This window comes from Meriones unguiculatus, chromosome 19, assembly GCF_030254825.1.
Source record: "Meriones unguiculatus strain TT.TT164.6M chromosome 19, Bangor_MerUng_6.1, whole genome shotgun sequence".
In the NCBI taxonomy this organism is placed as follows: domain Eukaryota; kingdom Metazoa; phylum Chordata; class Mammalia; order Rodentia; family Muridae; genus Meriones; species Meriones unguiculatus.
Genome location: NC_083366.1, coordinates 64,692,751 through 64,764,839, shown reverse-complemented (window position 1 = coordinate 64,764,839; position 72,089 = coordinate 64,692,751). Strand labels below are relative to the sequence as shown.

The window sequence follows — 72,089 nt, the reverse complement described above, 5'->3', positions numbered from 1 at the left end:
TACAAGAAAGTTCGTTAAAATTGTGAGACAGGAGTTACTTGGCCTACACAAACAACACTGCTAGGCAGATTCAAATGTTAGAGAGGGGGCTGGGGGCACATTTCAATGAGTAAAGTGCCTTCTGAGAAAATGTGAGGACCTAAATTCATCCTCCACGCGAAAGGCACGGTGCAGTAGCAGGTACCTATAATGCCTGTACCGTACCCTGGAGGCCTCTGGAAACAGAAGCATCCTGCAGAGTTCCTGGACAGCAAAGCCAGCAAACTGGCAAGCTCCAGGCAGAGTGAGAGAACCTACTTCAGCAAAGAGGTCAAAAGCAATAGAAGAGGCATTTAAAAGCAACCTCTGGCCTTTGCATACAGGTGTACATATATGCACACACATGTGCACACAAATGAACGCACACACACCAATTTTGAATCCATTTATAATGCTAATAATATGACCAATAACCGACAATTTAACTTTACTATCTCCAGCTAAATGTACACTGAAAAAGACAAAGAGTGATCAGAAGTGTCGTGTGTCCTGGCTTTTATAACTTTACAGAAGTGCAGAGTACATCATAAAGTTTGGAAAGCAGACCAAGAGGAGCCAGAAGCTGAGATGGAGCTAAAATCTGACAGGTGCAGAAAGACATTTCTGATGTGATGCCTTTTAATGAAAGAGGACTTTGCATTTTATCAAGATAGCTCCTTTCAGTTTCTACTGAGTCGTCAGGCTTTGGGCTTCTTTAGACTGAGCCATAATGAACACAGCCATGCTTAGGGCATAAACCAATGGATCCTAGGGTAAAGAGGACAGTCACCATTTCAGCCCTTGTCCTCCTGAGTCAGCTAGGTCCCACAGGACCAGGGTATGATGGGACACCTCCAAAAGGGATCTAAGGCTCCAGTTACTCATCCTCCCAATCAAAAAATTCAGAGACCTCAGAGGCTGGACTCTAACCAGAGTACACTCTACAAAGAGGAGGGCCAGCGTGTCCTTGATGCTTCCAGGGGGGGCCATGTGGCCAGCAAGAGTTTGCTGCATTCCAGCATATAACACAATGGCTAGAGACTAGAGGCTTCTCCAAGGTCCCTAAAACTAATGCTTACAGAACCCCAACCAACCTAACAAGAAGTTAATTTCTGTGTGTGCAGGGCTGTGTGCACGGAAGGGGGGGGTGCATTTGTGTGTGTGTGTGTGTGTGTGTGTGTGTGTGTGTGTGCATATGTGGAGGCCAGAAACCAACCTTGGTTGTCACTGTCCAGGAACCATCTACTTGGATTTTCAGGCAGGCTCTCTCGATTGCTGATTAAGGCTGGGAGGCCTGGCCAGACAGTATGGAGATCCTCCCGCCTCCACCTCCCCAGAGCTGGGGTTGGAGGCGTGCACCACCACACCCGGCTTTTAAACACGGGTGCCACGAGGAAACTCAGATTGCCACACTTCTACGTCAAGCACCTTATGACTGAGCTGGCTCCCGAGTCCCCTCTTCTCGAACTTTACATTTCCCCCACCTTACCGCCAGATCCCAGCTCAGAGGACTCTGTCCAGCACACCAGTGCAGAACACTTGGCCTTACCCACAGAAGCAGGTAGAGCATTACAAGGCCCCCTACTCTCCCAGCCTGAGGACACCTGGCTCACAGACAGAAGCAGTTCCGAGGTGCAGCACAGACACCTTCGGGTATGCGGCACGGAGCCACGGAGAGGTCACAGAATCTGAGCTCCTGCATAATGCCCCGTCAGCTCCAGAGGCCAAACTAACCTGCCCCATCTCCTAACTTTACAAATGAGCATATTCTCTCTCATGGGTGTGGTCTGCCCACTTCACTCCTGCCCGTGGTACAGACCTTTCATTAAAATTTTTATATTAATTCTAGTTTAGAAAATACTTTTACCTTGTGCCTTTGCCTTGTTTTTGCTGGCAAGATGTACAAGACACTCCAGCCTCCTTGGATATGTACATAAAATTCACATAAGCAATGGATTCTCGAATGCCTATCTGACTAGAGTTCAACATATATATTCATATGGATATGGATATATTGTATATTCATATGATATGGATATATATTAACATATATATGAATATATCTTTACATATAGTCACATAAATATTCCCATGAACAACCATCACCTATATAAACCCCCCTCCACCATAATCACATGTGATAGTCCTTAAGCTCCCTCGCCTGGTTCCTCAACCCACTAAATTCATATCTAGCAACCCTAACGTTTCACACAAAGACAAACTATCCTGGACACACACAGTTGCCAGAACCCCAAAAGCATTTCTTTCTTCTACCTTCAGCATGCACGGGAAAGAATGGAATCAAGGTGAACAGGAGCAGCAGGAGCGGACCGCCCACTTAAATTTCATCCCAAATGAAGTGCTTGCTTTAACAATCTTTGAAAACACTACAAGAAGACAGTCTCAGCCACTGTGGCACTTGGTGTCAACTACAGACAGCTCTCAGATATGAAGGACAGAGGAGAGGGCATGAGAGCAGCAACTAAGCCAGTGAGAAAAGGTCTAAGCCAGGACAGCCCTAATGAGACATTTCACCGTCAGGTAACACAGCATTAGGTGAAGGTGTTCGGGGGCCTTAGTTGTTCTGTGGGGGGGGGGGGTGAGGTGTGCGTGTGTGTGTGTGTGTGTGTGTGTGTAAGCCAGAGGTTGTGATATGCATTTGTGTCTGTGTGCGTAAGCCAGAGGCTGGTATCATGAATCTTCCCTCTTTTAAGGCAGGTTCTCACTGACCCTAGCGCTCACTGACTTGACTAGACTGGCTAGCCAGCGAGCTCCACAGGCCATCCTGCCTCCACAGGGCCTCAGTGCTGTGGTTACAGTGTAAGCTGCCGTACACAACTTCTTATGTGAGTACTGAGCATCCAAGCCCATGTCCCCACGTGTCCTAGCCACTATTCTGTTGCTGTGAAGAGACACCGTGTCCAGGGCAACTGGTAAAATAAGGCTTAATCGGAGGCTCGCTTACAAGTTTCAGAGTCAGTCCATCATCATCATGGCAGGGAGCACGGTGGCATGCAGGTGGATCGTGGGGCATTAGCTGAGATCTACATCCTGATCCACTCGCAGAGACAGACAGACACTGGGCTTGGCATGGGCTTTTGAAACCTCAAAACCCATCCCCAGTAACACAGTTCCTCCAACAAGGCCACGCCTCCTAATCCTTTCAAATGCTGCCCCTCCCTAATGACTGTGCAGTCAAACCCGAGAGCCTGTGGGGCCATTCTCACTCAAACCACCACCCTGCATTTGCAGAGCAAGCATTTTCCTGACTGAGCCATCCTGCCACATTTTCACTTCTTCCCAGATAAATTGTGCTCCCCATTTTACCTTTAAAATCATTCATGCAAAACTGTTCCAGAGACATAATCATAAGGAATTAACCACAAGAGCGCATTCTATGGTTTCTTCATTCAATGGTATCTAATCAGTCTCAAGCAATGGATTTTAACCTGTTGGGTTAGTCACGTTCTGCAGAGATCATCCTTTTCTGGGTGTTATACAGACAGGGGGAATTAAAAGAAAGAAAAAGGAAAGGAATCCCCCCCATAGTTTAACCACTAGACCATGACCACCTGGAGTCATCTGCCTCAAGGAAAACTGTTCCTGTTGCTTCAGGTTTCTACCAAGGAGGGTTCTGCAGTCTTGGCACAAAGCAGGTTTCATTTCAGGCATACCAGTTACCTACTGCAGCAATGCTGTGGACGCACAATAGCCATTTACCCCCTCAGTGAGTGACCAAGGGTCAGCGACTACAGGGGCTTTCTCTGAAACATGCTCTTGCCCGACTCTGAGCTTACTCACATGATGGGGTCTGAGCTGTCCACTGGACACATCCTTCAGCAGCCAGCCTGTGTCCTCCTGTCAAAGACGGAAGAAAAAGAGGAAGATCTTAGGCAAAGTAGGTCACAGGTCAACAGCCATAGTGGGAGTCTACACTGAAGCACGTGGGCTAGGCAGGGATGTGGCAGGTGAGGATCTGAAGTCATGTCTACCCACCTCCAACAACGAGTGGACTCTAGGGAGCAGGCAACTTCATCTGAACGGTGGGAAAGCCAGAATCCCAGACTCCTGTAAATACTCTTCATCTTTGTTTCCCAAATGGAGACACCATGATGGGTGCTCTGCGGGGTTTGAAAGTGACCTGGTCTGCTCCCATCCCTGAGGTCTCAGTCCTGGCATAGGATACAGGTTTCAAGCCTCCACTGCCATAAGACGATGAGGCTGAGAACTGAGGAGCAAGAGCAGGCAGGCATCTGACTGAGCATGGATGGGAGGACTACATTAGGAAAATGGGCATCACATTCTGAATGGAGGAGCAGGTAGAAGCTACAGCGTTTCTAACCACTGCGTATGTGATGACATTTGCTGCTCCAGGCACTTTATACACACTGACTCACGTCCTCACAAGCCTGGACAGTTGGCATTACTAGTACACTGTTTTACAGAGAGCTATGCTAGGAGGTGGGGTCAGAATGCTTACTCAGGGACAGAGGCCTCTGGAATCTGAACAGGGTCCTTGGCCTGTCTTCTGGTCCAGGATGCACCTTAATGCATTTGCCAGCCAATGCTGAAAACAAAGAAAACACTTCTGACGTGTGCTCTGGGATGGCATTTCCACTGCCTACATAGGCGTGCTGGCACACGTTTAAAAACGTTTGTTTCTTATGCCTCTTTCTCTCCTTTCTACTCCAATCCCTTCCAACACTCACAACACCAGGTAGGAGAGAAAGAAAGTTAGTGGGGAGAGGGGGCAGAGTTCTCTTTTGCCACTTCCTGCTGGTTAGGGTTGTTGGGTTCCTTAGGCAAGTCCAATTTTAGTTTCAGGATATCAACAACTTCTCATCAAACTATCAACAATAACCAGGAGGAGGGGGGAGGGACAGCAACATTCTTCTTTATGGGAGCCCCCTTTCTCTCTCTGGGCTCTGGCATTTATTCTCTCTCCGGAGCCCTCGGAATTAAACTATCTGCAGCTGGAAAAGAGCCCCTCTCAGAGCCTGCATGAGGCAAATAGTTTGCTGCTGTGGACCATCTGAATCAGTCCCACATCTCACACCCGAGATCAAAACAAAACACGTTCACAACAACATAACTAAGTCCATAAAGACACTGAACCTCTCCACTACACAGGCAACTGTCTTCTTGCTGAGAGAACATTCCACTGTCCACTGCATGCTTCCGGGCTGAACCAGGGAAGGCCAGCATGGGTTCTCTTTACCTATGTATCCACAGCGGAGTGGCTTCTGGGATGCTCTCCCATGAGAGGCCCTGAGCATCCTTGCACACCCCAATTCTAGTCCCAGGGCAAAATGGATGTATGGTTCCATGGGTATGTAGCTCTTGCTGTACAAGCAAGATGACCTTATTCTGGGCCCAAGGAAACCACATAAACCTGTATGCAGTAGGGTACATGCCTGTAACCCCAGCTCTCCTATGTAGGGACAGAAATGAGGGAAATGTGCAGAAGCTTTTGGTCCAGTCAGCAGAAAAACATCAGAAAGATCCTGCAGTTCAAACACTGGAAGGCAAAGACCAGCACCTAAAGTTGTATTCTGACCTTCATTCCTACACACAATCACACATACACACACACACACACACCATGCTTGCCCTCCGTGAGGGACACTTAACCCTCTGGAACTTTAAGCCCGAATCAACACCCTAATGCAGTCAATAGTTACCACACACTTGCCTGTGCAAACGCACAATCTCACTGTCCACAGATACACTCATGCTTGCTTGCTTGCTGTATTATACTGATTATTCCCTATTTACTAAGCACAGAGCCTCAGAAAACACTCATTCCAAGTGCCATGACCATTTAGTAAACACACTGGCACCTAAATATTCTCTACACAAAAAATATGGTCGTATATCGAAAACCTGAATTCCCAAAAGCCACACAAGAAAATACAAACTCCATACCCGTGTAACTCTCCAACGTCAGACATTTATATAACACTGCAAATATGCAAATATCTGCCCCCACATGTACAATCTCACCAGCTGACACACTTCGGAAATCCACAAAGAAATCACTTCTCCGTGTTCCAAATGCAGAATCACGGGAACTTGACACTCCAGGGGCTCATGTCCATTCCATCAGCCCCCAGCTAATCACACACCTGCCATCCCACAACAAAACGGTACAAATCCTGTTACCACCCATGACACTCTAAACACGCAAAGCAAGTAGCCCTACGTTTTCCAACAATATTCTCCCTTCTGTATTGCTGTAGTAATATGCACAATTTCTTTAACAGTGTCCATATGGAATTATTTCTTGCCCAAGCACATTACTCCAAACACCATGACAGACAAAAATATTCCAACTTTCAAGGGCAAAGACAAAGATAAAATATCCCCAAACCCAAATTATTATAAATACCTACCCCAAAACCAATGTTAAAAGCATTTTATCTCACATTGTCTAAATACAATAAACTCTACAGGCTGTCAAAAGGCCTTAATTCCAAATATCTAAACAAACACCACTACCTACACAAGAATACACACATTAGATTCTCACCACTCATAATCCAAAACTACAAATTCATACACCATTCCCAATTTATATCATAAAAATTACACAGTATATAATACGTCCTCTCAATTTCCACACTCCCCAAAAGGTCAGCAAACCAGCCACATGTATACCTGAGAACAACCACCCCACAATTCTCATGCCTTCCAAAATTAAAACATAACTTTTTCACTTTCTCATACAGTCTCAGTATTACACACACACACAATTACATAATAGTCAAATGCAATTTAATAGTAGTCTCTGGTAAATTCCTTTTACTCCTCTGGTGTTCACATTATGCTTTTCTTGACTATTGCCACTCTTAAGGTCCAAAAGTATCTACAAGGCTAAATTTAAGAAACCGGTTATTCAATTGTGAAAAGTCACTAACATCAATAGCAAGTAATAGAATTATAACATGGCTGGCCGATATTTCCGCTTACACGGACAAGTTTTGTATGTGCAGCGAGGATGACTGTCGAAAGTTCACCCATTTTCAACAACATGGAAAATTTCTTTCCTTAACTGAGTAATGCTTTCCAACATTTAGGAACCTTCCTGAGAGTGTGGGGGACACAGATGAGGCACACTTTCAAAGTTCGCACCTCACTTCTTAACTCTGCCCATCCACACCCAACACACATCAAAAGCCAGGCAGCCCACAGAATGATGGGAAGAAGCCCTGGGCACCTTCCAAAACCCGCGGAGTAAAAACTCCCGGGCTTGGCTGCAAGTCCCAGCATCTGTCCGGATCCGCTGCTGGGGAAGGTTGATGGGAGGGTGGGAGACAACCCTCCTTTTCCAGGGAGAAAGGGAGAGGGGAAGAGGGAGGGAGAACGGGGGACTAGGAGAGGAGGGAGGAGCACCCTTGGGATGTAAAATGAGAGAGAGAAAGAGAGAAAGATAAAAAAAAAAAAAAAAAAAAAACTCCCAGGCTTCAGGCTGGCCTCGGGAGAGCACTCACGTCACTCAGGGCCACACTGCCCACAAGATACGAGGAACTAACAGCCTAGAGCAGCGACAGTGGTGACTGCATGCTCAGGAAGTTATGCCTGAGTGTCCGTTACCTCTTTGTCTGTAACGGACTCTGGTGGCCACCATATTCAGGAAACGTTAAGGGGAGTGCTCGCTCCAGCGTCCTCCGAGCTCGCTCAGGCATCCTCGCGCCTTCTTTATCTGAGCGGGTGCACAACGGACCAAGGCAGGGAGGCGGGGGAGGCAAGGAGCTCGCGCTAGAACTCCAGTACCATGCGCAAAGAAGAGCTCTCGGGTGAAACAGAGCTTTGCAGCAGAGGAGAGCGTGCAAGTAGAGCCCCGCCCCTAAGCCCCGCCTCCTCCATGGACAGTGTAGCCTCCTTCCTTAAAACCAAGGATTACAAACCTTCCACCCGTGCACTTAGCATCCTCACCTAAAACTGTTGAAGGGGTCTGGCTCCTTCTGGACCCAACACTTCGGATGACATTTGTCTCCTTTGCACCTTTCAAAGAAGACCACGTCCTCCGCCCATACTTTCTGAAAGCTCCATTAAGGAACACTTCTAGGCGGGAGGTGGGGGGGGGTGTGATTCAGACCCAGGAGACACTGTGAGACATGTTTTGCGCAGACTCTGCCTCTAGGGTCCTTCCTAAGACGTCCAATAAATGTCGGTTCACAAACGTTTCCTGTGAAATTTGTCATAATACCTTTAATTGAGACTTGATAGTCCGGTCCCCCTAAACCCTCTGTTCCTTTCCCAGACCTCTGCCACAGCAGGAGAAGTCTCTACCAGGGAAGGGGGCTCATGCTCTCCGGGTTCTCAGCGTCCCCACTCAACCATTTCCTAGCCACCCTTCTTGTCACAAGGCAAAATGCACTACTGCCTCCCGGCAATATGACACCAATAAGATGAGACACATTATCAAAACGGGAACCAGACACGTTTTGTTTAAAGAGGTGCTACAACCCCCACACAGAAGGGCACCCGCTGCTTCAGCCAGCGCAGTATCATCATCAGAAAATCTCACAAATCAAATGCCAAATCTCTACGACTGTACCTGCCATGCGCCACCTCACTCACGCTCAGAACAAACATGAACCTGTAACAGAGCAAATTATCTAAGGCCTTTCTCTTTATGATAAAGTATCAAATATTTCATGCTACTCAAAACCTGCGCTTGGTGTCTTTGCATCAGATAAGTCTCAAAAACTCCCAATATGCAAGTTGCAAATGACTCACAGCAGTGTTGAACATTTGCAGCTTTCCCCCTGGGGCTCCTATCCAACATGCATTGTGACAGCATTTCTAGTCTGTCCAAAGATGAAGCTGCAAAATGCAAGCATGATTTGTTGTGAATGCTTTTTGTTTTAGCATCCTGACATTAACAATTGGTAATGCAAATTCTATTACATCAGAGATAGTCTTTTCCTGCAGCAGAAGGAAACATGATTCCAGGGACACCAGCATATAAAAAAAACAGGAAGATGGAAGCCTACAGCTAGTGAATCTGGGATCATATTGGAGCTAGGAATAAGGTGAGCACACGCACACAGGTAATGAGTGTCTAGGCCTGGAAAATCAGGACCCTAGGAATGTTAAGCTCCTTCAGCTTGGAGTAGAAGAGTAATTTCTCTCTTCTTATCCCTCACATTTAATCCTGTTCCCATTGAGAGGCTCAGGAGAGTCAATCTGACACATAAGCCTACACATTATTTCTGGCAGTAACGAGATTTTTAATTGTGTTGTTAATGTCTGTTTGTAATAATAAAAGAAAAGACTCAATACGAGAAGTGATTTCAGCTCTGAGTGCTGTGGGCTACATACTGGGTGATGTCTTCGTGGGCTGGGGCTTCTGGCAAAGAGGATGATGGATGAGGCTATCAGGCCGCCGGACACAGACATCCCAGCACTGCGCTGGTGGGACACAGAAGGACTGCTCTGTAAAGAATGGCAAGAAGAGCTATAGATCTCCCAAGATCACGTTTTCAAACACCTTGTCCTCCTGTTACTTAGATCCTCTATATTTGTCTGAATATATGTTCTAATTTGTTCTGAGTGAGTACAAACATTGTAAAACTGTTCAAGAGCCTACCCTCTGTCAGAGGGATGCAGGCAGGACTCAGGATGAAGGGAATAAAACAAGGTCTACTGAAGAAGAAATGAAGGAAAGAGGGCATGAGTGACCCCACTGTTCTGTGAATATTAGAAAAAAAAAATTTAATTTTACCTAGAGGCAAACACCAAGCATGTGCAGTCACCAACAAGTCTGCATCGTTTGAACTGACCCCAAGGTTCTGATGCATCTGCCACAACCCCTCTCGGAATGTTCCCCCAGCCCTGTTTTACTCTGCCCCTCCCCCACTTCAGAATGTTACTCGCCACATTCTGGAGCTGTTTACTTTCAAACTTCCCTCGGCTCTCTTGGGCATCTGCCACGTATTGGTGACTGCCTGTGTGGCTTAGCTGAATCCTCTCACCATGGAGCCTGGCAGACAGGCGTGGCTGCTGTCCAAGCCTGTGGGAGTAGCTTCAGAAGGTAAGCCCGCAGTATCAGGGTGTGGGGCCTGACTTCCTGCCACAGGCAATTCAAACTCGATGCCAGCAGTGACTGACTGGACCAAGGAGGAGAGGGCAGACAACTCTGGACTTCTAAAGGACATCTCACCTGGGAGGCTGACGAAGCTTTTAGCAGAATGGACAAAGCCTGTGCTGGAACGAGCTTGGCACAAGGAGACACACTGGATCAGGAGAAACCGTGAGAAGACCTGGACTGGTTCTTGCTGTATGGGGGACAGGTGTCCCCAGCACAGTTCAGCGGTGTATTGCCATAGTCTCTGGGTCGTTTCTCCAGGCTGCTGGAACTTGCTCTATGAACTTATGGATCCCAAGAATCCATAAGAACTGGACCACCCAAGACCTTAGAAGGACAGTGCAGACAAATGGCTAGGCAGGAAACAGCTCAGTGGGCCCTGTCTGTGGGGTGGAGGTTACCCCATCAACTGGCAGTCCAGAGCCCTTCCCACCCAGGGGAGGCTTCTCCTGTACCAGTTGGTTTCTTGGTGTCTTTGAGGCAGGGCAGTTAGGGAACATCAGCTAACAAAATGGGGGCTTGTTCTGACTTTTCAGACCCACATTTTAAGTATCAGTTTAGAGGTGTTGTCTTGGGACTATTGTGCAGTCCCGTTAGCCTGTCATTTAACAGTGACGGGAAGCCTCTCTTCCCTGACGCTGCTTTGACAAGAGTAAAGGGAGGCAGCGTGCAGTTGGTTTTAGTGGGTTCTGAGGTGGTTGGCTTCCTTTTCCAGGGGCTTTGGAGAGAAGCTTTTGTCTTGGAACTTATTCTACTGTTACTGTTAAGGTTAAGCAGACCTAGAACACGTGTCCTGGTCATCACGTGCAGTCCCACTAAACTTGGCTCTCTTTGATGGGGTCTTCATGAGTTCCCGCTGAACTTTAAATAACTGCATCCCACTTGGCCCCTGGCTCAGGACTGTATCCCTGCCCCCCCCCCAACACTCATTCCTTTATATTGGTGAGAGCTTACACAACGAATAGGACCGAACGTGGTTCTCATTTCATGGCCAATCGTGACAATGCCAGTAGCAGTGATACCCCAAGAAACCTCCCAACAGGCCCTCCACTCACCATTCCCTGGCCCTTTACAGCCTTCCACAGCCACTGCCTGGCTTGCAGGGACAGGGTGTCAGGGAACCAGGTCTTACACTCCAGTGCTGTGGGAACAGCTTCCAACCATGGGGGGGGACCAATGATAGTTAGGCAGTGAGGGGCTGCTGAGTCTATCCCATCGCTGTTTCCTGTGGGGAGTATGAGGAGAGGGAGCAGTAGCATGGGTAGGGCCTGCTTCAGGGTCCCCTCCCAGTCCCCTGGGATTGCGGGGTGCTGGCTTGGAAGATCGCTCAGTGGCGCTTTAGGTTTGTTGTGATGGATTAGGAAGGGATAGGGGATGTTTGAGGGTGTAAAAGGAGCACTCAGAAGGGGATGAGGTCAAAATATTTGAAACCTGCCACCTTCACAGAGGCCTTTCTAGACGCTGGACCTCACCGACAGTACCTTGCCTCCTGTGAGCGTCAGTGCTGGGACAATGTCCAGGGAGAGTCAAACTGACCTATTTCCGGGAAGAGAGCTAGAACACTGATGAGGTTTCTGCCAGGCATTCTTGAAAGAGCCTCTCGGAGGGGAAAGCTGAGGATTCCTCTCCACAGACAGCAGTCAGGGAAGCTTGGTGAATGGGGAGGAAGACCCCAGCTGGAACCATGCTCAACCAGATGAACCCAGCGGGGAATTCACTCAGGGACATCTGCAAACTGTACACTCTCCTCTTCCCAATCTCCCAGACTGCCAGGCTCAGAGAGCCGTCCTCCTGTGCCCTTTCACCTCTTCTATCCTTTCTTTCCTTTATCTTCACAGCATCTCCACTGGGACAGAACATGAGCGTCAACCCTGGTGCCTCGATGCCCACATTTGCAACCCTGCCTGTTCTCCCACCTGCCCCCCAACCAGCAACCCAGTTATTTTGGGAGCCCCCGGCACCCCTTGTGACTACAGGCATCTCTCCCAGGAATCCTTTAGTGCTATCTGCCTTGCCTGGGATGTCTTTGGTGGCAGAAGATGGAAGCACTGCCCTGAGTACAGCTGTTCCTCTGAACATTGTACAGCTTGGGACCCCCGGCAGGCCTGTGCACAATGCCAACATTGTCCTCACTCAGGTGCCCCTCAACTGTAATGTCCCCGGGACCCAAGGTGGCAGCATGGGGCGCCCTGCTTCACTCTTTATGGCAACACCTGCTGCTAACACCTTCATAAATGCCCGAATTGCTTCAGCTGTCCAGCCCCAAGAAGGAACATGGGTCCTGGGACCTCGCCCTCCCACCACACAGCCAGTTGTCCAGCTGGTTCCTGTCAGGTCCCCAGTGAACTCAGCACCACCTCCAAAAGGAGCACATGGAGAGAGTGGCCCAGCCAATGTCCAAACCAGCTCCCCGGACAACTACTTGTCCAAACCAGACAGCGTCTACGGGAACTTCCGTCGCTGGCAGCATATCAAGACACTGGTCCAGAGGCACCTGTCCCAGACTCCTGACGTGGCAGCTTTCTCCTGCTTCCTCATGTAAGTGCCACCTGTGGCTGGAAGCTCTTCCTGAGGCCCCAGAACCATGAGTGGACAAGGAAGGTGCTGAAGGTGATGGGACCACTCCCGAGAGCCACACTCTGAGGGACAGCAATGTCGTACCAGAGATCCTGAAGTCCTGGAAGCTAGGGTTTGGACTCAGGTTTTGATTCCATTTGGTAGTTCCTCTCTTTAACTCTTTATCTTCTAGCAGGAACCCGGGTATTTAGGGCCCACAGCACATTGAAGCTGGGGATGGGAAAGAGCGCCAGACCTCAGAGAGACCTGTGCGTGTGGTCCAACCCCACTGTGGTGGGGAACGCCCCTTAGGCCAGACAGGCACTGCACCTGCACTGGGAACATCTTTGCTCTCTGCCCCTTCTGATCCTTGGCAGGCATTTGCACTGCTGCCCCAGTCATTAACCCCAGGTTCAAGTTCTCTCTGCGCATTTTGCCAGCCAGCTCAGCTACACACAGGACCAGGTAGACTAGATGTCTGAAACCACAGACACTTTCTTTTGTGGTTCTGCATGCTAGAGACCCAGACAGAGCCCAGAAGAACCAGTTCTGGTGAGGTATCCATGGCTGTCTCATGGGACCAAAAGAGAATCTGGGAGTCTCTTCCCCTTCCCAGAAAAGCACCATATCCCATGCTGCATCATGACCTAAGCCTGCCTACCACCCAAGGTCCCATCTCTAATGACTTTACTTCTGTTTTGTGGTCCATACTTCCACGTGGGGATCCAAAACCCCATCCATCCCCCCTCCCCCAATTCAGTGATATGTGGAGAACTCAAATGGCAGCCAGGGAAACAGACCTAAATCTTTGTGTTGGTGGTTGACACGTGGTTAGGGGTTCCCAGAAGATGACTCTCCACTGGGACAAAAACAAAGATGTTCCTGGGCTGGGGCTACTGCGACTGGAGTGCGAGCTGTTCATTAGACTGAGTGGTCCTAATGATTTATAGCCCAGTGCTTCGGTCGCTGGCCCGGAGGAAGCCCACCATGAACGTGGAGGAAGGCCTGTGGAGAGGTCTGCAGGAATGGCAGTGCACAAGCAACTATGACCGGATGATCTTCTTTGAGATGGCGGAAAAGTGAGTGTGGGAGACTTAAAGGAGGCGTGTGTGTGGGGAGCTGTTTAGACACGGATGGGTCTGGTGAGCTGGAAAGCTGGAGAAGGGCATGCACTGTGGGTTCAGCTCAGGTAGACTGGGTTTGGTGAGTTGGTTTCCCACATCCGGCCAGGAAGATTGCCAAACACTCAGGCTCCTCCTTGGTAATCTTGCTGTCCAGGAGGCTGTTCTCACTTCTTGGAGTGCTGGGTCACCTGCCCCATGGCCCCAGCAGCTCTGGCCTCATTGGTTATGAGTCTGTCCCTGCCTTTCTGTTGAGGGTCAGGTGGGAGAAGCAGCACATTCCAGCCCCATGGGTCTCCCCCAGCAATGTGAGACGTATAAAGGGAGCACGCTCTGCATGTCTTCACACGGCTACCTGACAATGCCCACGGCTTTGTGACAGCAGAGGCCAATTTTCTTCAGCTGACCCTCATGTATTGCACTGAGTAAGACTCAAGAGAGGGCACACAGGAAAAGGAAGCCCCCTAGGCATTCTGAGGACATGTCTCTGGTCTTTCTGCCTTTGCTTCATTCGATGCCCTCATGCACACAAAGCAACAAACAGTTCTCAGAGGGAGGCAGCCACACCTCTCAGCTTCCTTCTGCTTTCTCCTGACCTCTCCTGGACCATTATCTCCCAGGTCATTCCAGATCTCCCAGTTTCAGCTTCAGCATCTCTGAATCTGGCCCGAGATCCCTGATGTTCTCCTTCAGCCATCTCTGTGGCCATCTTGGCAGTTAGGTATGCTGTGCGGCTTTAGACAAGGTTCAAGATAGGCATTAAAGAGGAGAGTCACACGAAAGCCATGCTGGAGACACTTCAAACTGACTTGATTCCCTGCAAATACCAAGAGGTATAGGATGCCCCAGAGTTGTGGTTATGCCCCAAGATCAGACACTTCACAGGACTGCACCAGACCATCCCAACACCCTGTGCGTACAATCGCCTTTAGTAATCTCCTGTGCTGGGCTCCGGCCTCCCTCATCCCTAGGTTCACAGAATTTGAGAGTGCAGAAGAGATGGAGAATTCGAGGCTGGAGATGGTGAGAGGTGTTCAGGGCCAAGTTCTTACAACCACAGCAAGGCAAGATCCTCCAAAGCCCCCAGCTCCTGAGGTGGTTGAGGAACCAGGTAGGGCTCACATACCCTTAGGTCTCTTATGCAGAGGCCAAGTCAGTCAGAATAGACTTCTGTCCCACGTGCAGGCCTCTCCCTTCAGGATGGTGCATTGACTATGTACCTGTGGTCCTTTGCAGCCCTTCGTCTTGAACTGGGTGATCATTGAACCGGCAGTGATCATTGCCACTCTCTGCCCCCAAGACCCAAACACAATGTAATCAGGACCTGGGCACTGGCTTTGGAGAATACCTGAAATCACATGACTGTGCCCGACATGCCACCTCTCCCAAAGGTCCCTCTCACAGATCTTTAGAGAAGATTGGTTTGGCTCACCCTAGGCTGTTGTAGTTCCCCTGAACTATGTCCTGCAGGGTGTGGCTGGGGTGGAACTAGACCCCATCCATGGATCATCATCCTTTCCTACCTCTTAGTGTGCACCTCCACGGAGACTGTTCCCAAGACTGACCCTGCCCACTTCCCAGCTCTCAGACGCCAGCAGCTACGGAAGAATGAGGCGGCCATGGAGATTCCATCTGAAGCTGTGCAGGAGTACATGGATATCATGGACTGGCTGGACCGGCTTCCGCAGTCGTTCACAGGAGAGCCCGAGGAAAAGGAGGACGAGGAGGACATTGGGCTGGAGCAGGAAGATGACTTGTACACAGACACAGGACTCCTGAGCTACATTGACGAACTCTGCTCCCAGAAACACTTTGTTGAACAAGTGAGCTGCGTCTGGAACTCTGGTGTGGGCCAGATTCTGCGTGTGGTATCCTAGTCCTTGTAACTAAATCTGCTTCACTCCTTGCAGAGCTCTCTCTTCCTCTCTCCCACTGCCTCTACCTCCCCAGCCCCCCTCGTGTGTGTGTGTGTGTGTGTGTGTGTGTGTGTGTGTTGGTTGTTATCATGACTTGTCAACAACATAGGACCAGACAGGCTCCCCCTTGGCTTGGATGGTCCCTGATCCTGGCACTCAAGTCCTTTCCTTCTGTTTATAGGTGGAGGCTATAATAAACCCCCAGTTTGTGGCAGAAATCCTATCTCCCAAACCAGAGATGGACATACCAACTCTAACCAAAGAGCTGGAGTATGAGGAAAAACTCACTGTTGACCAGGTAGACAGGGAAGGTGAACACCAGGGACAATGGGGATAGAGCAAGAGGTGGACAAGAGGCAACCAAACACTAGATACACAGGAGACAGAGAGGCACTAGGTAAGCTGTACCAGCAGGGAAAAGCCCTGAATGGAGCGGGCGCTGAAGGACAGCAGGTGGACAGGGGAAAGAGAAGACTCTGCTCATAAGATCCATCTGACCTTGACTCACCCCAGCCTATGGGGAGTCAAGGCATCCTGCCTTGGGCTTCATGCAGAAGGGGATGCAGGTATGGATTAGAAGAGAGTAGGGTGAAGTGCACCGCCACAGGGAACCAGGCACTGTCAGCTAGTAGAGTCGGTCTCTGACACTCACAGAGTTGACCCTTCCCTGGGCTACCTCCACTTAATGCTTTGCCCCCTCTGGTCCTTCCCGGGATGTGCTGGTCCTTATGTGCCCATTTCCTCCTGCAGCTGCTGAAGAAGCACTGTGTGGCTTTGAAGAAGAAGGGAGGCGAGAGAGCACCTCTGAACCCCGGTGCCCCCCAGATACCTGCCAGTGCTTCCATATTGACTGTCTGCCAAGGTTCAGAGACATGTGACAATGCTCCCCAAAGAGGATGCAGTGCACAGACTGGCTCCTCACAAATGGCTTCCTTAGACCAGCAGTGTCCTGGAGCCACCAATGCAGAAATATGGGGCCCTAAGCTTGCCAATGTCCTCCTAGGTAGTCAAGCTTCGCCCTCACTGGTAGACATTGGAGCCACTGTTATTCCCCGTGGCAGAGGAACCCATTCCCAAAGCCCGGGATACAGATGTGCAGGGAGCCTCAGAGGCACTTCTGGTACTGAGGAGCCCTACGAGCCACTGGGCAGAACCATTGAGGACAAGGAGGAGTTTCCCAGCCTGTCCTTCCTCCTGTCTTCCCAGTGTAGGCTGGTGCCATGGAAACTATCTCGCCACTTGTGCCCCTATGCAGATCTCTCTGACTCTGATAGTATCCCCAAACCATCTGCAAAAATAAGGGGCTTCAGTTCTGATCCATCTCCATTAGCCAAGTCTAAGAAGCGAGCCTTCCTTGGAGGCTTGGCCCCTGTGGCTAAGAGGCCTAACCTGGGGCCGGGTCATGGGGTCTCTGAAAGGCCACTTTCAGTTCTGGAGCTGGCTCATCTCTCGCAGCCTCAGAAGAGGAAGCATGAGACACTAGGTACACGGAAGAGGAAGAGGAAGAAGAGGCATTGAGCCGCCTGTGTGATATCCCCTCAAAGTGGGCATAGATCTCACCCTGCCTCTATCCCGTACCCCCAGAATGAAAACAAAAAGCAAACCAGGTCCTGCTCACTCAGGACTGACCCAGCTGGTGCTAAGGGGAGGATCTGGAAGGTTGGAGACACTGGGAAATAAAGACAGCATGAGGGTTGGGGCAAGCAGTGAGGGGGTGCTATCACTTTAGGAGTTTGTAAGTTACCACGAATAAAAGTGGTTTCGTTGAAAACAGTGTTAGGGCTGTGACTTTCATTCTCACACCTCTGCTGCTATGAGGAACGAGGAGATATTGAGGGGCAAATTTGGACATGCCGTGCTCTGAGGTGCTCCGGGTTTACTCATTCTGGGAGAATGCAGACTGATGGCTCCTGGAATCCTAGTCCTCGCCTGGTTACAGGGACTACTTAGAACCTGCTGTTACGACCTGAATCCTTCAAAACCTCTGGCTAGAGAGCTGCCTTCCGGCCTTCAGCCCTATGGACCATTACCCAGTTTCCAGAATTAGCCTAGAGATTGAGTTTTTCTTAGGGAGCTTTTTCTGGCCTCCTAAAGACGGGGGGTGGAAAGGCTAATCCAGTCTCGGCTAGCCGGGGACTTCTTGAGTGGGTGGTTCGAGGGAAAGACCCAGCATTTAGAGAAAGGGGCCAGTAGCCAGGCGGGGATGTTCAGTTGACACCTTGAGCCAGCACCCATTTAACAGTCCGCAGATGCCGTGTTCCCTGACAGTGACAGAAGAAGCGTTTTCGTGTACTCTGTTTTGTAGCTCCTCTTAGTTTTTCTTTACTGGGGACTAGACACAGGGCCTCTATGCTAGGCAAACATTCCACCTCCAAACCATCTCTGCAGCCTCTTTTACTTTTTGACACTGTCTTCCTAAGCTGTGCAAGTTGACCTTGAGTTCACCCTGCAGCCAAGCACAGCTCTGGAGATGTCACCACCACTTGTAGCTGAGCTTACAGGCCTGTGACCTCAGGCACAGAATGAAGCCTCACAAGCATTCTAGTGCACCGTTGAGGGAAGGTCCTCAGACCTACATGCGCTGGGAGGACTGGTGAGGGGCTCTCGTCTGAAGGCTCTTGGCCAGGCTGCCCCATTATGGCCAACTGGCTAAAACATCAGCTAGCCTGGCTGTGTCCGCATGTAAGCCTTGGCTATTGCTAAGGACTGACTTACATGGGTCTCAGAGGAGGCTCAGGGCAGGAGAAGACTTGGGTTAGACGTAGGTATCGGGCTAGTTTGTGGGGTTTGCTTAAGCCCCTTCAACCTTTGTAGGATCTGTGCTGAGCCACTTCCCGAATCCTCGGCTATCACCTCACAGCAGGTGCTTTTTGTGCAAACCTCTGCCCTTTGACCTCATTTATTAAACTTAATGAATTATGATGCTTAAGTCAGCACTCTCTAGTGGTTCATTTCTGATCCTCATCTTCGTCCTCTCCACCCTTCATGCTATAGTCCTTCCTTGGTATGTCCTTCGTCCAACTTACCCCAACAAGCTCTTGCACATGTATTGAATGAGTTTCAAAAAGCACGTGAGGATGAATCCCCTGTCACTGAACAGCAGTGAAGTCTCCCACATGAGGACAGGAATAAAATTCCTGGTAAGTATAAGCAGAAGGAGGAGCCATGATTAACTGTTCTCCTTGTAGTCCACTGGTGCGACAGTGATTGAAGGTTCTCCATAATGTGCTGAAGGCGAACCCCAACGGTAGAAGGCATTCGAGCCAAGTGCTTCAGTGGCCTTCTATTCCTGTGATAAACAGCACCACCAAAAGCAACGTGGGAAGGAAACTGCTTATTTCATCTTACAGCTTATAGCTCATCACACAAAAAAGCCAGGGCGCAAACTCAAGACAGAAAGCTGGAGGCAGGAAGGAACTGAAGCACGGGATAGAGGAATGCTGCTTCCTGCTTTGCTCCTCGTTGTGAGCTCAGTCGGCCTTTCCACATCTATCACTAATCAAGAAAATGTCCCATAGACTTGCCCACGGGCCAATCTGATGGAGGCAAATTCTCAGCTGAGGTTCCTCTTGCCAGAAGACCCTTGGCTCGCATCAATCTGTCAAAACACCAACCGGTACAGCACATTACACGGAGTGTGGTGCTGTCATTTCAAGGATATGCCGGAACATCCTGTTTCTTTTCACCCTACTCTTTTGGCTGGGTACTGGTACTAATTTCCTTGGATCTCTGAGTGCTGTCTCAGAATTCACCATACACTGGGCATCCACAGAAGTCCTACTTTTAGTCTCTGGGAGTGCCTCCAGAAAACATCTGGGCATCTAGTTTCACGGGTTCAAGACATGGATCACTCTATAAGTGCAAAGTAGAAAGACCCATTACCTATTTCTTGCCCCAATGATACTCTGAGAACGTGCTGAGCACCAGTAAGCTGCTGGTGCGTGTGCAGCGGGTAAGCCTCAATACAGAAAGCCACTTTTAGGAAGAACATTCCAAGGCTGTTTGTGTATTTTCAAACACGTGTAAATTAAAGTGCATGCTTCTAAACAGTACATGATAAACTCAAGGAAAATTAAAGATTAGAACTGAGTGAAACTGTAACTCACTGGTAAATCACTGGTAAGAGGCAGGTAAGTGGTGGTTACTGTCTTAGAAATAAAATGGAGATAACCTAGAACCCTGCACAGCTGTAGAGCATGGCAGCTCAGTGTCCAAGTGGGTCCCCTAGTAAGGGGAACAGGGACTGTCTCTGACATGAATGCAGTAGCTGGCTCTTCACCGCCCCCCCGGAGGCTGCTGGCCTCGGGATGTGAGACTCCCCAAGGCTGCCCTGTGACTGCTACATGCACACCTTGGAACACACATCGCCAACATGGATGAATAACGTAATTTTAAAAACAGCCAACGTGGACAAAAGACAGATACATAAAACTCTGAATCTTTCAAAAAAAAATGCAGAAAAATCTTCCTGATTCAGAGTCACTGCCTCGGCCTTGGCAGCAGGAACATGATGTGGAGGATGGAGATGGGGGTGACTGGACCAAAATCCGAAGCTCTCTCGGAACAAAAGCCTCTGTTCAGGACCGTGCAAGGGTGTGTGTGCATGCCATGCACAGAACTCATTCAGATTTCCCCTCATTTGTGTTTGTGCACCACATATGGGATCTTGTGGGCACCACAGCCAAGATGTGGGACCCTTGCATCCACAGGAAGACACCTGGTGTGACTTTTCAGTCACACCCACCTCTGTGTCACCTGACCTGGCAGCCACACATCTGTTTTCCATGTATACATGTGTGTGTATATATATGCAAGTTTGTATATGTGTGTATGCATATGTGTACATATGTGTGAATATATACCTGTGTGTATGTATGTATGTACATGTGTGTACATGCATGTGTATGTATATATTGTGTACTTATGTATGCATGCATATGTGTATATGAATATATGTGTACATGTGTGTATATGTATGTGTACATATGTGTGAATGTATGCATGCATGCATGTATGAATGTACATGTACATACATGTGTATGTGTTTATGTATGTACATGTGTGTATGTATATAATGTATATATACATGTATACTTATGTATGTATATGTGTGTATATGTGCATGTATATGTCTGTACATATATGTGTACATTGAGTATACATATATGTGTATGTACATGTGTGTATGTATATATATGTGTATATGTATATATACATGTGTATGTACATGTGTATATGTGTGTGTGCATGTGTGTGCTCGTGTGTATGTGTGTGTACATGTGTTTATATGTGAATATGTGTGTGCATGTGGGTACATGTATGTATATGTGTGTCTGTGTATGTATAAATATGTGTGTATGTATGAGTGTGTACATGTGTGTATATATGTGTGTATGTGTAAATGTGTGTATGTATATATGCCTGTGAGTTTGTGTATATGTTTTTATGTGTATGTATGTATATGTACATAAATGTATGTATATATGCTTGTGTATATGTGTGTATGCATGTGCATTACTTAAGAAAAACAGAAATGACATGGAAGATAAGAGGAGATTTAGAGGTGCTTTGTCTCTATAAGCCACTTGAGCATCTATTGTGCTACTTGAAAGTGGACACGGATCCTTGCAGATGTAAACTGCAAACTGTAAGGCAATCACTAAAGGAACTGTAACTTATGGTGTGCCAAGAAAGGAGAGCAAATAGATCATATAAAATGCTCAAGTTAAACCATCAAAGTAAAAAAAAACCAAAAACATAGAAAACAAAAATGGGGCAAAGTACAAGGGCAGATGGAAATGAATGCGGCACATAATAATCAAGCTAAGTTACACTGTGATCAGCTTAAACTTCAGAGGTCCGAGCACATTAACGGCAAGACAGGGACTTGGACTTTACATATGCTCACGAAAATTATGCCGCAAAAGCAGTGCTTCCCAGAAACTTACAACAGTAAATCGATTTTTAAAATTTCCTCAACCTAATAAGAAACAGCTACATAAAACCTTGAGATAACATCTTTAATGGCCAAAAATGTGAAGCTTTCCTGGTAGGATCAGGCACAAGACAAGGTGTATTCTTTCATGACCAAACACAAGGTGAGGCGTCTGCTACACCTCCATAAGAACCGTCACAGGCCACAGCAGAGACGATACCAAATTCTGGCACCAACTGTGAACTCCACCCATCGCTGCCGCAAACTCAATGGGAAAACTCTGAAGAGCAGCTCAGCAGTTCCCAGCATGCTGGAGAGTTCCGCAGTACCCGGCTACTCCACATACTTCAGAGTCATGGATTACAAGCATCAATTTTCTCGAGCCCCCAGCAAGACACAGGACAGAACTGGGAGGAAATAAAGACTAAGTCCCCACCAGGAAACAGGAAACCAAGATAGACGTGTTCCGATTGGATCTCAAATGTTCCTCAAAGGCCCATGAGCATGTGACACTACTCAATAGGGCTGGACCTAGTGAGAGCAGTCAGGTCATTGGCGGTATGGCCCTTAAGGGGATTTGGGACAGCAGCTCCCACCCTTGCCCGCTCTGGTTCTCGGCTGTCATGGAGTGATCAGCATTGCTCTCTCATACTCACCCTCCCATCATGCTCTGCTTCAACACAGGTCCCAAACAGTAGAGTTCACATGGGTGGGAACCTCTCACTATACCCCATGAAACAAAGCAAACAAAATGGCGCTCAGGATTTAGGGGCACATTCAATAGGTCTTAACTGTTTTAAACCACTTTTCTTCCTACTTTTTTTTTGGTGTGAGTATAAATAATGCATATGTATGCATGACTGTCTGTATGCACGGTGATTCGTGTGTGTGTGTGTGTGTGTGTGTGTGTGTGTGTGTGTGTGTGTAAACCGTGGCAGGTGTCCTCCTCAACTATAATCCACCATCTCTTTTGATGCAGCATTTTCACTGGCCTCGGTGTTCACCAGGTAAGTAGACCTCCTGGCCAGGGAGCTCTGGGGAGGTGGCTGTCTCCATCCTCCATCACAAGGGCTACCGGCACATGTATGTGATCATGCTTAGCTTTTATGTGGGGGCTGGGGGTGAAGCTGAGGCACTCTCACGCATGCGTAATAGGCCCTTTGCCTACAGAGGTATCTCCCTGGCCCATATGCTGTATTTTTCCTGGAACTGTGTGCACTCGAAAGTTTGACCTCCTTGATGACTACCCTGTGGGAACCGCGTGCACTCTAACATCCTTTGCCATGCTAGCTTCTCTAGTTCTGCTAACGTCCTGGGAAAGGTCTGTGCACACGTGTATGGGATACAAAACTATGAACTTGTGGGACTTACACAGATGACCACAGGTCTTGGAACACAGAGGCACACTGTGTCATCTCCAGGGGAAAATGGCACATGATTTTAAGGCTGGGTGGTACTGGAGTGAGTGTTACAAAAGCAGTGCCACACAGGGCTTTGTAGATTCTCAGTGGCTGTGAACAGTGTGTAAAAATGCAAATGTCTAACCTTTGAAAGAAACAACAAAATCTCAATTACAGAAGGACAAAGAATGTTCGTTATAGCTCCCAAAGGAGCACAGTACAAATGCCCATACTTGGTAAGCAGGGGAGACTGCCATGCCATACAGCCATAAAACAGAAAACCGCAGAGACTCCTTCCCAGAAAAGCCCATAACCAGGCCCTCAAGCAGTCTGTCTCTCCCTCATGCTGTGTACCTTCTTCCTTCTCTCCACTTTCTGGCCCAACTCTGTATTAAAATAGCTTTTTAAAACACAAACTGAGCTGGGTGGTGGTGGTACACATCTTTAATCTGAGGCAGAGGTAGGAGATCTCTGTGAGTTTGAGGCTAGTCTGGTCTACAGAGTAAGTTACAGGACAGCCAAGGCTACACAGAGAAACCCTGTCGTGAAAAGAAAAAAAAATTCAAGCAAACAAAACCCCACAAACTCTGCTTCAGAAAAAGACAGAAAGAAACAAAATGAAACAAACCAATGATAGAAGAACTTTTAAAAATATAGTAGTTGAAAGAAAATGTAAATTTTTAAAGATATAAAAGAGATCACTGGTTCTCCGTGGCACCCTCTTGTCCTGTGTGGGGTTTGATATGAGCTGTAGTAATATAAGTTTTTCTGCGCTTATGGGAGGACCATGATGTTTTCAGTACAGAAAACAAAGACTTAACTTTTCCTGCCATCATTTCACAGCATGTAAACACCAAATCTTTGGATTAAGAATTGCATTATAATGTTAGATTTTAGAAAATGCTGTTTTGAATTTCTCACTTGGGATTAAAAAAAAATTTTAAGTTATGTGTATGTAGTATGGGCTACAGATAGAAAATAATGTAGACATATCCTGAGAAAAATAAAGCACGTGGGTCTAGAATCCTGATGGGAGAGTGACATATGTTCTAGAACTAATAATATTTTGCTTGTCTCCATAACTGGAAAATCTGAAAAGAATGGATGGATTTCTAAATGCACAGTGCCAACCAAAGTTAAACAAAGCCGAAGTAAAAACTCGAAGTGAACATCACAGCCAATGAGATAGAGATGGCTCAGAGGTTAAGAGCACCAACTGCTCCTCCAAAGGTCCTGAATTCAATTCCCAGCAACCACATGGTGGCTCACAACCATCTACAGTGAGATCTGCTGTGTGTGGGGATGAGTGTCCTGCCCAAATCCAAAGGGGGGGGGGATTGTAATCCTTCCTCCTAGCCCAGCAGAGAAAAGGAACATCTTCCATTTTCTCCAGGCTCAAAATCTGTATCAAAAGATAGCTGTGTCCAGCTATCTTTTGAGTCCCCAGGGCTCTAGACAGTACCAGAAACAAAACAGAAACCAGAAAAAAAGATGGCGTGCACTTCTCAAACTGAGGGGTAGTTGAGGGTGGTGGGCAATCTCGGTAAGACCTCCTCCATATGGTCTGAAAAGAGCTGCACAAACCACTCAGACGCCAGGCTCAGTTAGATATGGATGGTTTATTGAGATCTGCTGCCCTCTTCTGGTGCTCAGGCACACGTGCGGGCAGAATGCTGTATAAATAATAAATAACAGCAGGTGAATGTCAACAACAGTCCATCCAACCACCGCTCCTGCTCCCTGCCTTTTACTTACTGGTCCAGAAGAGGAAAGGCTCTTCCAACAGCTCTCTGCTGGAGCCCTCAGGGCATAGCTATCCCACCCAGTTCTCCCGAAGCAGAAGCTGTGCTCTCTCTAGCCTCAGGCCCTGCTTTCCGGCCACTAGAATGCAGACACATGTGACCGTAGCGCTGACTGAATATAAAAACAGATAAGCTGTAAGTTTCTGAGCTGCCTGGGCTCCATAGTGAGGTCCTGTCTCAAACAACAAAAACAAACCCAAAGGATCCGAACTGAGCCCTGTGTCCATGCATATTTATGTCACCCACCGTGCTGGCTTTTAACAGCTTGCTTACTAACCCTGCATGCTTGGACAGTATCAGTTAGAAACATTTCTCCCACAACACAAACATTTTTCACTCTCACCTCTACATAAATTATTTTAAGCAAACTACCACAGCATAAACACATTTCTAGACTCCTGAATCTCTTCCTAAGCTCTTCCTGCACAGTTGTTAATGAAAAGGGTCACATATTTCTCCCTTTGAAGTACCTGAGATCACTAAGATCTTTATTACAGATAACTTTGTTACTCACTAACCAATAATTTCAACTAAGCCTGCAATGGACCAACCTAACTCCATCTTAAAATTAGAAGCCATTTTGTTACGAGGTCAAAATAAGTTCACTCCTGTTTCTTGTAAAACCTAACTTTGACCATACCTTGGCCCATTCTCTGGGTCAAGACATACTTCACACCTTATACCCTGACCTCTGCCCAGATAAAGTGTTCTGCCAAGTTCCTATGTAACCAAAATTCCTCTGGATGTCTCCCAAGCCTTGAAAACCCTCTAGTCTTGCAGTTTTTGAGCTATGCAAATTCCACATTCTCCTATGTTCAATGCTTACCTCTCTAATCTTCATTTAGAAAGAGGCAGTTGCCAGGCCAGCTATAATGTGTATATAATAAAGCTGGCTATAAATCTGGCTAATTTGAGTGATGGTCTTTACTCTCATTCAATGGGATTAACACTTGATTACAGAGCCTCTCTGGGCCACTTGCCTCCTCACATCTCTTGTGCCCTTTAATATCAATAGAAAATGTCTTCAGATATTCAAGTGGACAAGCTGTCTTTCCACCGACCACTGCAATGGCCTCAAGACTCTAATGACTTTCCCTGTGCATTCAAATCCTTGTTGACCACACATGCACAGATGTTTCTGAAAGTGCAAATCTTACTTTGCATTCCATAGGAGATACCAAAATACAACCTGTAAAATCCTGTCATCCCTTCTGCACATTTTCACAATATGCCATTGCTGATGATTTCATCAAAAGGATCTCACTATGCAGCCCTGACTGGCCTGGAACTCAAAAGAAACAGCAGCCATGGCCTCCCTGGGGCTGGGATTAAAGGCATTCACAGCCATGCTAATCCCCATTTACTACATTTTGACAAAAGCTCTCACATCTATCCTGAGACCGATTCACCATAAGATAAACAAACCCTTTCCTGAAGGTTATTTTGTTTTGTTTGTTTGCAACTCAAATAACCAAGCTATCCCTGAAGCATCTTGATCCATCAGCCTGCCCCAACCTACCCGAGCCCCACACAGACTTGGTGCCCTGTACAGGCAGCTGCAGCTTGTGACCTGAGGCCTCCATATACAAGGTCATGGGAGGGCACATGTCGAGAGGCCCAGCTTTGCTCTACCAGCTGCTCCAGCTGTGCCAGCCCCACTACAGGCCCTGCCTCAGGCTAAGGCCCTCCCCCCTCACAAAGCCCACACGGACAATCCCTGGTGCTGCGCCTCAAGCCCCACCCCCTGCACCTGCTTCCACTAGGACACAACTGCACATCTGTTATGAGGATCTTAGGCTGAGAGAGGTGTGTAAGAACTAGTGAGCATGAGCAGGTGGCAAGAGGAAGGTTTGGTTTTATGCCACCAAAATGTCCCCACAGCCATGTGCAACTTCTCAGTCCTACAAGCACCCCACCAGAGTTCCTGTTGCTTTTTATCTTAGCATGTCTTGACACTGCTGTTTTGGGCCCTTACATGCATACACACACACACACACACACACACACACACACACACACGTGCTGTTGTCTCTGTAACCTCAACTCACACTCTCCTGACACTATATGATCTAAAACATCCTTCCATCTATGTATGTTTGGTTGTGTCTTGTTGAGATCATTGAACCCTTTAGTTGTTTTTTTTTTCAATTTTAAAATTTATTTTTTTTATTAATTACATTTATTCACTTTCTATCCCAACTGTAGCTCCCTTCCTTGTCCCCTACCAATCCTACCTTCCCCCCTTCTTCTCCACCCATGCTCCTCCCCCAGTCCACTGATAGGGGAGGTCCTCCTCCCCTTCCATCTGACCCTAGCCTATCAGGTCCCATCAGAACTGGCTGCATTGTCTTCCTCTGTGGCCTGGCAAGGCTGCACCCCCGTCAGGGGGAGGTGACCAAAGAGCCAGCCACTGAGTTCATGTCAGAGATGGTCCCTGTTCCCATTACTGGGGAACCCACTTGGACACTGAGCTGCCATGGGCTACATCTGTGCAGGGGTTCTAGCTTATCTCCATGAATGGTCCTTGTTTGGAGTACCAGTTTCACAAAAGACCCCTGTGCCCAGATTTTATTTTTAAATGGTCAGTCTTCTAATTGTCCTTTGTTAGGATTCTCTGCAGGTCTTATATACAGCGCCTTTATCAAGTCTGTCTTTCGTGGATGTTTCCTAGCCCCTGGCTTATCTTATTGACATCATCCCTTACAGAGCACAAGGATTTACTTACCTGCAGCAGTGAGGCTTGCACCCAGGGCCTCTCGAATCCATTCCAGTAAACTGGCACCACTGAGTTGCCTCTGGAGCCCAGAGGTTCTAATTTAAGTAAAGTGTGCCTTGTTGATAATTTGTTCCTGAATTTTAATTTGGTCTTGTATGTAATTTGGCTGAAGACTTGGCTCAGCAGTCAAGAGCACTTACTGTGTTTGCAGAGGTCTCGGACTCCCAACTATCTATAACTCTAGTTCTAGGCTATGTGACATCCTCTTCTGGCCTTCGTGGGCACCAGGAATGCAGTACACAGACATACACGCAGGCAAAACACACATACCTCTAAGGAATTTAAACATTTTTAAATTTAAAAATATATTACCTTACCGAAAGTCATGGGTGTTTTCTGTTATGCTCTATTCCTGGTCTTTCATTTTACATTTTTTGTCTGTGACCCATTCTGAGTTCTATTCTGTAATGATATATGACTGTTTCTATACTTGTTTTGTTTTGTTTTGGTTCTAAGGAGTTTTATTTTGTTTGCTTGTTGCATATTGAATCTAATTTTCTCATGAGTATACGTTGAAAAAGCAACTTTGCTATATTTACTGCTTTTTCCAATAACAGTCAATTATATGAATGTATTTCTAGGCTCCGTGTGCTGTTCCATTGCATTGAATTTACAGATCAGTTTTGAAAAAAATGACATATTGATAATACTGATATTGGCTGATGCTGACATCCACCTGTAATCCCAGCACTCGGGGAGGCAGAGGCAGGCAGATCTCTGTGAGTTCAAGGCTAACCTGTTCTACAAAAGCCAGTCCAGGACAGCCAAGGCTACACAGAGAAACCCTGGCTCAAAAATAAAATAAAATATTGATAAAGTTTTTAAAAAATACGTGAACATGGGATATTTCTTTTCACTTACAGCTCTAAGATTTCATTTGGGTTTGGAGACCCCTTTATATGTTGTATATATTCTTATTCTTGTATATATTTCCTCCTCCTCCTCCTCCTTCTACATCCTGACTCTCCTCCTCCTTCTCTTCCTCTCCTCCTCCTCTCCTCTCCCTCCCTTCTCCTCACAGAAGACAGTGTTTATAGGAGACGTTGGTCTGTCGTTTTCTGTTCCTGTAATGTCTGGTCTTAGCATTTGGGTGGTGCTGGCCTCACAGAATGGGTTAGGATGGACATACTCTGGAGCCTATGTAGGGAAGCAGAAGAGGTGAGGGGACGTATCTTGGTGGCAGAGCTCTTGCCTCCCTAGGTTCAGGCAACAAAATTGACAGGCAAAAGGGAATTTGGAGAATTTCTTCTCCAAAAGGTTGCTGGCATTTGCCAGTGGTCCCGTGTGGGACTGGTGTCTATCTAGTGTCATGTTTGTGTGTGCATGTACACTGTGCACTTGTGGGGGGGAACCTCCCTCCACCATGTGGGGGTTCGAAATAAGACCATTCCACTTGGCGACAAGCGCCCTAATTTCTCTCCTGCCTTCTCATTGTTAGTGTTCCTGTTGTCGTCACTTCGCTTATGCCGAGGGAGGGCCATACAGCCAATCAGTACATGCACACTTGGATTCATTGTTGACTGTTACTGTGCCCAACCCCCATTAGGTTTCCTTCTTTCCTTTTTTGTGTGTGCGTACACGTTCCCATGTGTAGATACATGTAGGCGCTAGAGGACAACCTCCTCGGCTGTCAATCAAATGCCAGTCATCTTTTCTCCCTTTGGTCTTTCGAGACAGGGTTTCTCTGTATAGTCCTGGCTGCATCAGACTCAATCTGTAGACCAGGCTGGCCTCACACTCAGAGATCCACCTGCCTCTGCCTCCCTGAGGGCTGGGATTAAAGGTGTGAGCCACCATGCCCCTCCTCACCTTATTTTTTGAGGTACAGCCAGTCTCTCACTGGGACCCAAAATTTGCTCATTAGACTATGCTGGCTGGCCATCAAGTCCAGGTCTCCTGACCTTCAAGGATTACATCATGCCAGGCTTTTACATGGGCGGGAGGACCACACCCAGGTGCTCAGGCTTCCAGACAAACACAATACTGAGTAATGTCCCCACCTGTTAGGTGAATTGTGAGTCAGAAAAATTAAATGATTATTTCTTTGCTTTCTTCTTCAGTGTTCTTCCTTTTCTTATGTAGACCCAGCTGTCTGGCCTCTACCCTTCTTTTCTTCTCTGAGAATTTTATCTAACATTTCTTTTAAGGTGAGTCTCCCCATGACACATTTCCCCAAGTTCTGCCTATCTGGAAAGTATCTTGCTTTTAATTGTATGTATGTGCCTGAGCAGGTATGCGCAGGTGAGTGTGGGTTCCCTTGGAGACCAGGGGTTCAGATGCTCTGGGGTCACTGCGGTTTTGAGCTGCCTCGTGTGGGTGCTAGGGACTGAACTCAGGCCATCCGCAAGAGCAGAAAGTTCTCTTAACCTGAGACAGCTCTCCATGAAGAGAGCAGTGATGTGTGCCCATCAAATGTTTCAACAACGCTATTAATCTCTGAGGTGGGTGGGAGGGTTAGAGAAGGACGAGATAATGTCTTCCCTCAATCAGGAAGGCTTGGCTTTTCCCATGGAGCACAGATATCTCTGCCACCAGGAGCCTCTTGTACGGCTCACTGAACAGCCAGCCTGCGTGGGTCAGTGGCCACTTACACCAGAGGAACTACCAGCTGCTACACAGTTGGCTGAGGAGAAGCCTTCCCTGGACATGGAGGGCCCAGTCCCAGTCCCTGTATTGTGGCTAACTGTGGGCCTCTAGCTTTGACTCTAGCTTTAGAAGCTGTGTTGCTCCTCAGTATGTGTATGTGGAATTACCCTAGAACCCCTTGGTGATCCACCTTCACCATGAATATGCCCAAACTTTAGTTTGTGTCTTTAGCAATGTCACCTCCTTTTATCTCCAATTTCATTAATTTGTTTCTCACTGTCTCGGTCCCTTTAAGCAGGATTTGTCAATCTTGCTTATCCTTTCCAACAGCCAACTCTGTTTCTTCGATCCTTTGTTGTGTTGTCATTTCCACTCCAGCTCTGTTGTTTTGTCATCACTTGTTCTGGAGTTTGGTTTGTTCTTGTTTCTACTGAAGTGTATCATTAGGTTTTTGTGTTTATTTTTTGATATAGAAATTTATAGCTATAAACCTCTCTTAGACCCGTTTTTGTTTTTATAACAATTTATTTAGAAGGAATTTAATGTACATAGTTTCCTGCCATATTTACTCCCCTTCCCCTCCAGTTCCTCCTGGGTCCCCCACTCAAGTCCTCTTCCCAAGTGCCTGTTCAATTAGTACTGTTTATATATGGGGTGTGAGGCCATCCACCAGGGTGTGAATCCTACCATTGGCCACGCTCTCCCCTAGCAGTCATCAGCTGTCAGGAGCACCTCAGCTAGGACTGAGGGCTCCTGGCCCCTCCTTGACCCATGCTCAAATGTTGGCTGGCTTGATCTTGTTCAGGCCTTTGCAAGCAACCAGAGCTTCTGTGAGTGCAGTGATTCTCATCATTTTCACCCCAGTTCTCCCTGACCTCTGGCTCTTACAATCTTTCCGCCCCCTCTTCCGCAATGTTCCCTGAGCCTTGACGGGCGTGGGTGTGACACGGGTGTCCCATCTAGAGCTGAGCACTCCGCCGACACTTGTTCTTTTCCGTTCTTTCCACTTGACTAATTGTGACTCTTGTGTATTAACTGCTGACCGCAAATGCAAAGATGCTTCTTTGGTGAGGACTGAGAGCTGAGCTGGGTATAGAGAGAGATATTTAGAAGGCAGTCTGATATATCAGTTTAGCAAAATAATACTAGTGGGAGTGGGAGGTTTAAACAGAGAGGAGGAGAGGAAAACAGGAGAAAAAGAAGGGTTGGTGGGAAGGGTAACACTATAGATATAAAAAAACTTATTAACTTCCTTAATTAAATATATATATATATATATATATATATATATGAAGTTTGAATGAAGTTACCGTACATGAGGGCTAATGCTTCTTCCAGAAGTCACAACCTAAAATAAAAAGCCTACCCAGTGCCAGGTACTTTCCCCTCAAGCTGCTGGTCAAGGGGTTCCAGAGATGTCCCTAAACAATTCAGGCTATGTCTACTGTTCTTGGGAGTCCACCAGAACTTGACTGTAAGACCTCATTGCTGAAGACACCTTGCTCTTTGACCACAGAACTTGAAGAAATCAAGCTGGTACTAAAAGTGGATGCTCACTCCTTGCTGGCTAGCTTTCATAGTGCTGAAAGGTGTGACAAGGCTGCTGAGGAAATGTCATAGCCACCTTCCACTGTCAACACAAACCTGGTTGGGGGTGGGGGTCTTAAACTCAGGAACGGCCTTAAACAGACTGGCCTCTGGTCATTTCTCAACTGTTCACTGCTGTAGAAAGTACCTATTCTTGATATGGGTACAACATCCATCAGCAGGAGGACCTCCTGGGCTGTAGAAGAAAGGCAGCTGAGCTTGAGCCTGAAAGCACACCAGTAAAGCAGTATTTCTCCATGGTTTCTGCTCCAAGTTCCTGCCTCAGCTTCCACAGATGATAGACTGTAACCTGCAAGATAAATAAACCCTTCCCTCCCCTGGGTTGCCTTCCGTCTCTGTTTTACCACAGCAAGAGAAGCAAACTAGAACAGGAAGAAAGTCATTAAAAGTGTTACCAAATTTATGAACCCTACGAGCTATAATAATGATCAGGCTGACAATATAGGTTCATGGGTAAAGTAGGAGCATAAATATAGGAGGGATAATAATCACTTTCCTATTAGCTTCAAGGCCTGTAACACAGGAATAAATTCGTACTTGACACCTTCTATCTGGTTAAGAACATACTGCTAGGGAGCTCATGGGGCCTAGAAGTAAACCTACTATTACCATCTTTAAATGTGGCATTGTGTAGTGGTGTCACTCTCCACAAGTTAAGGTGGTAGCAACGGAGTAGGACCTAATGCCCAGCACCTCTAATGAAGACATCGTAAACTATTACAGTGTTTGTAATGCCCCTTGGCTGTTGTACCTTTACAGAGATGCAGCTGGCCATACCACGCCTACACAATATTCAAGTAGCCGTGACCATCCTCAACAAGAGCAAAAACAATGCCTCCAACATCTTTGGAGTGGGCACATAAATCTACTAACTTGTCCAAACATCATCAGACTTTTCCACAGAATTGACACATCATCAAACATGTCCGCTATCATGGAACACATGCAGCAGGGTGAGTTTTGGTGAGCCTCCAGGGGGGTGCTGGGCTCTATACACCAGGAGGAGCAGACAGCTCACATTTTCTGGCAAACAGTGCTGACAGCTAATCACCTCCACCAAAGCAAAATAGCACATAAAAACATCAAACTGAAGAACATCCTTGTGGATGACATGAGACATGCCAAATTCTGTGATTTCAGGCTAGCCACAAAAGTCACCCCTGAGCAGAGGCTGCGTGAGGCCTGTGGCACCCTTCGCTATATAGCTCTGAGGGTCCTACTGGGCAGATGTTATGACAGCCTTACAAGTAGACATTTGGTATAGTGCTTTATGCAACGGTAACAGGGCGCTTACCATCCTAAACACTTGCCTTTTCAGGGATGCTACAGCCGATCATGACACAGAGTGATATTCACTTAACCTCTTAAATCAAAAAACACAGAACACATCGCTGTGTACACACTCAGTGTCAACTCTGGGTAGCAGTGACTATAGACCAGAGCACCCAGGACTGTTTCACAGCGAAGAACGTTCACTACCTTCCTCTAGAGGAACAGTCTCAAGCGTCTCAGTCTCTAAGATTGTAGAGGCCATATTCACCATGGGAAACAACTTTCATGAAATTGTGGAGTCTTTAAAAGCACTCAATGTTCATCTGGGCATGGTGGTGCACACCTTTAATCTCAGCACACTTGGGAGGCAGAGGCAGGTAGAGCTCTGTGAGTTTGAAGCCACCCTGGTCTACAGGGCAAGACCAGAACAGCACGGCTACACAGAGAAACCCTGTCTCAGAAAAAAAAAAAAAAAAAAAAAAAAAGCACTTGACATTTAATGAGGTCATAGCAACATACATCATACTAAAGTTATTAAGTTACAGGGATAACTGTTAGCAGACAGCAAAGCCATGCAGCCCCGATTGGACTAAAGCCTTGCACATCCTCTCCCTCACGAAGAGAAGGGGGAATGAACCTGACTTTTCCACCTTCACAGTGCGTGGGAAATGACAGCTGCTGGATGACCAGAAATAAAAGATAAAGGGTGGCAGAGGCCACAGCCTGCCACACTCCACTGCCTGTAGGAGATGGCTGCTCTTGCATCTCATTCTCACAGCACGGTGCTCTGGGTGCCAACTTAGGCAGCAGTATTTTGGGCAACATTGAGATCAGCATGACATCCTATGCTACCCAACCTGAAAGTCCATTCTCCCCGGGGTCACTCCATGATGTGATAACCACAGAGCCAATTAAAAATAAGGCCAGCTTGTCCTCATAGGAGACATGAGCTGGGCATCACCAGTAGTCAGACCATGTTGCACCCACAACTTTCAAAACCAACAAATGCAGGGGCTAGAACGAGGTGAGGAGTCACTGTGAACTCCGAGAGCACTGCTGCTACCTGTCATCTCCAAATAGGAGCCAGGAATACCAAAGTTAAGAGGCTCCAATAGTGAATAAAGTGTAATAAAGAATTAAAAAAAAAAAAAAAAGAGGCTCCAGTAAAGGGAGAGGACAGTGACCACCTTGTGGGCATAGTGGCCAAGATGGATGCACTTAATGCGTTTTGTCTTTGCTTCTTGAATGCCCTTTGCAAATGGAAAATTCTACCTTGTTACGGGGAATGCACTTTGATATCTCTCACCTTAGGAGAGACAATCCTTCAGCATCAACCATATGGGGAACCTGGGAAAGTTGAGCCCGAAGCAGACAGCAGAAGATGCAACCAGAGGTTGGGCGGAAAGGTGGCAACAGAGCACAGGTTCTGAAGAAGGTATAGGGCAGAGCACTGTGATTCCGCTGAGCTAGCTCAGTGCTCTACGTCTGTGCTTTAAATTGGTGCAGGGGAAAAGGCCCAGCAGATGTCCACCTCAGAGAGGAGAGGTTGGATGCACTCACAGACACTGACACGCTTGCTCTTGGGCACAGAACAAGTTTGATCAGGGCACTGTGTAACTTTTGAGTCAGGCCTTTTGACTACAGTTCCTGGTGTGGGCACAGGCTGGGTCTCACACAGGCAAGTGCAGGAGGGACGAGAGCCCAGGTACAGGTATTGATGGTGTGGACCTATTTCTGGCTGTATGCTTCCGGAGCCTATTATCAGGATGGCACCAGGGCCAACCAGACCAAGCTCATCCCTGAAGACTGAGGCCTCTGAGCAGGTCCTTCTGGGAAGGCTGTACCTACCCCTTTTAGTTTCTGAACACCAGCAAAAACAAACTTGCTGTTCTCTTCAGGGGCTGTAGGCCCTAGCCTCGGGAATGTGGGGGTTTTGCGCCAGCTTGTCCATTTTCTTGCAATTTTCTTCCTCTTCTGTAGCTGCTTATCTATATCTTGTACCATGTAACCAGGGGTTCTCTGACCTAGAAGCCACCAGCACTGACAAGCCATGGCTGGCAGTAACAGCACAGAAAGCCGTACTGGTCTCTTATTGAAGAAGATAATGTGTGATTTGGGGGGAGGGCTCTGAAACTCCATAGCACGGACCTATGTGACAGAGAACAACTGCTCCTCCAGGGGCTGGTTTTGGATTAAGCCTTCTGAGGTCTAGAGGCTTACAGGACAAATCCCTTGAGGAGCTAGCATATTTGGGGGGCTGACTGCTGAACACCATCCCACTTTTGACCCTGTTTGTTTTTTCACCATATAAAAGGGTGATCTATGTCTTCTCTTTCCCTTACAGATATTCCAGAAAATCTTTCTCAGCATATTAAGACAATGTCCCAGCAGAGCCCAGAGAAGGGGATGCATGGTGCTCACCATCTGAGGGGGACCAGCTTTTCGGCAACTGTCCCGGGTCACCATTAACATGAAGATGAGGAACTTGAGATCCTCCAAGTAGGCTGTGTCTTTCTTGTTTGCCCAGCAGGAGCCACACACCAAGCGAGATTGCACTTAGGATCAGATTTGGAACAGACATAAAGATCAGGATTGCTACTGCTGCTGCTGTGTGCACAGCTACCCCAGCAGTTTACAAGAGCCCTGGATTAAACACCAAGGTTCTCACATTGGTGACTGCAAAGCCAAAATAAGCAGAGTTGAGACATAAAGAGAGGAGAAAGAATGACTACTTGCAGTGGGCAAGAAAAACATGGGTGACATTTCAAAAGCAATGTCCCTCTCAATAAAAAGCAAGGGGACTTTACTCGGGGAGCTTTGAACACATTCTTACATGAGTGGGTTCCCTCCTGATCACGGTCTGTAAAGGAGAACACCGAGCGTCCTTGGGAAAGATGCTCACTACAGTTCTGCACATGCTCAGTAAAGGAGTTCATTACATGCCTAAACATGTTCAGTGAAGAAAGACATTGTATTCCTGAGCTTGCTCAGTTTAAAGACACAGAGATCATGCTTAAAAGATTTAAGTGATGGACTAAATGCCTGTGGGCAAGGTCAATTTGCACTGTAATACTGAAGCTGAAAATAACAGAAGGGACACTTTGAAGGTGCATTGATTCATGCCTGCCCCAGAAGGGGTCTGATAGCACCACAGTGGACACCGGGGCTCACATCACCACCTGTGAGGCACAGACTCATGGGAAACTATTTGGGCATGAGCAGCCACTTCTTCTACTAGACTTTACATTCAAAACTTACTGGTGATCTGTGTCCATGCCACTCACTAGAAGAGGGATCAAAATGTAGTTATGATATGCCAGGAAGCACTGAATAGTATACAGTAACACAGTTCCTGTCTCTTCTGGCTTTCACACCTGGTCTCTTCATTCCTTGAAACAAGTCTTCTAGAGCATGGGCCCCACCCCACCTCTTTTGTAACAGTTTCCCTATGCCTTTGAGGGTCTCATGTTACTAGGTGATCCGCAGCCATAACCACAAGGCTCAAGACAGAGTCCTCGTCTTCAGTGATAGGCCAATTATGCTGCTAAAGAATCAGGGCACAGTCTTATCTCCATACTAGGCTTCTTTCTCTGCAAGGATCAAGTTCCACATTTGGAGAGAATGAGAGTGTCCAAGTGGCACTGTCCTCTGCACTCTCCAGGCTCCTCCTTGCTGTGGCAGGACACTGTGTCCTTGTTGCTCTGCCTGACAGGCTTTAAGCTTCTCCCTGGCACCTGAATGTTTGTGAACTAAATAAAAAAATAACTGTAGTCCAAAGAAATGCTATATGCTAGGTTCGTGGCAAATTTAGGGCATGATACACTCAGCAAGCTTCTCTTGGGATAATCATTCCCATATGCTGAATAACTCTTTAACCTACTTGCAAAAGTACTCTTCACCCTAAAGAACAAAAAATCCTGGAAATGTGAGAAGCTCTTTCATGGGTCTTCCTCAGTGCTCTGTGAGTCACCCTGTCTGCTCCCTAAACCGCCTCTATATCCGCAGCTGTGACACTTGTCCTTGGAGTCTCCCACCCCTCGGGGTCTCTTCTGTCACACTGCGTCTTTCCAACAGTCCCCTGAGAAATGGCTACAGGTTGGGCCTCAAGGCACTTCCTGCAGTGCCTGAGAGACGTTGATTCATTCCACAGGCCTGAGTGGATACCTACTGTGTGCTGCGCCTGGCACAGAGTGGGCTCCTGGAGAAGCTACAGAAGTCAAGATGCTGTCCTGCTCTCAAGGATAAAACCTTATGGCTGAGAGATCAGGAAAAGGTGAGGGTGCAGCCCAGAGCTGCAGCACAGACTGAGCATGCTCAGTCCCCAGTGCCCATGCACACATCTGGAGGTGTGTCCTACGGGTGAAGAATGAGAAGCTGGAGCATCCTGAGACTTACCCAGGCATTTTTGTCACCTATTCCTTCGTGTTGGTGACCAAATACAAAGCCTTGCGTGTACTAAGTGCACGTCCTGCCCTTGACCTAGACCCCATCCACATTCTGTGTCTGAGGATTGTTGGGAGACATTCTGCCCGAGCTGCTCTTGAATTCCCAGACTCAAGCAATCCTCATGCCTCATCCTCCCCAGCAGCTGGGACTACACATATACCATGACTCCTAGGCAACAGCTCTACTTTTTACAGAAATTTTATAATGAGCCTTATTTCTTGAAATACTTCATCTTTTAATTCCCCCGCCCCAGAATTTTTTCTTCTTTTTTTCTTTTTTTTTTTTTGAGGTGCTGGAAATCGAAGCTGGGCTTCACACACCTACACCCATGCTCTCTCACGAACCTACATACTTAGGTGACCCTATAACAATGTGAGACTTAGTGACGGACCAGTGCAGAGAACCATGATGGGCCAGGCATGTTCTGTCTCTGAACTGCTTAGGTAGGGAAAGACTTTGGAGTGCACTCCAAAAGCTTCTCACAGCCTCGCCCCTGAGGCTGGACATGGAATGGGAAAAACCAGTTCGAGTACCATGGGAACAGAGAAACTGCCCATCGCACCTCACTAGGAAGGCTGCAATGCCTAAGGAAACATGAGGTGACTCAGGCCCTGGCATACTAGCTCATGGGAGCCATAAGGGACACTAGGCTGTTACAGGCTGAAGTCCCCATAACCATCAGGAACTAGAAGAAGACAAAGGGACAGGCATTACTGACAGAGCCAGGGATGAGGAAGACAGCCTCTGATGCCCAAACACCATGCCAAATAAGACTGTGCTTACCAGAGAGTTAAGAGAGGTTGAGCCAACAGGGATCTCCTAGGCTGGAGCTTTGCTGGCTTTGCTGAGCCACATGGTGGGAAGTGATAGTTATGTGAAAATGGGGTTTAAGAAGTACAAAAACAGTGAAGAAGGAAAGAAAAGGGGTCTGTCCCAGTCAGCCAAAGTCAAATGTGACAAGAACTAAGTTAAGTAGTTCCTAAGGAAACAGTTAATGGAATGTCAAGTGCTGGTGAGCATCTGGAGGCTTGGACAGTTGAGCAGCAGTTCACAAAAGACATGTGATTTTCAAAATGCAGATGAAGAAGATTAGCCTGGACATGGGTATAGCATCCCACCACCAAGTGTGTGATTTAAAGAACGCTGGGCATGTAGACTGTTCTGGGCAAGAGACAGAACGGCAGGTAGGCATCTCACCTGCCCACCAATGGGGCAGCCGCAGGCCACATCACCCTACTCTTTAAGAGGCAGGCAGGGACAACGTCCACAGTCAAGGATATGACTATTGATTATTGATATTCTGGAAACACCACGAGGGCAGTGCTCTTCAGCTTACCCTCTGTGTGTGGAGAGGGTTGTCTGTCCATGGAGTTATTCCGAAGGCTCCCTTGGATCCAAGTCTTCCAGTTCACCTGGGAAAAAGAGCACACACACATAAGACTTAGCTTTCTAAGGGGGCAAAGATGGATGTACAAGCAAGCCTGCCAGGGTCCAGAACACTCAAGAGGAAGAAAACAAGACAGGGCTATGAGAGCAAACATCCCTGAGTCGAGAATAGCAGTTTCTCATCCTGTGGGTCTCAACCCCGTTGAGAGGCAAATGACCCTTTCACAGGGGTCTCCTGAGACCATCAGAAATCACAGATATTTATTTACATCGTGATTCATAACAGGAGCAAAATTACAGTTATGAAGTAGCAATGAAAATAGTTCTACGGTTGGGGGGGGTCACCACAACTCGAGAACTATATTAAAGGATTACAGAATATTAGGAAAGTTAAGAACTGTTGGTCTAAAAGAAGCAGAGACAGATAGCACTATGCAACCTCTAAGTATTTACAACTCAGATTCCACGCCATGATAAAAGTAGAGCAGCCATTGGAACTTGTGGACAAAGCCTCCTACATCACCAGTGAGAATGGGAACAGGAGAGGTATGAGAAAGTCAAAATAAAGGATTCTAACACCAACTTTAGGTGTAGGTTCCTAGTGATTAGGAGACAAATTCAGGATAGGAAAGCTCCCTTCCTTCTTATTTCCCCTCATGTAGCCTCAGTTGACCTTGAACTCACTATGTAAGCCAAGGACAGCCTTGATCCTCCTGCCTACACCTCCAAAGGGCTGGAATGTGCTGTGTGACACCAAACCAGGCCCCAACAACTGAAGACTTTCTTTAACAGCTCATTCTGAGGTGTGCCCAGCCCAGTGTGACCCATCCCACAACTCCACGGCAGAAATATGCTCCTCTCTGTAAGGGCACGTGACTCCTCTGTTGGCACCACAACACTATGCAACAGCGTCAACATTGCAGGGGGGAGATTCTGGAGGCTTTGACGACTGAAAGGGCAAGCATGGACTCAGAAGGAGGAGCCTATTGTCCTTCAGGCTCAGGGAGGGGCGGTGTACCAGTAACCAGGAAGCCATGAGAAATTCTCACAGGATTCCCCCACCCCTAATTCCCAAATGCACTTCAATTCATCTAGGCTTTACTCAGGATCCAGGCCTCAACAGGTCCAACAACTAAGGGTGAGAAAAAACGTTCTACATGAACTTGTGTTTTGAACATCAAAACCCCACCATAAAGCAGCCAACAGCCTAAAAAGGGAGGTTGTGACACACTAGAGTAGCTTCTGAGAACACTGCAGTGAGTGAAACAAGCCAAGCACAAAGGGACAAATACAGTAATGACTACACTCCTCTGAAGTCCCTGGAGCTGCTGGAGTCATGGAGACAGGGAAGAAAGGGGTGATGAGGTGTCTTCTCCAGAATCCACATGTACGTGAACAGAAGTGTAATTTTATACACACACACACACACACAAATAAAATAAAATATATTTTATCAAGGAGAAAGATGTTGGAGGAAAAACAGCAAAGAAAAACCCTAGCTTATTTCTGATATGGAAAGTGTCTTCCACCAATAGAGAGGAATAGCCTGACTGCTGTCTTCCCAGACAGGGCTCTGGGCCCCGCCCTTAGCCTATGCGCATGAGCCTATGTGCGTGTTGTGAGGGCAGTGGTGGCCATAGGCTGCAGCATAAGAGACTCTGGAAGGCCAGGGCTTCCTCACACCCCAGTGGCTGACGATGCCATCTAGCCATGCTCCATGAATGGAAAACAGAAACAAACCTCCACCCCAGTAACAAAACATGAACACTGCTTGGATGCCAAGTACACACTTTGGAAGAAATCCACAAATTTAAAAGAAAAAGTCAAGCCCCAGATCCCCTGAGGTTTACAGACTTCCTCAGCAATTCAAACTATGACATGACCACTGTGCTCCTGATTTCTCACTTGTGATAAAAACATCAAAGCTTCTTTCTTGCAAGGGTCTCAAGATGATGCGAAGACAACAAAACTCCGTGGAAAGGAAGGCAATGGGCAACATCAAATTAAATGGAGAGAAACTTAAAGCAATTCCACTAAAATCAGGAACAACAAGAGGTTGTCCACTCCTTCCATATCTAACCAACACAGAACTAGAATTTCTAGCTAGTTTAATAGGACAACTAAAGGAGATCAGGGAATACAAATTGGAAAAGAAGAAGTCAAAGCATCTCCATTTGCAGATGATACGACAGTATACATAGCTGACTCCCAAAACTCTACTGGAGAACTCCTACAGCTAATAAACACCTTCAGCAAAGTAGCTAGACAGAAAGTTAATTCAAAAGAAGTCAGTAGTTCTCCTTTATACAAACAATAAATGGGCTGAGAAAGAAAATAAGGAAACAACTCTCTTTACAATGACCACAAGTAATATAAACGATCTTGTGTAACTCTAACCCAGCAAGTGAAAGGCCTATATGACAAGAACTTCCAGTCTCTGAAGAAAAAACAACTGAAGAAGATATCAGAATATGGAAAGATCTCCCGTGATCATGCATCAGTAGGATTAACATAGTGAAAATGGCCGTCCTACTACAAAAAGCAATCTATAGATTCAGTGCAACTCCCATCAAAATTCCCACACAATTCTTTATAGACTTTGAAAAAGCAATCCTCAACTTCATATGGAAAAACTAAAAACCCAAAATAAATAAAACAACTCTACAATAAAAGAACTTGGAGGTATCTCCAGCCCTTATTTCAAGTTGTACGATGAAACAACAGTCATACAAGCAGCATGGTACTAGCATAAAAACAGACAGGTTGATCAATGGAATCAAAACAAAGAACCAGAATTAAACCCACACATGTATGGACACTTGATTTTTAACAAAGAAGCCCAAACCATACAATGGAAAAAGGAAAGCATATTCAACAAAATGGTGCTGGTCTAGCTGGATATCTGCATGTAGAAAAATGCAAATAGATCCATATCTATCACTCTGCACAAAATTCAAGTCCAAGTGGGTAAAAGACCTCAACATTAGCCCAGAAACACTAAATCTGTTCAAATAAAAAATGTAGCAGGACCTTGAACTCATTGGCACAGGAGACAACTTCCTGAACAGAATACCAATAGCTCTGGCACTAAGATCAACAATTAATATATGTGACCTCATGAACCTGAAAACCTTCTGTAAGGCAAAGGACACTGTAAATAGAAAACAGCAGCGTACAGATTAAGAAAAGATCTTTACCAACTCTATATCCAACAGAGGGCTAATATCAAAAATATATAAAGAACTCAAGAAATTAAACAACAAATTAAATAATCCAATTAAAAATGTGGTACAGAGCTAAACAAAGAATTCTCAACAGAGATATTACTAATGGTTGAGAAGCACTTAAATTGCTCAACATCCTTAGCCATGAGGGAAATGCAAATCAAAACAACTCTGAGAGTCTATCTTACGCCCATCAGAATGGCTAAGATCAAAAACTCCAGTGTCTGCACATGCTGCTGAGGATGTGGAACAAGGGGAGTGCCGGTGGGAGTGCAAACTTGTACAACGACTTTGGAAATCAATCTGGCTCTTTCGCAGAAAATTGGGACCAGCCCTACCTCACGATACAGCTATATCACTCCTGGGCATAAACCCAAAAGACACTATACCATACAATAAGGACATTTGCTCAACTATATTCATAGCAGCTTTAGTCATACTAGCCAGAAAAATGTGCATGTCCCTCAACCAAAAAATGGTTAAAGAAAATATGGTACATTTAAACAATGGAATACTTTTAAATAGCTGAAGCAGCTATTTAAAAAAGACATCATGCAATTTGCAGGCAAATGGATGGAACTAAAAAAGATCATCCTGAGTAAGGTAATCAAGACCCAGAAAGACACACATGGCATGTACTCACTTGTAAGTGGATATTAGCCAAATAGTACAGGATAACCATTCTACAATCCATAGACCCAAAGAAACTTAGTGAAAAATAAGTCCCAAGGGAGGATGCTTGAATCTCCCCCGGAAGGGGAAATAAAATAGATACCAGAAGTGGATGCTGAGAGAGAACTGGGTAGGAGAGAGGGTGGGAAGAACAATGAGAGGGAGGATCAGGTGGGGGAAGAGCAGGGATAGGAGGTGAGAGGGCTGGGAGAGAGGAAAACCAATGGGGGAACATTTGTGGGTCAAGCTGGAGACCGCAATAAGGTAGGCTCCTGAGAGGATATGGGGGTTGCTCTAGCCGAGACCCCTAACAGCGGGGATATGAAGAGTGAAGGGACCACCTCCTATATTCAGGCAGGACTTCCAGTGGAAGGAGTAGGACACCGCCCACAAAACCTTCAACCCAAAATTTACCTTGACAACAGGTGTGCAGGGATGAAGATGGAGCAGAGATTGGGGGAAGGGCCAAGCAATGGCTGGCCCAACTTGAGACTCATCCCATGGAGGAGAGCTAATCCTTGACACTATTAATGATACTCTGCTGCTTGCAGACAGGACACTAGCAGAACTGTCCTCTGAAAGGCTCCACCCTTTCAGCAGCAGACTGAAAGAGATGCACAGACCCACAGCCAAACACTGGCTGGTACTCAGGGAATCTTAGGAAAGAGTCGGGGCAAGGACAGAGGGATCTGGAGAAGAAAAGAGCTCCACAAGAAGACCTACAGAGTCAACTAACCAAGGACCATGGAGGCTGAACCAACAACCAAAGAGCGTGCACAGACAGGCCCTAGGTAGCTGATGGGCAGCTTGGTCTTCATGTGGGTCCCCTAGCAATTAGAGCAGGGGCTGTCTCTAACATGGACTCTGTTACTGTATTGGGATCATTTTCCCCTAGCTGGGCTGCCTGCCTTGTTGGGCCTTAGTGGGAGAGGATGTGCTTACTCCTGAAGCACCTTAATGTGTCAGGGTAGGTTGTTGTTGGTGGTGGGGTCCTCTCCTTTTCTGAGGAGTAGGAAGGAAGGGACAAAAGAGGGCAGGACTGGGAGGGGAGGAGGTAGGGGCTAAGATACGTACGTAAATAAATTTTAAAAAGAAAAAAAATTTAAAAAGAATAGATGTCTAGCCTCTTTGTCTTTGCAAACTTTGTTAAGCTTTAGCTATTTTGATAAACTGAGCCACAAAAGAAACTGTTATAGCTAGGTGTGGTGGCACACACCTGTAATCCCAGCACTCAGGAAGGCAGGGGCAGGTGGATCTCAGCGAGTTCAAGGCCAGCCTGGTTTACAGAGCAAGTCCCGGACAGCCAAGGCTACACAGAGAAAACCTGCCTCAAAAAAAAAAAAAAAAAGAAAGAAAGAAAAGAAAAAGAAAAAGAAAAGAAAGAAGAAAGAAGAAAAACTGTTATATTCTGTAATGGTGCATTATGACAGGACCAGGAAGTAAAGTTGCCAGTTTTATGGACCGTATTCATGAGTTCAAGCTTTATTTTGACACTAAAAGAGCTTCAGTTTGGAAATTGGGTTTTTGTTTGGTTGTTTGATTGGTTTTGTGGGTGTGGTGCTTTGAACAGAAATGGCCCCATGGACTGTTATGTTTGAATGCTTGGCCCATGGGGAGCGGCAGCATTAGGCAATGTGGCCTTGTCAGAAGGTGAGGCTTGGTTGGAGGAAGTGTGTCACTGTGGGGATGGGCTCTGTGGTCTTACATACTCATGCTTTGACCAGTGTGACACAGTGTCCTGCTGTCTTTGGATCAAGATGTAGAACCCTCAGCTCTTTCTCCAGCATCATGTCTGCCTGCACAATGCCATGCTTCCTGCCATGAGAAAACTGTGAGCCAGCCCCAATTAAATGTTTTCCTTTATAAATACACACTGTTTTGGTCTTGGTGTTTCTTCACAGCAATAATACTCCAATTAAGTGAGGGGGTTTTTCTTTTTTATGTTTTGTATTCTTTTATTTTTATTTTTTATTTTGTTTTGTTTTTTTTTTTTTTTCAAGGAATGGTTTCTCTTTGTAGTGCTGTCTGTCCTGGAACTCTCTCTACAGACTGGCCTCAAACTGAGATGAGAGATCCACCTGCCTCTGCCTCTGGAGTGCTGGGATTAAAGACAGGTGTCCTGACAACGACGTCCTTGTTTCAGCAGGAAGTAGTTACAGAATGTGTTACCCGTTCTCCCCTAAAAGGCTGGAATATTAGGTCCAAAGGAAGCTCCCTGGCATAGGGACACAACAGCTACCATGGTGTCTATTGGCATACCAGAAAAGGCACCTGTTAAAAATCAAATAGACCCAGATCTATCAACAGGTAGATTCTTTAGCTGAAGTAGCTCTACAATATGATAGGACACTCAATCTGCTCTATGTAGAACAAGATGATTACTGTATACATTTGAGAGAAAAGTGTTTCTATACAAACCATTCTGGATTAATTATAATCTGGCTTTAAAAAAGCATTTTAAAAGGGGGGCTGAGATGAAATAAAAGACTGATCCCATTCTTCCTTTCAGGATTCTCCTAGACAGTAACTCTGATGTCAGCCATCACAGGGCCTTTGACCCTTCTGCTAATTACTGTTGACTCGTGCATCATTAATGCTTAATAATTCCTGTTTGAGCATCATTAAGATGATGGTTATAAGATTTCAATATAAACAGGCACCCTTCACAGAGTTAAGGACTGACTTGGGATACAACTCAAGAGTGGAATGTAAGGGTCAATGTTTACCCATAGACAGATGACTTCCTGGAATGCTGGAGGCCATTATTTATGGGAGATAACATACACATACATGTTTTTGCTCCCCTAAACAAGTTTGATTGACCCAACCACCTCAGATGTGCTTGACCACATGTGGGTGTGAGGTAAGTGGGCAGGAAATATGTCAGGATGTATACTTGCCTTTGGTTGGATGCAGGTGGGAGATTCAGAGGGAGGAAATACGTCTGGATATGAGCTTGACCCTGATGAGACCCGGTGGCCTTATGGGGTTGCCTATGGCCATAAGGTTATTGTGTAATGCAAATGCTGATTTCTGTACTCCCCATATCTGGTTGCAGGCTTGTTCTGAGAATCTCCTGTCTCAATGTTGTGTAAACCCTACTCACGAACTGTTCCCTGATACTCTAATAAGGAAGCTTGCAGTCAATCGATGAGCAGGGGAGAGAATAGGGCTGCACTTCCTGTCAGCCAGGGAAGGAGGAGTTAAGAGGAGTTAGAGGAGTAGAGGATTCAGCCAGGAGCAGAGGTTCGGGAGACATCAGGAGAGGAGCTGAAGCGGAAAAAGTGCAAGTATCTTGGGGATTTTGGCAAAGAGGAAGCCAGACTATCTTAGAGGGTTAAGAACAGAGTAATAAGTACTCAGTTATTGTGTTATGAAGCTTATTAAACAAATATAAAAGTCTCATTATTTTTAATAGCCAGTTTAAGAGAGAAACTAAAAACAAACACAATTTTATTAAAATAACCTGAACAGTTGCCTTTTTAAGCCTCTGCAAAATGTGACTCATTGCCAGGTCCTGGGAACCCTAGAATGGTCCTGAACAGAGTCCATCAACCTGGCCAGCATTTAATTAAAGCTTGCTTCAAATCTGGCTTAAAATTGTGGCAAGTGGTCTTATTCTTGCCTGGTGGGCTTAACATTACCTCACTCTGAATGATTTTTTTCTAGTTCCCCATGGCCAGATATAACATGGAGAGTGAGAAATCTTTGAAAATTCTGCCCTCAATGGAACATCACCTTCAGTTCTCTCCCCCCCAGGGCTCAGGGAACCCTGTGGAAGAGGAGATGCAAAGAGTGTAAGAACCAGAGGGCAGCATGAAACAAGACCTTCTAAATGCAGCACAACTGGCACACATGCTCAGACTGAGGCAGCATGCACAGGGCCTACACTTGTCTGCACCAGATGGAGTCCCAGAGCTGAAAGAAGAGTGGACATAACCCCCAATCCTAACCCTAAAGACACCTCATTTCACTATTATTTTTAGACACTTTTTTGTTTTCTAAGGAGAGATAATAATGGGTGTGGATTCAGAAGGAAGAGGAAGTGGAAAAGAAGTGGAAGGAGCAGAAGAGAGGAAGCTGTAATCAGAATATACTGTATGAAGGGAAACCTATTTCCAATAAACAAAAAAAAAAAAACAAAACAAAACAAAATAAAAACAAACCCCAGACTACACAGAAACAACCAGTCCCACACAGATGGCATGCTCATGCAGAAGGGCCACCCATAGGAAAGGGGCACCCACATGTAAGGGGCCACTCTGGGGTGTGCTAGCCTTGACTAGACCACTATGAGGATACTGATGGACATTGTTCTCAGTTTGAGAATCTCTTCAGCCCTATCTTAGCAAATTCTTCAGTGTCACTGTCAAGTAGCACAACTTTTCACCAGTACATAGTCAAGGACCATTTTACTCACTTTCCCAATTTCTCATGTCCTGTGCATCAGTCCTGAGTTCTCTTTCAGACAAGTCATGAATCCAGTCTCTTCTCTCCTCCCTTCCCACATCCTAAGAACCGGCCCCACTATCCTTGCTATAGTTTACTTATGTCCTCCTCTAGGTCCACACCACCTGACAAACACATCTTCTTAGGAGACAACTGGACTCCGTTGCTTCCTTTCACAAAACCCTCCAAATGACCTCTCAGCCAGTTCACTAAAGCTACAGAGCCTGCTCAGAGCTTCAAAGGACCCATCCCTGCTCTCTGGGTGGTCTCATATCCAACCAGGTTGCTGCCCTGACCTTTCTGATAGTTTTGGTCAACCCATGTATTTCCCTGCTCACTTCAGCTCAAGGTCCATCTCCCTGAAAAACTTACCCTTTCAGCCAGGACTACACCCTCACCTACCCAAGGTCTCCTGCACGACCCATGTGACTTACCAGTCTCTTCCTAACACTGGCTCTCTGGCACCTGCAATGCCCTAATTGCTACTTTATTGTCCTCACCCCATAAGATGACTCCATGATTCCCAAGAAATGGTATTATAGTCTCCTAGGCTTGTGTGGAGGTTTCCTCCTCCAAATGGATACTGAAGCTTGATCCCTAGTGTAACATCAGGCAAGATAGCTGATCAGGTAAAGTGTTGGGGGCAGCTGAAAAGCCTGGAATCCATGTAAGTGTGCAAGGAATAAACCAACTCTACAAAGTTGTTCTCTCACCCCTGAATGAGAGCTGTGGCGTGTACCCATCCCAACATCCCTACACACATCACACTCGATATACAGGGCCTTTGAAGGTCTTATCCAAACCCTGAAGTCTTGGGCTTCAGTGGAGACATTGGTTCACAACTAGTAAGACAGATAACCTACCAAACACCCGGAAATACTCACCCAACACGAAAGGGTGTACACGGCGGTAGAAACACGGCATCTGCAGGCTTTCGGCTGATGAGGGTATCTGGCCCACCAGCTGTGCTACAGAGGAGTTAACAGAACCTGTGGCTGCCAAATGATTCTCAGGGAGATTGACATCCGTGAAGTAGACTAAGCATGTCGACTGCCTGTCAAAGAAATGTCACATTACTGTGACTGCCGCCACCCACTATACAGACAACACACCACGAAAGGCTGGTTCTTCACAGCCATTTTGACATGTACATGGCAGGAACACACAGAGGCTGAAGGGCATCCACGTGACTAAGATACAGACAACTCTGAATCCATCTGCATGGAATAACCCAAAGTCAACACTGAAGAAAAATCTTTGGCCCTAAAGAACTAACACAGCACAGAGTAATTCAATAGCTCAGAGCCACCATGGTCAACAGCCTGATGACCAGTGACAGTTCACTGTGGCCTGTGCACACTTTACAAAAACATGTGGGTCATGTGTGTCATCACGAATGCATGTATACACAGACAGAGGGGGAGGAGAATGCCAATAAACAGCAAGCTATCCTATGGGGGAGGGGCACAGGCCTTAGCTTTTACACCATGTAACAGTATCAGCGGGACAGATTTCATACCAACCTGATGCTACCGAACATGGAAATGAGAAGAGATGAGTTTCACCTGCTACCAAAGCCAGCTTTTGCACACAGCACCCTTCCTGTGAATACGGCATATGTTCACCAGCTTCCCACTGTAGGAGCCTCCACTCCAACCCCCAAGCTGCAGCACATATTTCAGAACATACACACTTCACACACATGCACCTGTTATCTACATCCTGAACACACAGATATACCATGTGTTACTGACTTTTAGGGAAAAAAAACACTCTACGTTATGTATATGCTCCTGTACAACTATGCACACACAAGCCAACTGCCTGTTACAAACATATACAACAAACACGGAACATGTGAACACAACAGGAATGCAAGAGGCATAGATTCTACAAACTCCCGAGTACACACTAATTTTCTCATGTGTCACCCTGAAATACATCCATGGGAAATTAACCGTCCCAGAAAGTGTACTACACAATTTCTGAAGGTACACATAATCTCCGCAGCCTCCCTGCTTCCGATCACAGACAAGAAGCTCCCACATCCACCATAACACACCTGCATCAGCCCCAAGAACTCGACAGAGAAATACGTGGGTTGACCAAAACCAGCAGAAAGGTCAGGGCAGCAACCTGGTTGTACATGAGACCACCCAGAGAGTGGGAATGGGTCCTCTGAAGCTCTGGGCAGGCTCTGTAGCTTTAGTGGACTGGCTGGGAGGTCATCCACAGCCAAAACAAACATAATCTTATCTAACACACAAGACCAACAGAAACAGAAGAAACACACATAGAACCAAACTCTTCACAATACTACCCTAAACATAAAGAGGGCCACAGAGACACGTATGTACTTACAGACCCCAAATACCCACACTCACAAAACCCATAAATGGATAGTCAGACACTCAGGTTCATAGTCAAGGAATAAAAAAAGATTAATCTTTCACAAATAGAGTCCTGTATTGATTTCATGCCCAGTACCAAGAGGGAAGATAAAGATAGATACACCCACACAAATGTTTGTACACTAATTTCTGCGCTGTCTATATACATACAACTAACACATGTAAACATTTGTACTACCTGAATATATACATATATTTCTGTAACACACTAGACACATATTCCATACTGACAAAAATACAGCCTCCCAAATTCATCCCCTACTCATATATACCTAGAAACCCTCTATCATTAACCAAATCTAATATGCCACTAATATACCTTAATCTAGTTTTCTGTGACACATATTTTATGTGATTAACTGGATATACATAACCATCTTAAATGTTCAACACACAGAGGTATCTCCACCATACCATTTAAAAATCACTGTCAATTCAGAATTATCTGATAGAAACCATTTCTTATATCACCAATACTAAAAATTAACCATATCATAAAGCTTAATGCAATAAATACAGTTCCCACACTTGCCTGTGCAAACATAAATCTCAACTATCCATCAGATGCACACATCCTTACTTCATACATATCTGCTAATGACTCCCTAATTACAATATGTAGAGTCACAGAAACAGCCATCCAAATTTTCATGACCCTTTAGAAATATAGTCTCACCTTAACATTCCTCACACAAAAATCTGGTCATATACAGAAAACATACACACACACAGGAGATATAGGAAAAAATACAAAGTCCATATGAGCATCATTTTCCACAGGCACCAAACATCTATATAAACACACAGAACACCAAAATGTGTGACTATGTCTCCCAATATAATCTCACAGCGTTTGCATAAAGACAACACTCGGAATATTCACGAAAATGACTCCTCGGTCTTCCAAGTGCAGAGTCGCAGGAACACCACATCTCAGATGTATGCACCCATCGTACCACACCCTAATTGCTCACACACTGGACCTCACATGCTAAAATACACAGAGACAAGCCCTTCAACCATCTATGTCTTCCCAAATACACAAATTCACCTACATTTACCAACAAGATTAACCCATTTGCACAATCACAGAAACACATTCCATTTCTTTAACACTATTCACATACAATTATTTCTTGCCCACTACACGTATATATTAATTCCAAATTCCATGGCAAACTGAAATATCCCAGTTTTCAAGGGAAAGAACAAAGATAAAATATTTCCAAATTATAAACACCTAACCCCAAGTTCAGGTTACGAGCACAGTATCTCACCTTGCCTAAATACCATAAACTCCACATTATCAAAATCCTTTCATTCAAAATGTCTAAATAAACACCACCACCCATGTGCAAATATGCACATAAGATTCTTATCGCTCAGTTTAAAACATAATCCCAAACTGACCCTCACATCCTCTGAGCTGCCACATGCCCAAGCCAGCAAGCACACCACCACATTCCTGCACGAGAACTTCCACCCTGCGGCGCTCACGTCCTCCAACTCAAAATCAGAACACAGACTTCGTGTTCTCATACACACACACACACACACACACACACACACAACTTCATTACAGAATAGACAAATCATATACAATTTAATAACAGTCATTGTTGTAGATTCTTTTTACTCATCTAATTCTCACACAGTGATTTTCTTGATTTTGGTCACTATTATGTTCACAAGCAGACACAACACTGAACTTAAAAAGGACTATTATTCAGTTATTCAAAGTAGGACTACAGTTTGGAGGCTGCTGATCTTTCTTCTTACACGGACAAGTTTCATAAGCACAACAAAGACAACCCACCATTTACAATGATGTGAGCTACCCTTTTGTTGAAAGGTAATGCTTTGCAAACACTTAGAAGCTTCCTGAGAGTGTAAGGGACACAGACGTGACACAGTTTCAAAGTTCACGCCATCTTTATTAAGTTCTCCAACACAGTTCAAAGGCCAGGCAGCCTACAGAACTATGGGAGAAGCCCTGGTCTGGAAGCCAGTAGGAGAAACTCCCGGGCTTCAGGCTGGCATCTGGAGGACGCTCAAGTCACCCAGGGCCACACTGCCTGCACTGTAGAAGGAACTGACAGCCAAGGACAGGATCAGGGGTGATGGCATGCTCAGGAAGGGAGCTCTCTATGTAAGGGACATCAGTCACCCCCATAATCAGCCAACCGACCATGAGTATTATCCCATTGTGCTCTCGCTGCTCCACGTTGGCACTAGTGTCTCCATGCTTGTGTGAGCATCCTCTGAGCTAGCAGCAACATTCTTAGCCCTGGGGCTCACACCCGAATCCTGTGCTCACTTCCTCCATGCGCCTGCTGGCATACATGTCTCTTCCTGAGTGGGCGAGCAATGGATGGACCCTGGGAGCCACTGGAAGATGAGAAACACCCCCAAACACCTCAGCCAAGATCATGAAGTGTGTAAGTGGGAAAGGAAGCCTGGAGCTCCGTGGGCAAGAAAAGACACACAGTGCACCCGGGTGCCTCCCAGCCTTGCCAAAGAACCTGTGTGGCCAGCCTTCTTAAAACCACGGACTGTGTCATCAGAGAGATGCAAATCAAAACGACCCTGAGCTTTCACCTTACACCATCAGAATGGCTAAAATCAGAAACTCAAGCGACAACCCTTGCTGGAGAGGTTGTGGAGAAAGGGGAACCCTCCTCCATTGCTGGTGGGAATGTAAACTTGTACAACCACTCTGGAAATCAATCTGGCACTTTCTCAGACAATTAGGAATAGTGCTTCCTCAAGATCCAGCTATACCACTCCTAGGCTTGTATCCAAAATATGCTCAAGTACACAACAAGGACATTTGTTCAACCATGTTTGTAGCAGCTTTATTTGTTATAGCCAGAACCTGGAAACAACCCAGATGTCCCTCAGTTGAGGAATGGAGACAGAAATTGTGGTACACTTATACAATTTACTACTCAGCAATTAAAAACAAAGAAATCATGAAACTTGCAGGCAAATGGTGGGATCTAGAAAAGATCATCCTGAGTGAGATATCCCAGAAGCAGAAAGACACACATGGTATATACTCACTTATAAGTAGATAATAGATAGGATAAACATACTAAAATCTGTACACCTAAAGAAGCTAAACAAGAAGGTGGACCTGGGGTAAGATGATCAGTCCTCACTTAGAAAAACAAATGGAATAGACATTGGAAGTAGGAGAAAATAAGAAACAGGACAGGAGCCTACCATAGAGACTCCTGAAAGACTCTACCTAGCAGTGTATCAAAGCAGATGTTGAGACTCATAACCAAACCTTGGGCAGAGTGCAGGGAATCTTATGAAAGAAGAGGGAGTTAGTAAGACCTGGAGAGGACGGGAGTACCACAAGGACCAAATATATCTGGGCACAGAGGTCTTTTCTGAAACTGACTCTCCAACCAAGGACCATTCATGGATATAATATAGAACCCCTGCTCAGATGTAGCCCATGGCAGCTCATAAGGGGAACAGGGACTGTCTCTGACATGAACTCAGTGGCGGGCTCTTTGACCTCCCCCTGCACCATGAGGGAGGAGTAGCCTTGCTAGGCTACAGAGGAGGACACTGCAGCCAGTCCTGATGAGACCTGATAAACTAGGGTCAGATGGAAGGGGAGGAGGACCTCTCCTACCAGTGGACTTAGAGAGGGGCAGGGAGGAGATGAGGGAGGGAGGGTGGGATTGGGAGGGAATGAGGGAGGAGGCTACGGCTGGGATACAAAGTAAATAACCTGTGATTAATATAAAAAAATAAAAATTATTTAAAAAACTAGGGATTATCAACTTTCCAATCATGCCTTTAGCATCCTCACCTGAAAAATGTTGAAGAGGTCTGGCCTAAAGCAACCCCTTTGCCGGTCACAGTGCTCCGGGTAAGATTAGTTTCCCAGATGCATTTGAAGTGCAGCATGTCTCTCCCAGACCATCTGAAAAGTCCATTTAGGAACACTTCTAGAAAACAAACAAACGAAAGAGTCAGCCCCAGGAGATTTGCCCAGGCTCTGCTCTGGAGTCCTTCCTGTGACATCCACTGTGTTAAGTTCACGGACTTGACAGTAAGAGCTTGCTGAGAGAGGCCGCTCTTACTTGGATGAAGGTCGCTCTGCCAACAAAGTCAGTTCACAAACTTTTTTTGTTTCGTCATACCTTTGAGACTGGAGAGTCTGGGTCCCCCTAAACCCTCTGCTCCTTTCCCAGACCTCTGCCACAGCACGAGAAGTCTCTACCAGGGAAGTGGGGCTCATGCGCTCCAGGTTCTCACAAGGCAGAATGAGACTACTGCCTCCCGGCATTATGACACTGATAAAATGAGACACACAATATCAGACGAGCTTTCTTTAAAGGGGTGCTACAACCATACCTCCACAAAGACGGGCACCTGCTCCTTCAGTTATGACACCGTTTGTCCTAATGAACCAGTGGAAACATCAAAGTCAGATATGTGTTAACACCCAAACTACCAAGCCCCGTAGCCTTGAACAGCCTGCGCTAGCCATGCTCGGGACACACCTTGCCTTATAACAGAGCAAAATCAGCTTGGCAGAGTATCAGATGTCCCATAGTCCTAAAACCTCATGGTTTTTTGTTTGTTTGTTTGTTTAGTTTTTTTTTTTAGACGCATGCTACAAAGACACAAACACAACATGTAAACGTGCAAACAGCTCACCACAGTCTAAATTACCGGCTCTTTCACTCCCTGCAGATGGCAGGAACTACTTACTGCTTACTGCCCTGGCTAGCAAGTTGCCATCAGAGAATCCCCAGGCGAGGGTGACCCGATTTTGCAGCCCAGAGCTAACTGCCAATATAACCCATATTCTCTATCTCAAAACAGCTGCTGTGGCAGGTGCTCTCTGACAAAATTCTCACAAAGGACGTCTCACTCATCTGAACCCTTTTTGGCTGGATTGTACCACATCCATGATGACCAGAAGTGAATTTCTTCCCATGTTTACCTCATCAACACCACCCAGAATGTAATCAGGACCAAAAAAAATTTACACCGCTAGTTTCAATATAAAAACAGTTGTTTTTCAGTAAAGAAATGCTAATACTGAAGGGAGAATGATAAGACATAACAGAGGTAGCAACCTCAGAAATCCGCTTCCTTCCTAGAAATGAGGGAAAAGAGCCTAAAGTGGAAATCTCTTTCAGGCTCAGATCAAATCCAAGCAGAAAGAGCATAATACAGGGTACTGTGGCCTTGCCAGGTGGAGCCAGTCTTCAGATGAACTGAGACCATTTTTTCAGAAGAGCTGAAGATCGCTGAGACAAGGAAAACTTTGCGAACACTTCCTGGTTTTCTTGGAATTAAGTTTGTCTAGAAACATTCTTCTTTGTTGCTCACCCAGTAATACTGTGAGAAGGCTAGCACACCTTAACAGAGAGAGGACAGAGACGGGAGTCAGAATTAGAGCCAGCAGAGGAGAATTAAAGTCAGGAGGCCCAAACTTACTTCAGTAAGGACGGAAGGGTCGGTAGGTGTGAACTCTGTGTGTTTCCAGCAGAGGGCGGTGCACTCAACTGTGCTGAAGGTGCTGTGCCTTTGAGCAAAGGCTTCCTAATGAAGGTGCTCTTCCTTTAAGCGAAGGCTTCCTCCATTGCTGGTTTTCAGTGAACCTGTCAAGACAGCTTACCAGTCAATCCCAGCACCCAGGGGCAGACACATCTCTGGGAGTTTCAGATTAGTCTGGTCTACATGGTGAGTTCCAGACTAGTCAGATCTACAGAGTGAGACCTTGTCTCAAAAGAAAAAAAAAAGTATTTTGGAAGGCTGAGGAGATGGCTCAAGTGGATAAGGGAACCGGATCTATATACTTAAATTACTTGAGTTTGGATCCCCACAACCCACATAAATAGCTTGATATAGCCCCACATGCCTGCAATCCAACCCTGGGGGCAGAGAGGGGGTGTGACTTAGTGTCAGGAACAGTAGTCATCTGGGTGAAGAACGACTCACTGAGCAAAATCACTGCATAGTAATAGTATGCTAGCAGTAAATTTGAAAAATTTTAAAAAATTTTCAGAAAATTTCCAGAAAAATAAAAGAAACTCTAAGAAGAACCAAGTAGAAATTCTGTAGTTGAAAACGAGGTAATCATGTTAGTTAAGATTTACTAAAAGTCTCAACAAAATAGTCAATGTAACAGAAGAATTCTTTAAGCAGCCAAATTCAAAGTAACATAAGGCATTCTCAGATAAAGAATTGATGGCTAGCAAGTCTGCCTCATAGTAAGAACTGAAGATCTTTCAGTGTGGAAGGAAACGGGACCAGATGGCAAATCAAATCCAAAAAGACAAAAGGCAAGTCCAGAGGTAATAAAGTCTGCATAGAAATCAACAGACGCAAGAGGGCCTCCTACCGCATCAAGTGTTCACGCAATGTGTCGACGGGCTTCTATCATAGAGATGTTATAAAAATGGCCATTATGGCATGAAACAGAGGGAGATGACAGCTGCTTAAAGTAGGTTTTTTTCTATTCTATCAAAGCTGGGTTACTACTAATACAAAATAGGTTTAGATACGCTGTTGGTGCATCTAGTAATTATGGTCAAAAATTAGCAAAATAATTAATGACCCAGTAAACTGTCTATATGGTAAAAAAAAAAGCAATTAAGAAATAAAAGTGGAGGAGAGGATGAAACAGAAAATGTTAAAAAGAAAAGTGCAGGGCTAAGAACATCTGTGAGTGTGCTAAATGTGAGCATCTTAGACAAAGCAGTTTAGAGGGGAGGACAGACAGTCTTGAAAAAGGACGTGTTTTTGAGATGGAGCTCTTTTTATTTTTATTTTTTTATGTAATCTATGTTGTCCTTGAATGTCACAATTCTCGAGCCTCGGCTTCCCCAGGGTTGGGAATGTCGGTATATACTACTGTGCCAAGACAAAGAGAGATGGTTATAAATGTAGTTTCCAGTTCAGAAGAGGGAGGGAGGAGAAGCAAAAACAAGAATGCAGTGCAAGGAAGGAAGGAAGGAGGAAGGAAGGGAGAGAAGGAAGGAGGGAGGGAGAAGGAAGGGAGGAGTGGAGGGAGGAAAAAAGGAACGAAGGGAGGAAGGAAAGGAGGAAAAAGGGAGGCAGAAAGGGAGGGAGGAGAAAAGGAACGAAGGGAGGAAGGAAGGGAGGAAGGGAAGGAGGGAAAAAGGGAGGCAGGAAGGGAGGAAGGGACAGAGAAAGGGAGGAAGGGAGACAGAAAGGGAGAGAGGAAGGAAGGGAGGAAAAGAGGAGAGAGGAAGGAAGGAAGTAAAGAAGGAAGGAAGGAAGAGAGGGAGGGAGAGAATGAGGAAGAGAGGAAAGAAGGAAGGGAGGGAAGGTGGGAAGGAAAAAGGAAGGGAAGAAGGAGGAGAGGAAGGGAGGGAGGGAGGGAAGGAAGAAAAGGAAGGGAAGGATGAAAGGGTGGAGGAAGAAGGGAAGAAAAGAAGGATTGAGGGAAGGAGGGGAAGGTAGGGAGAGAGGGAAGGAAGGAAGGAAGGAAGGAAGGAGGGAAGGAAGGAAGGAAAAAGGGAAGGAGGACGAATGTGTATGTTGAAAATCTCAGAGAGCTCAACACAAAAGAACACAAGTAAATAAAATGACTAGAACTATTACTCTTACATGCTATACAGAATAATATTTCTATTAAAATTATGTTCCCAACATGCTCTAAAAACACACATTCTCTACTGGTCAAAGAGCTTCTTGACCTTTGCCATTTCTAGACAACAACCTAGTCAGTGGAACATCATTTGCCAGGTCACAGCCCTGGTAGAACACTCAGACCAAGCCAGCCTTCACCCTTCAGTCACCCCTCTGCCTATGTCTAGAATCCCAGGCAAGGAGGTTAAAGCTGACTAGGAAGAGCAAAAGTGTTATGGGGAGGGTGCCAGTTGTCTCTGCTCTCCACCCAGCAGCATCTGAAAGACAGGAATTCAGATGAGACACAGCATAAAAACAAGCATCCAGAACTGAATGGGTCAGCAAGGAAAACCGAATGCACTATTGAAGGAAACAAGTGACTATTTCTCCTGTCACTGTCACCTTTTCCTGTGCCTCCCTTAGAGCAGGCACATAAGGACAGGGGTGTGCTTCTCTTGAAAGCTCATTTTACCATGAATTAATAAGTTTATATGTAATAATGTACATTGTGTATAGTGCGAGAATATGCATAAGGATCTAAATATACCCACAGGTGAAAACTTTATTAGAGGAAAGGGTAGCAATATTCTGAATATCTCCATGACCAAGGAGCACTTGGAGGGAACTGAAGCTGTCCCAGCCAGTCTACCAAAGCCACCTACTATCTTTTGGGTCCTGTTGCACAGTCCCCCACCATCTTTGTATCTTGTTTGGACATGAGCTGACCCACCTGGCATCTGACACTGCACTGTCCTTCATTCTTGACCATCAGTGGACTGATGCCATTACTGTTACATCCTGTTCTGGGTCCCTGAGCTGGCCCAACTATTACTCTTTGGGTCCTATTTGGGGGCCTTGTCACTCCCTCTGGGAACCTGCGTCCTGCCTGACACAATAACAGTGTAACGAAAGCCTGGCGTGCACAGACTGGCTAACGTCCTGTAGACACGATCTGTCCACCACCACATGGAGGCTCCCCTCAGGGAAGGTGGACCTGGGAAAAACCCGTGCCGTCGCTCTTGAGCAGTGTAACGGGCTCATCACGGAGGACGGGGCTCCGTCCTGAGCCTTGAGGTGGTGAGCTGTGCACCACCACCGCACACCAGGCCCTCTCCTCACAGGTGAGAACAGGTAAGCAGAAACCAGTACAAAAGCAGCGTTCAGGGCCAGGCTGGCATCCCTACAAGAACTGCTTAGAGTGGAGGTTCTCAACCTGTGGGTTGAGAACCCTTTGAGGGGTGTGTATCAGACGTTCCCCATAGCAGATATTTACATTACGATTCATAGGAATAGTGAATTACAGTTATGAAGTAGCAATGAAATTATTTGGGGGTCACTAAAATATGAGGGACTGTATCAAATGGCTGCACCATGAGGAAGGTTGAGAACCACTGTCTTAGAGGGAGAAGGCCAGGCATGAAGGCCAGAAGGCAAAGAACTTCCATTATTCTACATTCTTTTCATTAGCTGGCTCCTGCTTGCACTGAGTGACGTGGGCATAGCTTCTCGACAATATTCAAGCATGAAGTCTGGAAGAAATGGCTGCCAACCTCAAGCAGTTTCAGGTGTGCCCTGTGCCCAAGGGCTGGCAACAAGGCTCCGTGTCCACTGTGGTATTCCTAGCCACACTGTGAGGCAAGCACCTTCTGGGCCCCACACCTTCAAGGCGTGCTTCCCACTAGATTTAGCGTCAACACTGCACAGGAAGTTGAGCACGGCCGCAGGCATGGCTGTCTGTCATTTAAGCTTTCAAGGAGTATTCCGCAGGAACTTAACTGCACAGGTCCAGGAGTGTGGGGAACGCCTCCTGAAGCGCCCGTGGGAGTGTGGTGAACTACGGACCGAGCATGCTCAGGACACTAGGGTCTTCCTCCATGGAGCACGCCCAGGAATGGAGCCACACATCTGCCCCTAGGTACAGGCTCCCTGAGTAAAGTCCCCACGCTTTATTTCTTGGAGCAGAGCGCGGCCTTCCAAATGTGATACCCAAGTTCTCACCTCCTTCAGGAAATAAACCTTTCTGCTCCCTTCTGTCTCCTCTTTGCTTTTTCTGTCTTTGACTCACTGCCACGAGAGCCCTCAGCGTTTTGTGTTCTAAACTGTCAGTGTAGCCCCCCACAGCAGGCAACAGCCATGCAGCTCTCTGCATCATTTGCTCTGCACCTGTCACGTCACAGGCAGGCCTGAGCTGGCTATGCCTCCTTCAGAGCCCTGAAAGCCCTTCAGGAGGAAAGAGGAAGAGGTGGACATCCTAAGTTAATCATGCTCACGCTTGCAGTGTCCTGGAAAGGAAACAGGAATAAGGCCCTTCCTCAAGTGCTTCCAGCCAGAGGACGGACACACATGTGTGTTCCCCTCAAGGCTCAGCCAAAACACATGCTCAACAACCTGCTCAGGAAGTGTGCTGCAGCATCTGCCAGGGAAAAGAGGATGTGGCCTTTCTGCCTTATACAACTGCACGTGGGGCCAAAGGGCGCCGTTTCCAACAGGTGGCTCACCTGATGGTAATCAAGGCTCCAGAACACAAGCCAGGAGCTGGGAAGGCAGTGCCATGGCTGACTGTGTACCTAGTGCTGTATGTCAGGGCAGGAGGTGTCCAGCAGCATCTGAAAGTAGCAGGATATGTGGGTCACTGACGGGAGGTGGAGTGTCCAGCAGGGCTGAGAGCTATCACAGTGTCACAGGGATCTCAGGTGGTGCTGGGGTCAGAGGCTTGTCTAGCAGGGTCTGGATCTCAGGTGGTGCCGGGGTCAGAGGCTTGCTAGCAGGGTCTGGATCTCAGGTGGTGCTGGGGTCAGAGGCTTGCTAGCAGGGTCTGCGCCTGGCACTGTGTATGGGACAACAGGAGAGGTGCTGCCTGGCCACGCCCGATGTCTAGAAACTACATGGTGAGTGTCCTACGTGCCCTTATGCTAACAATGAGTGTAGTGTATTAATGGGGGCCCTGCTGCTCACCCTTGTCCGCTGTGCCTGCCAATAAGGTGCTACGGGCAGATACAGCTGGCCAACCCCTCTCTGTCACACATGGATTGGGTATCCAGCCTACAACACAGCACACTCTATTGGCGACACCACATTTGAACTTCTGCCCAGATGTGACTTGGATAACCAAGCCAGAGTCACACTGTGATGCTTCCTTTGCCATCCAGCAGGATGTTGTCTGGTTGGTGTCCCTGTGTGCAACGCTGTTCTCATGGCAGGAGTTAGCTGCACACGCCATCGGGGTGAATATGCGCTGGGCCTGCTCCTCCAGCACACATCCCCCCTTCTCAGTGTGGCTCACCAGATCTCCCCCGGCCGCATGCTCCATCACCATAGAGGGGTACTCTCTGGTTCTGATGATGTTTGGGTGGTCCAAACCCTTAACGATGTCAGTTTCAGTGCTGTCGTAGGAGTCATTCTTCTCACCCCTTTCTGGGATCCTGACATCAGCCTGCAGCTCCGTGTGAAGGAGGCACACCCCTGAAATGCTACCTTGGCCACGGATCCTGAGGACGACGTGGATGCTCCATGAGGGTCACAACTCTGGAAGACTTGCCCTCCAGCTGCTTCGTCCCCCCGCCACTTTTCTTGCCTGCAAGTTGCTTGAGAATTTCCATCCTAAAGCCACATGGCAAACCGGATGAGAACCACTGAGAAGCAGTTCTGGGAGGACAGTTTAGGGCTCTCTATTCCTTCATGGAAAAGTTAGAGGGATGTGAAGATGGTCCCACGCTGCACTTCAGGGTAGAAGAAAAATCAGAACAAACTGAACCCCAAAGCAGGAGCTGATGAAACATGCTGAATCTAGTGATACAACCACTCAGAATGAGGCAAGAGAACAAAGGGCTTGTCTATAGAGAGGACAGGGAAAACATTCCCCAAATTAACCACGTGAGAAGACAGAGTGAAACTAGAGACTAATGAAGGTGATATCACAGCAGATACAGCAAGGCTCTGGAATGACCAGGTCAGGCTCGGGAAGCCTGGACTGCAATAAACTGAAAAGGGAGAAATGGGCAAATTTCTAAATACATATAAAATGTCTGAAGAGACCAACAAGCAATCACGTCGGTCACAGTGTTGTGTTGTTAATGAAAAAAACAATCAAAACAATAAGCTCAAGGCCAGATATATTCAAGGATGAATTCTACCAGATCTTTAAAGAATGCCAATGGTCCTCAATTTCCTAAGGTAGAAGGGAAGGGCCAGTTCCCGATGTGGCACAAAGCACGTGCTCCCCTGTAACCTAAGCCAGACAGAGGGAAAGCAGGCTGCCTCAGTGGGTAGAGCTGCTTGTACTACCCCCTACCAGACGTGATGGCCTGAGTTTCATTTCTTGAGCCCACACCATGGAAGGCAAGAACTGACCTCACACTGTCCTGTGACCTTCACATGTGTGCACACACACAAGTAAAACTACAGCAAACCCAATCCTATAAGCCAATATTTGTATGTAACAGATGTGACAAACCTTAATGACACTTCACACTAGTCCAACAACATATTTGTCATGGTCTGTCATGGTCAAGATGAATTCACTCAAGAATATAAGGTCAGTTTGAAATGTCCAGATTCATACATAAATCACACGAAGAGGACATAAGACGAAAGAGCACCTAGCCTTAAGAACGACATACTTTCTTCTTCCAGAAAATGAGTGGAACTAACGATGATAGTATTATATGTGACAAGCCAAGTCTCTAAAGACAGATGTGGCTTGATTTCCCTCGGATGCAGAATGTGGCGGTTTGGAGGAGCCTGGACAGAAAAGCAGACCATTAGGGACATGAAAGAAGGCAAGGGTCAGTTTTCCTGGGGTGATCCACAGTGTGCTGGGCGGGGACCTGGCTGTCTCGGTCACCAGAGACTGTCCAGCCGGCGCTGCAGAGTCCCGGGTGCTTCAGAATCAAGACTCTTGCAGCCCTGAGCCCTCCATTAGCCAGGCAGAGGAAAGAAGGTTAAGGGCGTAGAACTGAAGGAAAGCGGTTCAGACAAGCGGAGGAAGCGGGGTAAGGGACCCAAGAAAGCAAGACCAGTAACGGAAGACCGGAAGACCGCAGCAGACCAGGATCTACCTGGGTGTTGAGGACCTCTCCCGCAATCCTGCTGTGGCGCACTGCCACAGCACACTGTCTCTGCCAGGTGTCGAGTGAAACCTTGGCCTTAATTACCACAAGCCGGTCACCAACTGTCTCAGCTACCTCGCTCCAACTGTAACTCCTGAACTGTAACCTATGTGGTCACGTGCCCAGAATTCGGGCAATCAGACTGGCTAGCCAACCAGGACTCTCCTGATTGGGCATGCTGAAGTCATGTGACCTGTGTCTGCTCTGTAGTGGGGAGGCTCCAACCCAGACTCCAGGGGGCCAAGCCTGTGACCGCAGGGTTAAGGAGGGAGGGTTTGCATGCTCTGTGCTCTTTTTCCAGGGATGTAACAGCTGGGGAACACCTCCCTCACCCTGCTGCCTTCTGTCCATGGGAGACTCATGGCTGCACTTCCTATCTGAGGTCCCCCAAACCAGACTTCTTTTAGAAGGTCGGATTTGGGGTTTGCTCCCAGCCCCTAGTGCTTCCTGAGTGAAAGGGCCATCGGTTATTCTGGCGAGGGATGTTTGTTCACTAAGGATCGCCTGCTGAGGCCAGGGCTCCACCAGGCTGAAGGAATTCCTGTCCTCAAAGAACTGACTGTCGAAATCGAAAAGTGAGTCTCTTAAGAAGCCTACCTGTAAAAGTGTGCACTGCCCCGACCCTAAGAGGCCCTCTCTAAACTCTCTAACGCCTGGGCTTGTTAATGCCTTGAATTAGAAAACTCCAAAGTTGCAGCAGAAAACACTCATGGCTTGTCATACTTGTCTTTGGTACCAAATATTTAAAATTAAATTTTCTTTTCCTCATTGCCTTTTCCCATTTCTTACACAGCTTTTGTGATGAGTAATTTTATCCCAGAAAAATCTTTTTTCCACAAGAGCAGCTTCCCCAGATTTTACATGATTTTTGATGTACTTTTGGAAAATATTTTCAATCACTTGCTAAACCAGTCCTTACTTTTCCTGCAAACTGTTTTCCCCCAGTCTTGGGTTTTTGGTTTCTCCTAATTTAATAATTTCATATACTTTGAGAACTTCATGGTTGAGAACTGTATCTACATCACTCATGTCCATGCCCCTCTCGCACCTCAGCTTCTCCCATGCACCCTCAAATATATGTGTGTGTATACAAGAGAAGGGCCTGACCTTCAATTTCTGGGGGACAGCAAAGGCCAACAGCAACACCCCATCTTGTGGTGGGGAGTGTCGGGGACTCTGACCAACATCATGAAGGGAGGTTTCCATGGCACCAGGATTTGTTTAACCTATGACTCTTGGGAGGATCATTATTAATTAAAGTGGCCCAAATGCATTTAAAGTGTGGGGGGGTGGCCTATGATCACTTTCCATTTAATGTCCTCCATCTCACTGAATGGTGGGTTTTGGCAGCTTTGCAATTGTCATACATGTTCACTTGAAGATCGGTTTGGAAGGGCCCTTCCGGGGAAAAGCACTCTCACAGCAGTCTCGGGGATCCTTCATAGCAGGTTCCATTCTCTGCCATGGATATGATTCATACTCCACACAGCAGTCTAATATCGACAGAAAGGCAATCTCTCACCCCTGGAAACCCACAGCGAGAAATGGAGCTGCTGCTGCTGCTGCTGGTTACAAAACGGAGCACACTGACAAAGCAGTCTTCCTCAGTTCCTCCAATTGCTGGAACATGCCAGTGATGAGCCCGCAGCTCATGAAGGTCTGGAAAGGTCTTCAGGGAAGCAGTGCTCAGCTCCTACTGGGACCAGCCATGCTCACCAAGGTGCTGCCAAGACATGGCTGTGCCACAGAGAGGGTGGCCTCATGGCAGTGCTTGCAGTGAAATTCATCTGACACAAAGTTACACTTGGGCAGGAGAGTGAACCTTGGGCTGGGCAGCCAGTGCCAGCTCACATTTGTCCATCTCTACAGGAGCTGGAAAAATGGCCGTTTTTCCTCTTTCCACTCAGCCTGGGGCTTCTATACTCTTCCTTAGAACCTTCATTTTCAATGAGTTATCCATTAGGAGTTGGCTCTCTGGCAGGCTTCCTAGCATCAAACTGGGCCATCTGTTCACACCTTCTTCTCAAGACATCCCCGGACTGGGGCTGTTTACTGCAGGTGACGAACCTGTAAATGTATGGCCTTTTCAAAGGACAACCCTAGATCCTGAACATTGACACAGAGACCCCTTAATTTTATTTTCTGCCCAGGAACCATAGCTGGGCATATACTGAGCCATTCTAGCCTGACTGTGCTGGCCTGACCTACTTCCCAGTCACATGGTTGACTTAGTCTTGCTCTGGCACCTCCCTGTTCATCTGTGTCCTCATGATGACTGCTCATGGCAACTTCCTCTCTGTCTCTCCTGCCCAACTATTGGCTTGTTTAGTTATTTATTAACTAATCAGAGATCATGGAGAACAAGATTTACACAACATTGAGACAGGAGATGCTTGATAATAATGCCAATTGCAAAATGGGGCTGCACCAGATCTCTGGGTACAGAAGTCAGCATTTGAATACACAGAGCACAAACCCTCCTCCATCAGGAACCAGCGACTGGTACTGTGAAACGCCTGGAGAGCAGAAATCTCCAAGACTTACAGAGCCATAGTGGAGGCAGAGACTCCAGGGGCACTTGCTTGTGCACCAGAAAAGTCCTCAACGTTACCAGAGTGACCAGCAGCCCCGGGATCCCCTCAGCCCCTCCTCTGCACCATCAGTGGATTGTTTGCTGTGGTACATGATGCCCATGGTGAAGACACCCAGGTGCTGCCTGGAGGATTATGTCACCATCAGCAAAGCTCATCCACTGCACACCCACACTGCTGCCTCTGCCTGCAGCTCCCTGTTGTTCAGGGAACAAAGGATAGCATTGATCTCAGGCACAGAAAACTCACCATCACCCTTAAATGCTACACCCTCACCCTCAGGGAGTCTTGGAGAAATTCAGGGCTTCTGTTCTTGCGGCCAAGGTGGAAGAGGGATGCTGTGGAGATCACGTGGACCTGAGCCCTGCTTTGCTGAGCTGCAATGAGTACTGTGAAAGCTACGAGTTTCCAGATTATGTGTACAGGCTGTACAGAGACAGGCTGAGTGGCCTGGGCTTCTGCACAGCTATTTATGTACTTTCAAGTAAAGAGAACAATGTTTCCCTGGGACCTTTTCTATCACCTTTGGTGATGTTCTCCCTCAGTGTTCCCTCCCATCCTCACAAAATGTAACTGCCCCCTCCATACTCTTTTCTATTTTCCCTTTTATCACACCTATGTCCTACTCTGCCCCTCTCCACAAACCTTGCCTCCCAGACGGTGTTTACTTCCCTGTTTTCTGAGGTTACTCCATATAATACTCTCCCACCTGGAGGTTTGGAGGAAGAATCCAAACATAACAGAGCACATTCAGAGATTGCCTTTGTGCATCTGAGTCACCTCTCTCAGGTTCATATGTGCTGCTTCCTTCAGTTTATCTCAAGTGCCATGATTGCCTTCTTCAGAGCTGAAGAGAGCCTAATTGTGTACATGAACCATGTTTTCACTATCCATTCCTCATTAGAAGGACATTTCTCTCCCTCCACAAAGCAGGGGACAATGAACTTGACAGGGCATGTTTCTGGGTGATCAGATGCCCGTTGTTTTGGGAGTGTATTAATGGGTCATATATCTTTATTATCAGTGGATTAGTTTTTAGCTTTTTGAGCGTTCTCCACAATGATTGGTAGAGTGGCTACACCTTGGTATCTTTTCTGTTTTGTTCAAGAAGGATGTCATGTAGTCCAGGCTAGCCAGCAGCCTGCTGGGTAGCTGAAGAAGGCCTTGATCTCCTGATCGTCCTGCCTCCCCTCTCAAGAGGTAGGATTTAAGGGGAAGCACCTTTACTGCCAGCTACCACTACTTATTAAATGTGAGGTGTTCACAGTTTCCAGAGATGCGGAACTCAGGGGGAACATGATTGAGATTATAAGATGCTTTGTTACAATTCTAAACAGGATGAAGCAAGAGTCAGAGGGCAGCATGGGCACATAGAAACACTCAAGAACACCCATACTCCATCGCCAGGGTGTACCTCAGAGTGGTTTCCTAGCACACAGGAAGCCATGCTGTCCGATTGTGTGCACCACACAGGCCATGATGGTGGTACATGCCAGTAATACAGGCTCTCAGTGGGGACAGGAAGAACAAGGTCATCTTCGAGCACATAGAAAGTTTAAGGTCAGCCGGTGACACATGGAGACCTGTTTCTAAATAAATGTCCTTACACAAGAATATGAAATCATTGAGCTTAGCTGTGTCAGATAACACCCTTTTATGAGTTGTTGAGGGTGACTCAGTAGCACAGCTCCTAACTGTCATTCATGACATGTCAGCTTAGATTTCCCAGCATCTAGGAGAGAGGGCTGGAGGGATAGTGACCCATGAAGTGGGGCCTTCATGTAGTGATTGCTGTGGGTATACTTAGAACCATGCATACAATTTTGATTTAATACGTTTATGCAATTGAGCACTGGTTGTCTTTAATGATGACCTTGCAAACGCCCTGATAATCTGACAATCATTTGGACATGATGATTGCATTGTAGAACTAAGGAGATGTAGCAGGGGCATCCATACCTGAGACTCTCTTAGTTTTATGGCTGAGGCCGGGGCTGTAGCTGCTTAGTGTGCTTGGAGCTACAGGTCCAATCCCCTGCACCAAAGCAAAGGGAAAAGGGGGATTATCTGTGAGCCCTGCTGCATTTTCTGCAGGTTCGTGATTTCACAGAAGAAAATCTGAATCTCTTGTTATGAATGATGTGGATGCTTGCCTTCTCTCCTCTCAGCTGAAGCTCCTTTCTCCCACTTCTCTGGAAGGTTGTTACCAAACCAGCAGGGGTCACAGGATGTACAGGAAACTGTCCCATGATTCTCAGGACACCCAAACTCTGCTCCTCCAGCTGCCTGGGATCCATCTTGCAGCTGAGCTCCAACTTCATGTTCCCCCTGTGCTGTGGGCCCTCTCCCCTTGCAGCTGCTCAAGTGGTTGAGAGGAGTGAGGCTGTCCTCACAGAAGCCTTTCCAGGAGAATGCCTTACTCTCCTCACTCTCCAACACCCCTAGAGGATTTCCTGAATCCTGTTTCATCCCTTTATTGCCTTACTTGCCTCTCCCTTGTGTGAGCACCAGGTCTGAACCTGCTTGCCTCCTATGGCAGATGTCCTTCTAACTCTTCGAAGCCCCTCCTGCCTGGTAGGTGGTGGTGCAGGCTGAAAGGATTGGAAACAAAAGAAAACAAACCAAGAGAAAACAAAACAAAAACTTGAAGAGGACAAAGCTGGCCAAAAGTATTCACCACCAGGGCCACTGACAACGGCAGACACATCGTCCCTCAGAAGACTGCTGGGTAGGGACAGAAGTGTTTTATTCTCCCCAGCCCCATATTTCAAGATCCCTAGATGCAAATCCAGAAACCAGGCAGGAGCAATGAAGGCTTTCCTCTGCTGTTGGATCATCTGGAACTCTCACAAGGCTGGCATACCTTTTTGCATGACCCTAAGGTGAATGCAGTGTCAAAGGCAGCAGGAACCATCACTATGTCCCCAGGATTGTCTGGTCCCTGCCTAGATCCTGGGTCACACAATGAAGGCCAAGTTTGACCTCTCAGTTTTAGGGGCCCAGCAAGATCCATATACAGAATTCCTTCCCAGGCAAGATGGAGTCTCAGGACTCTGAGGAAAACATCTCTAAGAGGCCTAGCTCTTAGGCAGGTGTTCTGAGTAGGGGATCTTCAGACCATCACAGGCTCAGAATGCCTTTCATCAGAGCAGAGAGAAGGCCTCACGTGTGTGTATGTTGGGGGAGGAGCACGTGGAGACCTCCTTCCTTTAATGCTTCTTCTTCTTTTTTTTTTTTCCTGGTGTTGGGAAGGATACACACTCTTTGCTAGAAGGATGGGTTTAGATCAGGAGAAATGGAGTGGCAAGCAGTACCAGCTGGACATTGTGCACTCTAGAATTTTGCAACAAACAAGAGCAGCGCCTCCTGCTGACCCAGCACCGAATGTTGTCTTGGGATTCACAGTCACATTTTTAGCCAGGAAGTAGGAGTCAGAGAAGTCAGCCGGCTAGATGCAAACCAGAAACTCTAGAGGCCTGAGGTGACTCCTTCTGCCCTGGGCCTGGTAACCTCTGGTAAATATGGCACAGGAAGGATGCACTGATGCTCTTGCCCAGCACAGGCCTGTGGGTCTTGGCCAAGCCAGGACAGAGAGCTGGGTCCTCCAGGGCTATGGTAATTCTCAGGTCCAGACACTGACAGAACTCTCTGAGCATGAGTGTGACCAGAGGCATGGCCCTCCACACACACCAGGATCCATTAAGGTTCCTCTTTACATTTCAGTTCATGTGGAGAGATGTGTCTGTAATTGACTGGTAACCCAGAGTCTAGAACATGATCAGAGGTCTCAAGATTGTATTGGGAGAGCAGGATCAGGAAAATATTGCTACAAGTCTAGATGTGATATTCGGGGGGTGGGAGGAAGGGCTCTCTACTTTCTGACTCCAGGGACAACTAAAACCTGGGCACTCTATGAAGGGGGAAGGGTCACCTTCTCCACATTTGGATGCTCCATCTTCTCTCAGGCAGTCCTTTATCTCTCTGAGCTTGAGGAGCACATCCTGTCTCTGGGCCTGTCCATAGCTCAGTCTGTGATGCTCTGGAAGAGGTTCCAGCAGAGACTGCTGTGCTGCCCAGGAAGGCAGGGCTTTCAGTTTCATGGTGGACACTATCTAAATCGTGGACTCTTTGTAGGTTTTATAAGTCATGAGGGCAGAGAAGTGGCCAGACCTCTGCCTGAGAAAGCTCCAGCAACACACAGACAACAACATTCAGAAGGAGCAGAGCTCAGGCCCTTCCTTAACTTCCACAGTTCATCAAAGGTTGGGGCAACACTCCCAGGCTACGGAACATCGCTGTTGAGAAGGTCACTCTCTGAGCCGTGTGGTTCCTGGGTTCCTGTGTCTCAGGATACCAGCAGGACACTACCCCACCCCAGAATTATGTGGTTCTTGGGCTCCCATGCCTCAGGATGCCTGTGAGACCCAATCTCACCCCAGAATTATGTGGTTCCTGGTTTCCCAAGCCTCAGGATACCCATGAGAGACTATCCCACCCCTGAGCTGTTGGGTTCCTTGGCTCCAGAGTCTCAAGATACCCTGGGTTCACTGTCACCTCAGAGCCATAAATACCTTCCCAGCTCTCAGAGCCATGACTCACATTCTTGGACTTGGAGTGGTGGGTTTTCTGCACACCCTTCCACCTGAGTACCAGAAGGCAGGCCAACCAAACAACAACACTGGGGTCTTAGCATTTAAAAAGTACAAAGAATTGCCATTATTAAATACCCCCAAACAACCAATCAATAAATGGACTAATGGATTGAACTGTCTTTTAAAAGAAACACACAGAGTCTAATAAATATTTTACTAAGTCTTCAAGATTCCTAGCTTACAACTAAATTCAGGTTAAGGCACCTTTGTGATTCCATCTCACATCAACCACAGTGGTTGAGAAGAAGACAAATAAGGAATTCTACTGATGAAAGGAACCCTCAGCAACTGCTATTGGCCATGTAAACTGGAAAGGCATGCTGGAAATCAGTATAGAGGATTCTAAAACCAGAAGTACATAGGCTCCAGACTCCCATTCCTGGAAATAGAAGCAGACATCTTCCAGGAGGCAGATAAGTTCTGGGGCTCAGGGAGAAAGAACAAAACAGGAATGGAGGTTTATTTAATGGTTCAGCACAAGGATCTTAGAGGAGGGAGCAGGGAAAGCCAGGAGGCAGGAGGGTGTGCTGGGTGAAGGGTGGGGAGGGGCTGTGGCACCTGCCTCCTGCCTGGAGCCCTTTGTGATGAGGAGGCCACAGCTGTGTGATGTGGCCTGAGCCCTCCTGAAAAGTCTCATGCTGCACTCCCAGGTCTCAGTTCCCTGAGAACTGCGCTGAGATTCAGAAGATGGAGAAGTCTCTCCTTCCCCTGAAAAGCATCAGTGACTCCAGGATGAGCCTGAGCTCCATGTTCGTGCCAACAGACATGACCTTTGCCATTATGTGCGGAGTGGGGCTCTTCATCCTACTCATCCCATTCCTGAAGACCTACCCAGAATCTCCACCACCTGGGAGCAAAAGGAACACCCCAAAGGTGAGGAACGCCTTGGTTGACCCACAGTGTTGAGTGTGTGGAGTGTGCACTGTTGATCACTACTGTTAGTTTCACTTTTGCTGGTCAAGGAGGGAGACAGGAGAGAGGAAATCTCCAGAGAGAACAGCACCTCATTCTGCAGGGGCTGGCAGGCAGGCAGGGCAGAGGTGACAATGGCCCTGAGGTGTCTGAAGCCCTCAGACCATCTGTACATACTGAAAAAGAGGCCAATAAGGAAGAGTGTGGCTCTGTGAGCAGACAGTATTTCTGAAATTGTGGGGACACAGGACAAGCTCTGAGAAAGGCTTCATCTGTCCTCAGCTCAGGCACATGCTTTTGTTTGTGGTGAGCTGATGTAGAGGGGTTGAGGAGACCAAAGGCTTCAGATCAGGGCTCAAGTCACCTCTGCTCTGAGGAGGCAGCTCTCACCTGACAGCCCAGAGGCAGCTGCAGAGCCCAGCCTGGGTAGGACCCTGTCTGAGGAACTCTGACTGAGGACATCATGGTAACTGTGGCACAGACATCCCCTTCTTCTGTTTCTACAACAAGGCCAAAAGCAAATGTGTTTATGCACAGCACTAATGAGTCAAGGATGAGAGGAAGCTCTCTGGGCAGGCAGCCTGTCTACCAGAGAGAGGAAGAAGGGGCCCAGCTCATTTTTGTTGTTTCTCACTCCCAGGTGGTGAAGAAGGGACAGGTCAAGACCAGGAAGAGAAGTGCTGCTGTGAAAGGTAGGCCTCTGCTTTCCTATGGAGAGGCAATTCCACCTGCCCCGCCCCTCAGTGATGAGTCATGATGAGGGCCATGCTTCTCAGGCTATAGGATGAAAGCACCAAGGAGCAAGAAGGGGGCTGCTGCGCAGGAAATCAGAACAGGGAACTCCTGGGGTTTGTGCCAGAATGCAGCTGGGGTGGCCTGGGATGGGTGCTGCCCCTGGGAGTCTTGCTCCAGGCTGTGCAGAGATGCTGGGCCAGTGTCTGGGGGACCCCGGGTCCACCTGAGACAGGTGGCTGCAGTTCTCCCAGATGTGTCCCCGTCAGAGGACGGTCTTGTGTCCCTCACGGTGATCTACGAGAATGACAGGGGTTGGGGGAGAAGCAAGGAAAGTGTAAATGGAGAGATGAGGTCCCTTTATTGCATCTGCACCATTCCACGGTTGTGTGTCTTTGGAGTATGGTCGATGGGCATTACGGTCCTAGTCTAGATGGTTTCTAGAGGGGTCACTCTTACAGTTCCATGGAATGTAAGGCCTTTTGCATATTCTCCATAACATAAGCTTTATTTCCAGGTGGTAGAAATGGCAGAAAGAATTTGGCAGATTCCCACAATGCATCACAACCAGTTGAAATGTAAGGAATCTACTGCTTGTGAAATTACTCAAACCAGATCTCATATGAGCTCAGGGGCCGGAGGTCTTCTTACAGCAGACGCTGTGTAGGGTGGGACTGAAATGCAGCCCTGTTAGATGGGACACTAAGGGATATGGGATATAGAGGCAGTGGAGGGGCTGTGGGATACAGGGGCCACGTTTGCACAGACTGATGGGCAGCTTGACCCTCTGC

At 46.9% G+C, this 72,089-nt stretch overlaps 1 protein-coding gene and 1 long non-coding RNA gene across 3 annotated transcripts; one reads left to right on the top strand and one right to left on the bottom strand.

The window, feature by feature from the left end:
* Positions 1–9,999: 9,999 nt before the first annotated feature.
* On the top strand, positions 10,000–17,222 carry LOC110563416 (NUT family member 2-like). The gene is made up of 7 exons (XM_021660481.1): positions 10,000–10,057; positions 11,950–12,649; positions 13,618–13,746; positions 14,760–14,899; positions 15,319–15,611; positions 15,886–16,002; positions 16,455–17,222. The coding sequence occupies exons 1-7, from the start codon at positions 10,000–10,002 to the stop codon at positions 17,220–17,222; spliced, it is 2,205 nt and encodes a 734-aa protein (XP_021516156.1).
* A 13,486-nt stretch (positions 17,223–30,708) lies between these two features.
* Positions 30,709–62,511, bottom strand: LOC110563419 (uncharacterized). 2 transcript variants are annotated; one of them, XR_009587656.1, is made up of 7 exons: positions 62,361–62,511; positions 55,144–55,307; positions 53,501–53,639; positions 48,145–48,314; positions 38,866–38,941; positions 35,505–35,638; positions 30,709–31,289 (listed from the first exon to the last, which is right to left on the bottom strand). It is a non-coding gene; the product is annotated as an uncharacterized LOC110563419 (long non-coding RNA). The 2 variants fall into 2 exon arrangements; XR_002477284.2 differs by lacking the exon at positions 35,505–35,638.
* Between the last annotated feature and the right edge of the window lie 9,578 nt (positions 62,512–72,089).

Excerpts from the sequence above, each read along its gene's own strand:
- LOC110563416 (XM_021660481.1), top strand. The coding sequence starts at position 10,000 with ATGGAGCCTGGCAGACAGGCGTGGCTGCTGTCCAAGCCTGTGGGAGTA. Across the intron at positions 10,058-11,949 it reads TGTGGGAGTAGCTTCAGAAG|CATCTCCACTGGGACAGAAC; the intron begins GTAAGCCCGCAG and ends TTATCTTCACAG. Across the intron at positions 13,747-14,759 it reads TTCTTTGAGATGGCGGAAAA|GTTCACAGAATTTGAGAGTG; the intron begins GTGAGTGTGGGA and ends CCTCATCCCTAG.